The 72,089-nt window shown below is 45.7% G+C and overlaps 1 protein-coding gene across 1 annotated transcript; it reads left to right on the forward strand.

The window, feature by feature from the left end:
* The first annotated feature begins 16,343 nt into the window (after positions 1 to 16,343).
* SOX7 (SRY-box transcription factor 7) lies at positions 16,344 to 22,148 on the forward strand. Its single transcript, XM_068280039.1, has 2 exons — positions 16,344 to 16,687; positions 20,074 to 22,148. Exons 1-2 carry the CDS (start codon positions 16,459 to 16,461, stop codon positions 20,964 to 20,966), a joined length of 1,122 nt encoding a protein of 373 aa, XP_068136140.1. The 5' UTR covers positions 16,344 to 16,458; the 3' UTR covers positions 20,967 to 22,148.
* The last annotated feature ends 49,941 nt before the right edge of the window (positions 22,149 to 72,089 follow it).

A 72,089-nucleotide genomic window follows, 5' to 3' on the forward strand; every position in this document is an offset into this window, starting at 1 on the left:
AGTAGAAATCTGACAGAAGTGACAGGTTTTGGACTAGTCCTTCTCTTCATAGGGGTTTCTTAGCATGGCTATTATTCTTTATAAAGATATTCTCTAAAAAGGATTTAACGATACTGCCCAGCTTCCCTGCTCGCTACACAGTTTTTTGGCAGTTGGACAGAGCAACTGCCATTCACTAAGTGCTTTTGAAAATAAATATATCCCTGAGAATCCCCTATAAAGAGATGGACAAGTCCAAAACCTGTCACTACTTCTACAGACTTCTACTACCTACTGTAAGTGACAGCAACATAGGAGAAAAGTAATTTATGGCTCATTTTACTCTGGAAGAAATGTACTTCTTATTTGTATATGTTTGCTCATATTTTACATTTTACAGTTTTTCGCTGTAGTGCCCCTTTAACAACTACCAGTTCCATGTAGCATGAAAACTTACTTTCCTTCTGTCTTCTTCCCTGATCACCTCTTCCCACTTCTGCTTACAAGACTTCTCTTGATCCTCTCCCCTCCTCTGGAAAACTCTACCTCAACACATCCGCCACTCATCCACACTTACTATTTTTAGGCGCAATCTGAAAACTCACCTCTTCAGGCAAGCATACGCTCCTACCTAGGACACTGCCCATTAATTACCATTTCTACCACCCCATATACAGCTTCCCTTTACCTACTGTCCTATACCTTAAACCTTTAGACTGTAAGGCCTTTTGGCCCGGGCTCTCTTCCCCTTTTGTCTTACAATGCTGTGTAATGGATGTACATACCTCCCACCCATGTGTAAAATATGTAGTTAATTTGTTGCTGCTTTAGCTGTTATACCCTTTTGTCTTATATCAACTGTTGTATTGTATTGTTATACCCTGTATGCTATTGTACAGCACCATGGAAGATGCTGGCGCTATGTAAATCAATAAATAATAATAAAGTGGTCCTGTGTTGGAAAAATGAAATGTACGCCATTGGCACATGCAGCAGAAGTTATAACAGAGTAGCAGGAAATTGTTTTTAAAAAACTGGCCACTTGTGCCATAAAATTCAAGTTTTGATGGTTAGAACAAGATTGAACAATGTTACCACATCCATGTATTATGAGGAGCTATCTAAAGGGGCTCATTAATACCATGTCACAGATTATTATTTAGCGTTCATATAGCGCCAACATCTTCTGCAGCGCTGTACAGAGTGTATTGTCTTGTCACTTATCTGTCCCTCAGAGGAGCTCACAGTCTAATCCTTACCAAAGTCATATGTCTATGTATGTATCGTGTAGTGTATGTATCTTAGTCTAGCCAAATAACCTATCTGTGTGTTTTTGGGATGTGGGAGGAAACTGGAGTACCAGGAGGAAACCCACACAGACACGAGGAGAACATACAAACTCCATGCCGATAGTGCCCTGGCTGGAATAAGAACCTGGGGCCCAGGGACAGCGCCAGAGAGATATTCAATCCCTCCTCCAGGCCAGTGACCTGCTCTGGTATGCGCATAGTGCATCATGATATATGTACAGTCATTCTAATCTGTCCAGTAAGTAGACAGATCGACCTATTTGATTGTACTTGACTCCATATATTTGGCACATATTAGGTTTATGAATGGATAGATCTTTTATCTCCTCTGGTTCTAGGTTAAAACACCAATTTGTAGCAAACGATTGTGGTTTTGATCAGATTACTCAGATCATACAATATGAAAACAAGCATGCTGGTGTGCTAAATCGATCCTGAACAATCGTATTTTAATTATTTCCTTAAGAAAATGGTTGATTCATGTGGTTGATTTTTTTTATACATTCAATACCAACTGGTTTAGATCACAAGTTGGACTCTTTAATGCCAAGGGTGGATTAAATATGATTTTTTTTTTCTTTTGTTCCGATTGATATTATTTTTATTGAAAATAAGATCATTCGCTAAAAGCTGCACCATCAATGACCACCTTAAAGTATCTGTTCAATGTACTTTCACTGTTATTCCTTCTACTACATAGATTTGTGGTAAGATTGTACAATCAAGACTGTATCGCTGATGGACACTTTTGTGCAGTCAAGATTGTTTGATGTATGACCGCTTTAAAGAGGAACTCCAATGAAAATAATGTTATAAAAAAAGTGCTTCATTTTTACAATAATAATTTATAAATGATTCAGTCAGTGTTTGCCCATTGTAAAATCTTTTAAATCCCTGATTTACATTCTGACATTTATTACATGGTGACATTTTTACTGCTGGCAGGTGATGTGGCTGCTGCTTGCTAGTTTGGCAGTTGGAAACAGCTTTAAACAGCTATTTCCCACGATGCAACAGGGTTCACAAAGAGGAAACTGCCAAGAGTACGTACTCAGAATTTCTTTGTGGGAGGGGTTTCACTACATTATCAGTCATGCAGCGCCCCCTGATGGTATGTTTGTGAAAAAGAATAGATTTCTCATGTTAAAGGGGGTATCAGCTACTGATTGGGATAAAGTTCAATTCTTAGTCGGAGTTTCTCTTTAAAGCTAGGAAATACAGAATGCTAGGAAATGTATGCTTGATACAGGAAACCATTGATCGAAAAACATTCAGGAATATCAGCTGATTTAAGGTGGCCATACGCGCATCAATTTTCTCAGTGTATGGTAGAAAATTGATACCTTCTGAATCAATTCTTTTCAGATTGTAATTGTATTGGGTAGAAATCTATAAGTGCAGGTTATACAGTATTTGATAGTTTAAATACAGATTAGACATCAGATTCAATAAAAAAAAAAAAAATGAAGAAAATGTCAGGCTTTTTGTGTTGATTTTCGGTGTATTACTCAAACATTTTTTGATGATAGCTGTTCTTTTCGTTATCGAGCGCTAAGGGAGCGCCTGGGGTGGAAGCGGACTGCGCTCTACGCCTGCAGATAATTATACTGCATTGAGCATTGACTTTCCTGATCACTGTTCAATGAGAGAATAGGTTCAGATCAGCTTTTGAAAGATTTTTTTTTTTTAGATTCAGTGATTTTGTCTAATAATCTTCTTAATGGTGGCCATACATGGTACAATTTTTTCATCCAATCTTACCTTTTCTATGTAGTAAGGGTGAATTTAGTGAATATACTGAAAGGATAATTTAGGCAATTCCCCCTTACTACATAGAAAAGGTAAGATTGGATGAAAAAATTGTACCATGTATGGCCACCATAAAGCGGACCTAAACTCAGAACTTCATCTCAGCTCTAAAAGATAAGCAGCAGCATGATAACCTTTAAAGAAAAACATTTCGTTTTTACAGCTGATACAAATCCTGCAATTTGTCCACTTCCTGCTTTCATGGAAGCAGACTGATTGTTAACATCCTTTGTTAACCAATTAACTTTCTACCATGGCAGACTGGCAGTCAAGTGACACACGGTAGAGATCAAATTACAGTTGGGATTAGTCAATGATGAGGAAGAATTAGACAAACTAAACTCTCTAAATACGAATAGGGTGTATTTCTCCATGTTTTCCTTCTGTCCTGACTCCTGTACAAGAGTTCAGGTCCACTTTAAAGCAAAGTACAGTGAATGCCGACCCTGCCAGTAGCCTCGATTCCCCAATGCAGTTCACTGCAGGTAATCACACAATCACTCATCATACATGCTCTGTCCTCACACACACAGGCGTGATGAGACATATTTACACCATATTTCATATAGATTTATCACACAAGGAAAAATGTCCCGGTACCAACAGGGAGCTGCCCTATTCATGGAATAGAGTCATCCCTCTGCCCTGCAGCAGCGCCACGCCCACTCTGCTTAAAGCGTCGCTCCACACTCCTCCCCCTCGACCCCTGTCTGCGGACCCTGCAACTGGAACAGCAATCATTATAATACCGTCATAATCCTGCTGTGCTGTTATTATAAATATTATTATTGTACGTTTTATTTACTACCATTTCATCTGAGTTACTGTAATTATTTGTAATTCGATTGTGACGGAGAACCTTTTTATTTTATTGTTATGATGTTGATTTTATCATTTTTAAGAGGAAGATGAGAATAATAATGGTAATAATAATTATTAATTATCAGGATTATTGCTACTATTAACCACAATACCATTAGGATGAGGAACTCATTACTAGTTGTATTAACAAATAAAATAAATAATACTATTATTATCATGATTGTTATGATTATAAAACGTTAACAATATTTAATTATAAGATTTGATAATGATTATGCAAGCGTAGCTCGATCCAGCGCTGTACAGTATGTAAAGATAGATAGACATATACTGTGTGTATGTGTGTGTGTGTATGTGTGTATATATGTGTATATATATATATATATATATATATATATATATATATATATATATATATATATATATATATATATATATATATATCCCGTGAAAAATGAATAGAGAGAGAGAGATATACATACACACACACACACATATATGCATCTATATATTCTATAATCTATATCTAAATATACATACGCACTTTTTACAGGAATACAATGAAATGTGCATTTCCGTTTTATTCTGTTACAGGATTAGGAGGAGCCCCTGAAATGCTATTTGAGTTATTCTCTGAGAGGTCGGTATTATGTCGGTAGCATTATCTCCAGTAATAACGCACAGAGTGTGATTATGACGGATTCCTAGAGAATGTTGCTGCAATCCTATAATAACTTTTCCTCGCTATCTGGCTGGAGATTTGTTTTTATGAATCGAATGCAGGTGAAAATCAAAAGAGTTTCCTTCTATGGAATGTTTTACAGTAGCATATTAAAGGCTTCTATGGCATTTTATTGCTCTGGGGCTCGATAGCCACAGGCCGCTCAAAGCATTTTTTTTAAAACACGATCATAGCTTCTGAAAACAGTCAGTAATTAAATGAATAACCCCTTTTTATCCCGAGCGCTGCACAGAGAGGCGCGCTTCCTGCGACTCATTCCCCGACTAGTCGGCTGGCCGCCTATGTGGCTGTACAGACTGTGCCCGCGCTGCTCGGGCTCGTAGGCTGAAGCCAGACGCGTAGATCCTTTGCTTTCCCGCGGACTAGGATTTACATCTTGTTTATGAATTGCCTTCTGACATCAGCCATAAATCATACACTATAAATGACTGTTTGTTTGCTACAGGCTGACACATATATGTTCTGTACAGGCAGCGCTATGAGGAGGAGTAGGGATCTATGAATTTACTACATAGGGGATTCTGCCTATAGGCGCAGCGCCACTACTATAGGCGATACTGAGTGACGCTGATCTTTTCCGGGCGTCTATAGGGCATATACACCGTCCACACTAGGGGGATCATCTTCATCCTAAATCGATAAACTGAAATAATACTGACTGTGAATTAGCAGATCCTAAAATTGTTAGATGTTTTTGGAGCAGCTTTCAGAGCGATCCTTGGCATGTTTAGAGAGGTTTTCTAAACATGCATAGCGTTTTTTGGAGAGTTTTTGTGTAGCAGATTTCATATATTGTTACAGTAAAAGCTGTTACTGAACAGCTACTGTAACAAAAACGCCTGGAAAACCGCTCTGATCTAGCGTTTTTCAGAGCGGTTTGAGCTTTTCCTATACTTTACATTGAGGACTAAACGCTTCTGCAAACCGCAAAAGTGCTGCAGGACCCAAGTTTGCAGTTTGCTAAAAACCTCAATCCGCTGGTGTGCACCATCCCATTGAGATACAGTAACCAAGCGTTTTCACAGGCGGAAGCGGTTTGGAAAACGCTACAACAACTGCTCAGTGTGCACTGGGCCTCAGACTGTGTATGTTGGGTGAGGTTGAAGTATACTCCTTGGTGTATAGAACAAGTTTGTGTTTGCTTGACTTTTTTAATAAAGATTTTGGCTGAAGTGTGAATTATTGAAGGTGTATTTGTTTAGAGTTTAAAGAAAAAGTAATAAAGTCTGTTGAAAGAAAATCACACACATCATCGAACATTCCATAAAGACAGACAACTGGCAAGCTCCTGGGTAAAATAACTTAATAACAATTATTTTCCATATTTATTTCTTGTGATTTTTTTTTATACTGGTATTTAATGTTGCAAAATGTGCTCACAGCAGTTTGGCAAGTTGGAAAAATGGTCAGAATTAATATTTCTCATAAAGTGGTGACACAATGGTTTTGTTGTTTTTCTCACCTTACAGCAAAAGAATCCCCAGTCTGAATCCTCACTGGGATATTTCCTGCATGCAGTTTGTATGTTCACCCCATGTTTTGTAGAAGTTCTCTAGTATGTTCTGACTATGGTTAGGTTCACAGAGTCCCCTTCCCTTCATTGGATATGCATTGTCGCATAGGTTGTGCATTGCAGTGTGGCAAGCTGCATTAGGCCTGGAACCCACTAAGAGCGCTTTGTCATTTGAGAAGCTCTTGCTAATATAAAGCTACAGGTGAGATCCCATTACAGCAGCCTTTCTCAACTTTTTTACCCTGGAGGAACCCTGCAAATAATTTTTGGATATCAAAGAACCTCTGCATTTATTTTGCTGAGGGCATAGTTTTTAAAAGTAGGTGTGGTTGTTTATTTCCCTAGTACTACCCCCTATTACAATCCACCTTATAATACTGTCTTATCAGGCCTGGATTTACATCACAGGAGCACAGATGTTCTGGCACCCTAGACTCCGCCCTCCATGAGCCTACAAACCCCGACCGAACTGCACCGCAAGTGTGCTGGCTGTCCCAGCTGTCACTCCTCCCTTACTTCTCCTGCCAGTCATAGTCATAGTCACAGGTGTTACTTAGGTAGCCAGAGCTAGCCTCAGTAGCTAGAGGTGACACGAAATATTAGGCCTCCTTTCCAAGAACTGTTGATAGGCAGTGAAATGCCTCTCAAACTCTGACAACTGCTTACTGCTGCCTGGTAACTGTTTGTTGCTGCCTGGTAACTGATTGCCGAGCACACAGCTCAACAGTTCGTGGAAAGGAGGCCTTAAGTAGCTAGAGGTGCCCCTGATCTGGGAGATCTGGTCAGTGGAATGCAGAGTCCCAGGTGAGTAACCTCTCATGTACACTAGTGATGGGTCGTTCACGAACGAGCCGGTGTGGTGAAATTTTTTGCAACTTTATCAGATTTTGCAACCGGTTGCACTTATTTATAGCTATAGCTATCAGAAAGTGCAACCTAACCATTGACTTCAACCTATCTGTATCAGAAAATGCAACCCAACCAAACCCTATTTTCACACAGAACCCTCCCCTCTTGCTCAACTAATAACCCCCCCTGGAGGGAACAATCCCCCCTCTTGCTCAACTAATAACCTCCCCTGGAGGGAACAATCCCCCCTCTTGCTCAAGTAATAACCTCCCCCAGGGAACAATCCCCCCTCTTGCTCAACTAATAACCCCCCCCCCCCCTGGAGGGAACAATCCCCCCTCTTGCTCAACTAATAACCCCCCCTGAAGGGAACAATCCCCCCTCTTGCTCAACTAATAACTCCCCCCCACCCCCCGAGGGAAACAATCCCCCCACTTGCTCAACTAATAACCCCCCCTGGAGGGAACAATCCCCCTTCTAGCTCAATGGGATTTGTGGTTGCAAAAAATTACAGGCGTGTTAACAGAGAGGAGCCACACCTACACAGCCATACACTGTCCTCTATGGCAAGATGCAAAATATGATGGGTTGCAAAATTTTTCTCTACACCGGCTCTAAGAGCTGATTCTTTGACACAAATCAAAGGAGCCGATGCCCACTCTTGAGTAGAGTGGATGCCTCAGCCACCCCACACAGCTCTGCTCTGTAATAAAGGTCGCTGAGGCATGCTGGGAGATGTAGTCCTCCTCCTGTAGCTTGTAGGGGTGCATAGGGCGGAGCAGAGCAGCAGCAAGAGGGATTGCCCCACTCAGAGAAGCAGCCTGGAGTTGTCATGGAGACGGGGCGGGGCTTTTCTTCCGTATCTGAGTGGCTTCTAATGATATTAAATGAAGAGCCAATTGAGAGCCATACGAGCCGGCTCTTTAATGGGAGCCGAGCCAAAAGAGCCGATTCTCTTAAAAGAGCCGGAATTCCCATCACTAATTTACACTCCGGTCAAGACTCTGCATAAGGACGGAAGGATGGAAACACTTGGGGAGGGGAGAGAGCTGCCTTTCTATTATCATGCCCCTGTAGGCACAAGCCTACAGTGCCTTATGCTAAATCTGGCCCTGCTTCTTATCCTAGTGCTTTTTATTAATGTGCTCATTATTATTCTGATACCCTTATTATAATGTGCTCTATTATACTTCCCCCACGATGGGGTAAAATATACTCAAGGAACCCTGGTTGAGAAAGCCTGCACTAGAGCGATGTGATTTTATAAAAATAAATATAGCATTGCATTAGCAACAGCTTTTTCAAATCGCTAGCTCTCAGGGCCCGTTTCCACTACTGCGGAAACCGGGCCGAATTCGGAGAGTTTCCCCGCAGGCGAACTCTGCCATAGGAAACGATGGCGCCGCTAGCTGAATCGCTTACCTTAGCGATTCGGCCGACATTGCCGTCAGTTTCCGTGCGGGAGGCTGCGAATCCCATAGCTGTGCATGGTACGGCTTCTGTTATTCGTCAGCGTTCCCGCTGACCAGGAAGTGCTGCCATACGTTTCGCTGCCGCGCGTTTCGCAGCTGCGGTGGCCAGTGGAAACGGGCCCTTAGAAAAGGCTGCTAGTGGGTTTAAGCCCTTACAGCGCAGCCGTTATGCCCCAACGCACCACTGTGAACATAGCCCAAGGGCTGCTTCACACTTGAGCACTTTTCACCACTTTGCTGATTGCCGTTGATCAGTAAAGTGCTGTAGCTAATGTATCCCTATGGGATCATTCTCACTGCAGCGTTTGAAATCTGCATAAATTGCAAACGTGCTGCACGCAGTGCTTTGGGGGCGATCGCGATGTGATTCTCGTTCTGTTGAATGGGAATCACAATGCAACTCGTGACAAAATCGCAACGCAAGGTCGCGGTTTCAATTGGGATTTGCGTTCCGAGTGTGACCTAGCCCTTAAGGTGGCCACTAACGATCCAATTTCTAGCGAAAAATCGTTAGAGCGATCAGATAATTCGGATCGGATTCGTTCACTACACCACCAATGAACCAATCTTTGCTTCCTATCTATCACAACCAACAAGAAAATCCAAATTTTGGTTCGACCAAAATCCAAATTTGACGATTATTTTTAAATCGTTTGTAATCGATTGTGCCCATCAATTGAGATTATTTACAACCAATCCGATCAGAATTTCTGATCGCTCGAACGATTTTTTGCTAGAAATTGGATTGTTAGTGGCCACCTTTAGGCCCCATTCACACTTAGAAGCGCAAAACGCCGGCAATTTTTACCGGTGTTTTGCGGGAGTGATTTTTCCGCGGATTCACGCAGAAAAATCACTGGACAGTGCAGCGATTTCTCCGTGATCGCATTTAGCGCTTCTATAGCACTGAAACGCGGTCGTACGAAACAATAGCACGAAATGATAGCACGAAACGCAAACACGTAGCCTGCACCTGAAAATGGTGCAGGCTACATGTTTGCATTTTTGCGATTTTGGCCGATTTGCGGCAATTAGCGCAAATCGCCAAAGTAAGAACAGGCCCATAGGGTTTTATTACACTAGTGCTTTCAAAAGTCCTAGCGTTTGAGCGTTTTGCCGAAATTGCCGGCAAAACGCTCAAGTGTGAATGGGGCCTTACTCTTACTTTCTAGAAACTGGTGGCTAGGCTAACTGGGTTCTCCCTAAACATGCCCCTCGGCTGTAATAGGGTCCAGGGATGGATTGAGGTTATACACCGCCCTAGGAAAAGTACCTGATGCCTCCACTGCTTGTCACTGGCCTGTCTCACAAAGAGAGGAACGAACAGGTTAATTGAGAAGGCGGCAATCAGGTCTCTAGATACCTAATCAATACATAGTAGACACTCAGGGCTGGTGCACACCAGAGCGGTTCTGGAGCGTTTTTTTAAACGCTTGCAGGGGGAAAACCGCTTGGCTAATGAAAGTGAATGGGATGGTGCACACCAGAGCAGCTCGTTTTTTCCACAAACGCAAACTTGGGGGCTGCAGCATTTTTTAGATTTCTGAGGCATTTCTGCCTCAATGTTAAAGTATAGGAAAGTGGAAAACCGCTCTGAAAACCGCTAGATCAGATTAGATTTCCAGGCGTTTTTGTTACAGTAGCTGTTCAGTAACAGCTTTTACTGTAACAATATGTGTAATCTGCTTCACAAAAACGCTCCCAAAAAAGGCATGTTTAGAAAACCTCTCAAAGGATGCCTAGAATCGCCCTGAAATCTGCCCCAAAAAACCTCTAGCGGTTTGCGGATCTGCTAGAGGTTTTTGGCGTGCACTGGACCGATGAGATCTTCTGGCAGATTTACTGTCAGATCAATTATTTCCAACATGTCCGATCTGATTTCCGATCGATTTCTGAGTATTTCACGATCAATTTCAGACCGGTTTCCATTCACTTCAACAGGAAATTGATCGGAAAATGCTCGGAAATCGATCGGAAATCAGACTGGACATGCTGGAAATATGTGATCTGACAGTTAATCTGCCAGAAAATCTCATAGTGTGTACCTAGCATAAAAAGGAAACCGGAGACCAAGTCTATAGCAGAACTCATACTTACCTGGGGCTTCCTCCAGCCCCATGGACTCTGTGGGCTCCCTCGCCATCCTCCCGGGCAGCTCCGTTTGTCCGCAATCCGTTAGGAAGGCTGTAGGTGCGACAGTCAGGCTGCATTGCACGGCCTGGCTGTGCATGCGACCCCATTGCTTGGAGAGTTCTGCACCTGTGCAGCACTACCTGGGCAGGCACAGGACGCTCCCAGCAAGGGGGGCATGATGAGGGGCGCGTGCATAGCCAGGACAAATCCTGTAAAATTCAATGTGTCCATTTTCAAGATGCATACATTTGCATAATCCTGTATCAACTCAAAATGATTTGCATCTCATTGATCATCACTAATGTTCACACCTTAAAGGGATACTGTAGGGGGTCGGAGGAAAATGAGCTGAACTTACCCGGGGCTTCTAATGGTCGCCCGCAGACATCCTGTGCCGGCGCAGCCACTCACCGATGCTCCGGCCCCGCCTCCGGTTCACTTCTGGAATTTCTGACTTTAAAGTCTGAAAACCACTGCGCCTGCGTTGCCGTGTCCTCGATCCCGCTGATGTCATCAAGAGCGCACAGCGCAGGCCCAGTATGGTCTGTGTCTGCGCAGTACACTCCTGGTGACATCAGCGGGAGCGAGGACACGGCAACGCAGGCGCAGTGGTTTTCTGACTTTAAAGTCAGAAATTCCAGAAGTGAACTGGAGGCGGGCCGGAGCATCGGTGACTGGCTGCACAGACTCAGGATGTCTGCGGGGGACCATTAGAAGCCCCGGGTAAGTTCAGCTCATTTTCCCCCGACCCCCTACAGTATCCCTTTAAGGTGCGTACACACATGCGACTATAGTCGTTTGCAACGATCGTTCTCCGATCATTTCAAACGACAATCGTTTGAAAAAAAGCAGCCAATGACCATTAAGTCTAACGACGGATGAGCTAGATCGTTCAAAACTAACGATCTAGCATGCCGGATTTTTTACAACGACGATCGTTTGCAAAAGTAGTGCATCGTTGGAAACAGTCGTTCGTACTAGGCCTGACATGCGCATTTCACTATTTCTCCATGGAACTTTTCATTTTTATGCGCAAGCGCAACAGTTGCTTTACGTGATGTAACGTTCGTTCTAACGATCAGATCGTTACACATCTTTAAAAGCTAGCTTTACTTAGGTCGTTCTTTCGTCAATTAAAAGTTCGTTCGTCGTTCAAAACAAACGATCGTTGTCGTATGTGTGTACGTAGCTTAAGCAGCAATTGATTATGGTAATCATACCCCATGCATTTATTTATTTATTTTTTTATGGGCAGAGTGTTGCTGTATGCTTGCATTGTAGCTAGGCCAGAAACCCACTAGAAGCGATTTTCTGAGCGCTTTGCGATTTGAAAAGCTCTTGCTAATGTAATGCTATGAGTGTGATCCCATTTGAGCGATGTGATTTTATAAAAATCCCCCATAGCATTACATTAGCAAGAGCTTTTTCAAATCACTAGCGCTTAGAAATCGCTGCTAGTGGGTTTCCGGCCTAAGTATGTTATACAACATACACAGGCCCTCTGATGCCCAAACTGCCGATACTGTTGTCATGCCCAGACAGTACACAGCAATATTACCAGTGCTAACACCAGCAGAGTAAAGTCTGGTACATGCTCTCAATTATGATTGGCCAATCACTGACCGTTTTTACCACCTCTGTGTAGTATGAGGAGCAACAGACTTTGAATACTATGAACAGATTGGGTAGGTAAACCATCATTGCTACATGGCAGTGGGAGTGATTGGCCAATTATGATTGACAGTGTGTACCAGGCTTAAGGGAGCGTACACGAATTCAATTTTGATTGGCCAATCACTATGTAGTATGAGAGCCAACAGATTTTAAATACTATGAGCAGATTGTGTAGGTAAGTTCTCAAACTACATGGTAGTGGTAAGATTGGCCAATCAAAATTGGATGTGTGTATTCACTCTTATAGTGCCCATACATGGTACAATGTTTTCATTTTTTTCAATTAGATCATTTTGTTTGATTGTTTCGTTAGACCGAATATAATGAGTTTTCCAGCATGTCCGATCGGATTTTTATTGAAAAAAACGGGATAATCGTTAGTTTTTCTTGATGGGGGAAAAAAAAAGATTATTTTCAACTTTTATTTGATTCCATCATTTTGGTTGAATAAACAGGAAAATCAAACATATTTATTGTACATGTATGGGTACCATAACTCATTTAGCGCAGTTAGCATGACACGCAGATACATGGGTAACACGAGCACTGCTATGGTAACGAGCGTTATTTTACTTGCTTAACACGCGTTAACATATCTACGCTCGCATTACCCATGTACCGCAGGTCACGTTAATTGCCAGTACCTAACCAGCCCTTGGGTAAACCCTGGTACACACCTACAATTTTTATTGGCCAATCATCGACCAATTTTACCAACTCCGTGTAGTATGAAGGTTACCTACACAACACCTGTTCATAGTATCCAAAATCTGTTGCCACTCATACTACATTGAAGCATTAAAATTGGCCAGTTAAAATACATACACATATTCAATTTTGATTGGTCAATTTTATCACCTCCATGCAGAACAATGGCCAACAGATTTTGAATACTATGAACAATTTGTGCAGGTAAACTCTCATACTACATGGAAGTGGTGAAATTGGCCAATAAAAATTAGATGTGTGTGTGCACCTTCAGATTCCTTAAAGAGAACCAGAGACGATATAATAACATATTCATACATACCTGGGGCTTCCTCTAGCTCCATCAGCCTGAATCGCTCCCACGCCGCCTTTCTGCGCTGCCTCTGTCCGCCGGTACCAGGTCCAGTCATTTCGGCCAGTCGACGCAAGCGTAGTGCGCTCCCTCCGCACTGCACAGGTGCATGCGTAAAGAGCCGGAAGGAGCCCCTGTGCATGCAGAAAACTGGCCGCGTCCGGAAGAAGGGATGGGACCCGGTACCGGCGATAGAGGCAGCGGAGGCCGGCGGCATGGGAGCGATCCAGGCTTATGGGGCTGGAGGAAGCCCCAGGTATGTATAACATCTTTTTTTTTTTCATTTTTAAACGTCGTTCGTATCTGGTTCCCTTTAAGGCTCCAGGGTGGCTTACTGAGCGTGCCCAGTGTGACTGTAGCTCCCAAATGGTTTGAGTCCAACAAGAGTATAACACTATACAAATGTTAACATAGAGAACTTGACCTCTTTTCTGATGGAACAGGAGATCTTCACTAACTTTCAGGGCACGTTTCCACTTGAGCGGAAACCGCCGCGATTCCGCAGTTTCCCCGCAGGCGAATAGTGCGGGGAAACTCTGCCATAGTGTGCAATGGTAACGCCAGCCGAATCGCTACCGCTAGCGATTCGGCCGGCTTTTCCATCCGAATCGGCGCGGGAGGCTGCGGATCCCATAGCCGTGCATGGCACGGCTGATGTTATTCGTCAGCTTTCCCCGCAGACCCAGAGCGTGTCTCGCAGACGCGCGCCGCTCAAGTGGAATCGCGCCCTCAATCTCTTCTGAGGACCCTAATAATCACAACGTGATTCAAATGGAAGGTTTAATCTGAACATTTGTTTAGCACTTTTCTCCTTTCGAACTCTAAGTGCTCAAGAGCTGCAGCCACCGGGGCGCGCTCAAGAGGCCTCCCTGCAGTGTTAGGGAGTCTTGCCTTGAACTCCTTACTGAATAGGTACTGACGGAGGATTCGAACCCTGGTCTCCGATGTCAAAGGCATCCTGCCACATATTCCATCCAAGGTGATTTTGTACCGCTGTAAGCAGTACAATTCCAAACAAGTTTCATTGGATTTGCCTGAGGGCTCGTTCACACTAGGGGCGTTTTTGACAATTTTTAAGCACTGGCGATTTTCAAAATCGCCCTGAAAGCAATTGTGCCATGATTCCCTATGAGAGAGTTCACATCTCAGCGGTTCGTTTCCGATCCGCTCAGATAAGCGGTGCTTAGGCCATTTTTGAGGCGATTCCACCGCAAAGGAAGGTATAGGAAAACACAAAACGCTCACAAACTCGCTTTGTGCAGCGATTGCGTTTGCGTTTTTAAGAATAAATACACTGTATTTATTCTTTTCTGGATCAAAGGGTTTACTTCCTGACTGACATCAGGAAGTGAAAAAATGCAATCGCTCTACAAAGGCTATTAGAAGAGCGCTTAAGAAAACCGTCTAACACAGAGAAATTTAAAAAAAAGGTTAAAAAATGGCTAGCGTGGACGGACACGCGAACGGAAAGCAATGTGAACAAAGCCTTAAAGTGGCCATCGACTTGGCAGCCGTTCGACCATCCGATTCCATAATTGAGTCCGCTGAAAATTGGTGCCAAGAGCATGCCCGATCGACGATGTGACCAATTTCGGGCTGAAATCGGTGACATGTATCAATCGGACATGCAAGATGTCGGTCAATCAGGTGCGGCGGTAACAGCGAGCAATATCGGGATGAACAACAAACATGACAACCCCCACCCCCTGCGCTGTCTCCCCTAATGTCAAATGTGCCCCCCCCCCCCCCCCCCCCGGTGCAGTATACTTTACCTTTCCATGTCTGCTGCTGGCTCCAGACTACGTCCGCAACCCACATACACGTGCCTCACGTGGTTGCCAGGGTAACATGGGTGCATGCGTTATGTCACACGCACACCCACGTATACGCCAGCAACCACGAGGGGCGTGTGTATACCAATGAAGCCTGGAGCCAGCCGCAGGCACAGACAGGTAAAGTATACTGCCCCCTGGGGGGACACACTTGACTTTAGGGGGAACAGAGTCGGTCTGGAAAAGCGGCGGATGCTGCGTCACAAGTCTGATTTTCAATCAATTTCAGCATGAAATTGATCGGGAATCGGCCTGTGGTGTATGGGCAACCAACAGATCGATCTCCGATCAGGTTCGATCAGGGCTCATTCACAGTGCAGGTGGTTTCGCCTTTTTTTCCGCCCGCCTGCGGTTTTTCAAGACGCCCCCCCCCCCTTTCCGCGTGGCCAATTAATGTCTATGAGAAGGTTTATATCAGTGCGGGTCGTGCGCGGTGCGGCTAGGAAAGTGGTGCATGTTCCAATTTCGGGGCGATTCCGCCACAATGCTAGGTAAAGGAAAATTGGAAAATGCGTACAAAAACATGCATTAAGGCGCTTGCGTTAAGAATCAATACATTGTATTTATTCTTCTCCGGGTCAAAGAGTTCACTTTCTGACTTGCGTCAGGGAGTAAATTACAAAACCACTCGAAAAAAAAAAACACTTAGAAAACCGCTAAGCATGAAAACGAATCACCCACCCAAGCATCGGGAATCGGAAAAAAAAGACGCCTCAAAAAAAAAACAACCGTGAACGGACATGTGAACAGAACGCAATGTGAACAAGGCTTCTGAGAGAGATTTGTCTCTAGGTCGAATCTGCCCATCATTGCTAGATGTATGGCCAAAAACCAGAAATGTTTGAGTAGTCAGTCCGCTACTAACCACTGAAGTCACGTGGCCATGGGATCCCTGAGATGGGTTGTTTGGGGTGGAATAAGCCCAGCGTTGATGATGAGTGTATGGCCCCCTTGGGTGTCTCTAGGAGGAGGGGGGAAGCATGCTGCTGCTGTTATTGGCTGCAGCACGTTGTCTTGGGAGTAGAAGCAGTTACAGCCTGGGGCTGGAGGTGAGGTGTTGGGCTCTTTTCCTCCACAGCTCTTGGGAGGAGCTGAAGAACATTTTGTCATTGGAGGAACTTGTTCTTAAAGAGCTGATATAAACGCACTGGGCTGCCAGAAACTGATTGCACAGTGTGGAAGGAGTGTCTGTAGACCAGAGAGGGCCAGCAAGTCAGTGTGTGGACTACAAGGAAGAGAAGACTCCCAGGAGCTCTCACAGCTATGACCGCACTCATGGGCTCTTACTCCTGGTCAGAAGGCTTGGACTGCTCCACCATGGATGGGGACCTCTCTGACGGACTGTCCCCTCACAGGTCACCGCGGGAGAAGGGCTCGGAGACTCGGATCAGGAGACCCATGAACGCCTTTATGGTTTGGGCAAAGGACGAGAGGAAGAGGCTGGCGGTGCAGAACCCGGACCTTCACAACGCCGAACTCAGCAAGATGCTTGGTAAGTTTCGGGGCCATCAGTGGCCAGCGTCTGAGGGGGGCACTATGGCGATGTGTCAAGAGATATCACTCAGCTCTATTCTATAATAATAGTGAGGTTTCTTTTCTACTGATTTCCTCCCCATAGGTGCATTAAGCCATGAACTGATCTCACATATAGAAACTATGTCAGACTTCAACAAGATGTGACAGGCAGGCTTACCTAGCGCTAAGCACGCCTGATTTAGCGTAAAGAATGGAGGAGGAAGCTGGTTTCCCTTGACAACCACCATAACTCATGCAATTCACTTTTTCACAGTTATTTTGGTTGAAAAAAGACATACGTCCATCGAGTTCAACCAGTTTTCTCCTAGGAGATAATTTATAAACTTCTGAAAGTAAGTAAAAACAAGTACTATCAAAAGTATTGTATTTTCTTGCTTGCTGGTGGTTTAAATGGAATTTTATAGTTAAGTTTAGAATTATCACCTAGGAGAAAACGCAGGAGAAAAAAAGGAATTGAATAAAGACCAGGTGATTTAATAATGCGATCTGATGCTAGCGTGAAAGGAAATTTATTATTATTATTATTATTATTATTATTATTATTATTATTATTATTATTACCTACTGCTAGTTGTGAGAAAATCTCTTCAGCTCATTTTTAAATTATCCATTTAGTACTTGTGAGCATTTTTACTGCGTTCCACCTGCAAATGAGGCGACTATATAAGTCCCAGCATGTTGCTGCAGACTTTGCTGGGAAGTTTATTTGAACAAGGAGAAATGGAAACTTGTTTTATATGTAAACACTGCTCTGTTTTTATATTGATTGCAGATGACTTCATCAAACTGTCAGCTAGGACAGCCTGTATAATCTATATTGTCTGAACAGAATTACCTCTAAGAATGACCACGGCCTATATTAGAGAGTAACGGGGGGGGGGGGGGGATAGGCAGCCTTTATTGGGGTGCTTCTGACATCACTTAAGGGTTCCACCTGCCTTTTAAAACAATTTTATAAATTTTCCTAACATGACAATTTCTTAAAGTGGTTTTGTTGTTTGAGGGGGATACTGTGTGCCATTGGGGAAAGCGTAGGGATATTTGGCCATCAAATATTGGGGTGCAGAGATTGCTTCTGGTTGACAGACGCTGGGTTTAGAATGTGTATAAAGGGCTGCAGTAAAGTCCGCACATGCCCGGGACGTTTGCTGCTAGTGTCTGGGAAAGGCTGCTCCTCCACTCTCCTCCATGGATTAGGAGGGGATCATGTAGGGCGCAGTCAGGTCTGCTCCTGCCCGGGGATTTTACACTTGTTTGTGAAGTTTTGACTGATCTCTGGGAATGGAGAGGAAGCTATCTGATTGCCCTGGCTGGATATACACCAGGGCCCCATTATCAGCTCACTGTGCTGTGCAGCACCGGAAATGTAGAACATCCTTCTGCCCAGGACTGAGATTCTTCTACCAATAGGTGAGTATATATTACCATAGTAATATCTCGTTATAGTAATAACTATTATAGTAATAACTATATTATAGTAAAAATATACTAATACAGTAAACCTCTGCATATGGTAAAAGGCAGTCCTCGGGTCCCAGCAAATGTGTCCTTATAAATATTCCATGTATGATCAGTTCTGATAATAGTAAACTACTTTCTTGGTCCCTTTCAGTTTGCTATACAGGGATTCTCTAACGATCTCCATGTGTGGTATGTGTACCCCAGAGATTGCTGGTGGATCCAGGGGGGACTTGGGCTTGATCATTTAATAAGTTTAACAAATGTAGAGTTTCAGTAAATCCTATATAAACCCCAAAATAGTATTTTAGCTAATTGAAAACAAAAGTAAAAGCCTGTCAACTGATTTGAAACCATTACATATGCTAAATATATTTATCTTTCAAAGGATAACTACAATAATTTATTTAGATAGTGCTGACCTTTAGTGCTCTGTACAGAGTATACTGTCTTGTCCCTCAGAGGGGCTCACAATCTAATCCCTACCATAGCCATATGTCTATGTATGTATCATGTAATGCATTTATCAGTCCAGGGGCCAATTTATAAAATAAGTATAATTATAAAGTGCATACCTATTCTGTGGCACTGTACAGAGTAAGAAACAAACATGACATACATAATACAGACCATGGTATACACACAATATATTGACATTGATGCACATTTTAATATATAATTGGTAGATATAATTAAAGTGACAAATGTAATATGATGATCAAAATATATAGCAAATTGCCCTGCCCTTGAAAGCTAACAATCTAAAGGAATAGGGGGGAAATAAGAGGTGGGTACAGGCTTATAAGGGGGTGCATATCAATGCAATGTGGAGAAACACTATGGAAAGTGATAAACTGTAACTTGTGAGCAGTTTAATGTTGCTAATATTTATCCACTGCTTTCAATAAAAAAATAACTTTATGCCACAAATTAATACATGATCAAAGACACTAATGAGTGAAAAACAGAATAAATAAATCAATCACTAAAATAAATACATTGGGACACTTGTGCTTCAAATTATATTCTCTTATATTATCTACAACTTGCTCAAAAACTTTGCCTGATGGATGTTTCCATGCAAGCACAGGGTGGTGGGACAAGGTTACAAGGGGAAAATATAGATTACCAAGGCCTGGCCCATAAACACAAATAACTTTATCATGTATAATAGTCCGCTGCATTTGGTGATAATTATTTTTATTTTGGGCTGTTATTTCAGTAAGGGTATTGGAAAAACCCCTACAGTCCTTATCAAATTATTTTTTTTCCTCTGGAGTTTGTTCCTAGGAGATATCTAAAAATAGCTTTGCAATTGAAAACCTACAAAAAAGTAAGTTGGCGAACATTTATTTTTAGTGTGTATATATAATTTTTTATTTTTTGTATGGTTTAAAGTTTATTTTTATGGGAAAGGTTTGAAAACTCAGTAGGATATGGCCCTATGTGTTCATTGTAATAACAGAGGTTGTAGGAAGTGAGAATAAATAAATACAACCTACAGTAAACGGTGTAGTAGTCAATGCCAGCTCGTCACAACAATAACAAGAATGAATAGCAGCCAGTCTGTCTGACACTTTGCAAAATTGTTTAAAAGATAGTTGAGTTTTTGAAACTTCTGAACTATTTATAAACTCCAACCTCGGGCAAGTACAAGGTGTTCTGCTAGTTTAATAATAGGTGTCTCAGGTATTCAGTAGTGATGCCTGTAGAGTCGTAGCAGTCTTGTATTCACGTATTACAAGAAAGCTGGGTTATCTGTGGTATTCTGCTAATAATAGGCCTGTTTCCTGTTACCTAGCACCAGGGCTGATTTGGACTTCCCTTTTGAGCCATATCCTGAATTTTATTGACTTTTTTTTTTTCTGTCTGTGTCCTGTGTAGGGAAATCCTGGAAGGCCCTGACCCCATCTCAGAAGAAGCCTTATGTGGAAGAAGCTGAGAGGTTGAGAGTCCAGCACATGCAGGATTACCCCAACTACAAGTACAGGCCGAGGAGAAAGAAGCAGATCAAGAGGATCTGCAAGAGGGTGGACACTGGCTTCCTGCTCAGCAGCCTGTCCAGGGATCAGAATTCTGTTCCAGAGAGTAGGGCCTGCAGAACCTCTGGAGATAAGGAGGACAGTGCTATTTATTCTTCTGGTTCAGCTCTGCAGGACATCAGAACTTACAGAGAGTCTCAAAGTGGTGTCAGCAAACACGAACAGACCTATCCATATGGGCTTCCAACTCCACCAGAGATGTCACCTTTGGAAGTCATTGACCAAGAGCAGAGCTTCTACCCTTCCTCCTGTCCTGAAGACCACCACCATCATCATCCTCACCACCACACTCACCTCAATGGCACCACCTACCCACCTGAGTACACAAGAAGTCCCATCCTGTGCAGTCACCTGAGTCAAATGCCCCTCAGCCAGCCTGGGCCATCAATGATCCCACCCAGCTGCCCCCCAGCCTACTTTAGCCCCAGTTATACCTCCATGCACCATCATGCCTACCATGGTCATGCACATCTTGGCCAGCTCTCGCCTCCACCTGACCACCCGTCCTATGACAGCATTGAGCACATCAGCCAAGCGGAACTCCTGGAGGACATGGACAGGAATGAGTTTGACCAGTACTTAAATACGTCCCTAGGGGAGGCCACTGAAATGACTGTCAGTGGACATGTCCAGGTGTCTCAGGCTGTAGACCTGCAGCAACAGCCAGAGACCAGCCTTATATCAGTCCTAGCAGATGCCACAGCGACATACTATAACAGCTACAGCGTTTCATAGGGTCCACCCTAATGCTGGACATTGGACAGACCAAGAAGTATTAATGGCATCAACTGTGTAGACTAAGCTAATGACTCTGTCTCTACTCACTTACCTCCTCAGGGTTGATCCATTAGAAGAGACCCTTTTTATGCAGCTAAAGGTACCTAAGGACACGAAAGACTTTTATATCTGCCATTAGCTGAACAATAGATTGCTTTTGGCTCTTTTGTTCTTCAGGCATGGACACAGGCACCACCCACCATTGGTCACTGGCACTAGATTCATATGACCTTTTTAAAAAATATTTATTGGGTAGAGGATCATTCTTTACTACTACAAAATCTGTGCATGTAAATGTCCAGGGAATGTTTTTGTCATCATTGGTAAGCAGTTGTTAGGGGAAAAAATTTCCACCACCAGCCACTTGGAGGACTCTGCTAGACTGGCCATTTGAGAAAGAACGTTCTAAGAACCTTTCAACGTTGTTTCCCACAAATCTGTATTTGGTGTCTGTGAGTACCTTATTGACTCTCCTCAGTGCTGATGCGACAGAAGGGGGACTGGGTTTTAGTTGAATGTGAAAGGGAAACTGTACATAAAAAAAATAAAATGTTGTGCTTATTTCTTTACACAAAAAGGGGGTAAAACGTTCTGAAGCGTTGTAACCTAAACCACTTCACAACGGGTTGTGTATCCGAAGAGGGACATATGGGCACTTGCATCATTGCTGGTCTAATAGAAGCCTATAAATACTGTAGAAGGAATAGAGGCAAACGCAAAGCAATGCTACTCATTATCATTTTTGGGGTTTGTTAATAAATTAATGTTCTTATCCACTTCAATGAAAAAGTTATTTGATATATTCTAGTCACTCTCTTTTGTGGATTTTTTTTTTTTCATGGAATAAAGAATACATTTTGTTTTTTTGACACTAAAATGTAGCATTATGAATCGGAGTTGTAGCTGTCTGCCACTGGGGGAGTAGTCCGAGGATAGTGACGATGATCTGTAATACTGGGAACCTATTTTTAACGTTCTTATAAATAATCCACTCTGAAACCGACGGTTTGGTCTATTTGAACCCGGACTTGCCAATTTAAAAAAAGTAAATAAAAAAATAATTATGTAAATAGTTTTAACTAAAATATTTAATTTAATGTAGAATGCTGTTTTTGTATAATAAAATACAGAGAGACTTTACACATGGCCCGTGTCTGCATTTCTTTCAGAAAATATGAATGATATATAAAAATATAGATATATAGATTATTTTTTAATTTAGTAGAATTGTAAATTTTAATCACGAGAGAATCGCGAATGTGTTGTGCATTTGTTAAAGTTGTGCATTTGTTAAATAACTTTTTAAAATTATAAAATGTATAGCTTGAGATGGATAATTTCCTACTTCTTGATGTTTTATTAATGCAGAAAGCGATAACTAATACCATGGCGCTGTATAAAGTAAAAAAACAAACAAACAACCATGGGGTGCCTAATAATACCGTTTATAGTGTGCGCCAATTCACAAAATACAGAGTTGGCAATTACAGTGAAAAACAAGTTTGCTTTCTTAAACAAATTATTTGCGATAATTCAGGTTGGAGTGAGATATCTCCCACAATGCATCACTGCTGAAATATGCAAATCAACCATTGACAAACCTAACATGATGAATAAAATGTATAACGAATCCTAAGACACAAAAGGGTGTGAGAGTCCTGCCCTTGCGAGCTTACAATCTAAATACAATCCATGATACTACTTGTTTACAATACTGTAATACTTCAACCATTGTTATGGTTTAAAAATGTCAAACATTACCAAATACACCATATTACCCTCATGGTTACGGTACCACAGTCAGGTAGGGTGACTGAATCTGCTGTGCGTTGTTCTGTATTGGTTGTAGGGTGTATTTATATAGGTCAGCAGAGCTCTGTGGCTGCTGTGTGTGTCATTACTGATCCTGTATACAGCGCTGCTGAACTTGTAGTTTTCCTTGAAGAGGGTTCTATAGATGTGACCCGGCAGATGCATGCAGCTATAGCATAAACCCAACATGCCTGTACAGATACACACTAATAATAACCAATAGAGGCCCTACAAACCTCCCAGCCATTATCATTCCTTATAAAACTCTCACAACTAGGCTCAGCTAATCCGCAGGTCCCCCTCCCTCCCTACACTATAGAATTCCTGCTCTACTCTAATTCAGTTATGAAAAGAAAACTCTTACTGCTGCTGAGCACAAGGCGTCTGTAAGCCTAGCAAAACTAAAACCAGCATGGGGAGAGTGAGAGCTGCTCGGACACGCTGCTGGGCGCACCGCCATGAACTGACGCAAGGAGAACACACAGCCGCATCCACTTGTGCGTTGTTTACGCTCTCCAGAGACAGCCTTGCCTAGTAATTCAGTTTTTATTGCGGTTGGCTCTTTTATGAGGATTGGTAGAGATTAATAACTATCCCGCCGCAGATGAGAGAATTTTGTATTTTTTTTATTCTAATTTACAATACTTAAAATCATATATATCACACACAATCACTCACTCGACGGTTGTTATTGATTTTGAAAGCGCCGCCAACATATTTCGAGGTAAGAAACAAAACATGGTCTATCTAATAATACAGCTAATGGTTACAGTATTCAAACTGTCCATTCATTTGGAGCAAATTTTACAATATAGTGACAGTTGACAGCAAACTGCTGCTGTGTTGTAGTGTCAAATTTCCTTTTCTCCGAAAACACAGAGCTTCAGTTTTGATAAATAAATATATATTATGTGTGTATATATATGTGTGTATATATATATATATATATATATATATATATATATGTGTGTGTGTGTGTGTGTGTATATATATATATATATATATATATATATATATATATATATATATATATATATATATATATATATATATATATATGTGTGTGTGTGTGTGTGTGTGTGTATATATATATATATATATATATATATATATATATATATATATATATATATATATATATATATATATATATATATATATATATATATATATATATATATATATATATATATATATATATATATATATATATATATATGTGTGTGTGTATATATATATATATATATATATATATAATGCGCTGGGATAATTTATTCCATACATGCCAGGCATTCTGTTCCCTCATCATTTCCTGTTGGGATGAAGTATTCTGTAAACGCCAAATATTTTAATCCCTACCCTTCCAGCCCTCAGTCATCACGGCCGGAGGATCAGCACGGATGTATACATCACAGCTATTTCTATAGGTATTGTTTGTATCGCACTTACTAAAAAAAAAAAAAAGGATGCGTGTTTTACGTTATTGAAATTCATCACCGCATTGCAGCAATATCGAATTCTTTACGTTACAAACGGCCAACCAGCCGATAACAATTACGAAACGAAGAGTTTATGGGTTTGGGTACGAAAGGAAGAGTTTATAAACAAATGACCTATAAATTAAATATATATTTAATATATTCTATTATAAATTTTATTATATTTAATATATAAATTTAATATAATTATTTTGTTTAAATCCCATGAACCTATTTGCACATATGAAGCAATAACGGATGGCTCAAGGGGTGTAGGTTAAAGCCGGAAAAGAAATAAATATAATTAATCAGTGTATTTCTTAAAAGATTTCCGATCATACTGAAAAGAGTGGGGACGCTGGGAACCCCTTTTTGTGCTAATTATACATATTTTTATGATCTGTTCATTCATGAAAGATCCCAGGGCTATTCTACATACAGAATAAAAAAAAATCAAAAAAAAAATCAGGGAGTTGCTCTTGACATATTTTCAAGCTGAATAGGGCACTAGCAGATGATCGCCCGGGCACGGATGAGGTGTGAAGGAACGGAAGCTGCGTCATTTTCGTGGGATGTGATGCCATCATCAGGGTGACATTCCCATCATGATACGTAGGATTGATATGCGAGTACGTGCTCTCCCCAGGGCAAGAGGGGGGGGGGGGGGGGGGAGGGGGGTGTGAAATCTGCTATTTGGAGTCATCTGAAGCTGTTCGTTTGAAACAACATGTGAGCTTCAAACAGAATTACAAATGAATGTATTAATTCTTGATGCTGATTGGATGTTTACAGTAAACGATGCTTTACTTGGGGCAAACAATCCACCTGCCAAACCCTATCCAACCAAACCCTATCGCCAGCTGCTCATCTAATCAGTGTACATTCATAAACACAAGCGTTACATATGTGTCTGTGGGGAAACACTGCGGGATTTATTTGACAACTGTTTCGATGCCATAAATACACTTCATGCCAACTTATTTCCAAGTGTGAGATCGTTTGAAATACTTTATTTACTATTTTCTGTGTGTGTTTTGTTACTGTTTAACCGTACATGGGACAGCACTGTTATTTCACAACAGCTTTTTACTAGCTGACTCCGCCAAACTCGCTTACCAAAGGTAATTCAATTATTTCGTTTTATTGGTTAATTATATCCACCTGTAAAACTTTTGCCTTTTAATTAGTTGACATCGAAGTGCCAACCGCAGGTCGCTCCCATTCATTTACTCTCATTATGATACTACAGCGCTTCTAATAAACACGTTTCTAAAGAGTTTCCAATAACTAGAGGGGCGATTCTAAACAGCGCTCTAAGCATACAGTGAAAGGTTCCCACTAACGGTACAATTTTCAGTGAAGGATCGTGGGCGATTGGATTGGCAGGAAATAGATTGTTAAACCACGGTGATTATTCTAATTCTACAACAATTAAGTTGATCGCAAAAATGGTTTTAAATTGGGGGATAGTAGAGATTGGTTCATTGTTGTTGAAATAATGTATTAGGTCATTTTTTTTCCGAACGCAATTATCTGATTGCTCAGGCGATTCTCTGCTGAAAATTGTACCAGTAGTAGGCACCTTACGGGCATATTTTTAGCGAAGAACTGTTAGGATGCCCATTAACAGTGCAATTTTTCCTTCAGATTCAATCTTTTGATGCAATTATTAGGGTCGAATTGTATAGAAAACGGAACAATTTGTGGCACAAATCGATGTGATATGATTCTTTGGCCGATTGGAAAAGGAAAAAAAAATATGGATCCGAAAGTTGGATTTTATGATTGAATCGGAATGTAAAAAGGTATTACATTATTTTAGTTAATGGGAACAATCAATAATTGCCCTCTGACTAGTTTCAATCGTTCAAATTGCACTGAAAAATCGAATCTGAAGGAAAAATTGTACCATTAATGCGCACCTGATGTTTGTGAATGGATTGGCAGAAAATAAACTCTGTTGATGGCAACTACAAACACTTCTTAAGCTGGCCACTAACGGTCCAATTTCTAGCGAAAAATCGTTCGAGCGATCAGAAATTCTGATCGGACCAAAAATCGTTCACTACACCATCAACTAACCAATCATTGCTTCCTATCTATCACGACCACCAAGAAAATCCAAATTTTCGTTCAACGAAAATTCATTCGGGCGACATTTTTTTTCACTCGTTCATAATCGATTGTGTCCACCAATGGAGATTATTTACAACCAATCCGATCAGAATTTCTGATCGCTCGAACGATTTTTCGCTAGAAATCGGACCGTTAGTGGCCAGCTTTAAAGTGATCGTTCAATGGCAATTTCGTTGATCAGAAAAACATTTTTTTTTAATACCGTAATCGGTTATGATGGATAGAAAGTACTGATTGGTTTCTGGGTGGTGAAATAATAGATATATTACGGCATGTTATTTCCAATCGCATTTATTTGCCCACCTAAGCAATTCTATGCTGAAAATTTTATAGTTCGCGCCCTCCTTTATGCTGGGGACACATGATGCAATTTTCTGTCAAATCGAAAGGTAATCTGACGGGAAGTTGTATCGTGTGTACTTGTCCAAACTGCTCCCGATCGATAAAGGGATCGATCTTCCGATTATAACTCCACAAGATTGATCCCTTTATTGATCAGAAACAGATCAGACAGGTCAGAAATAATCTTCCAATTCCGGTCCATTGGACCAGAAGTTGCATCGTTTGTTCCGAGCATTACATTTTCTCATAGATCTGATCATAACTGGTTTAAGCTGGCCACTAATGGTCCAATTTCTAGCGAAAAATCGTTCGAGCGATCAGAAATTCTGATCGGACGAAAAATCGTTCACTACACCATCAACTAACCAATCATTGCTTCCTATCTATCACGACCACCAAGAAAATCCAAATTTTCGTTCGACGAAAATTCATTTGGGCGACATTTTTTTCACTCGTTCATAATCGATTGTGTCCACCAATGGAGATTATTTACAACCAATCCGATCAGAATTTCTGATCGCTCGAACGATTTTTCGCTAGAAATTGGACCGTTAGTGGCCAGCTTTAGATATAACTGGTTTAGATATGACCCCAAGTTGGATTCTGATGTAGATTGTTTAAATACAATCTTTTCTTTCAATCTGTGTGATATTATCCAAAATATGATCTTTCGCTAAAAATGGTACCGGTAATGGGCATCTAAACGTACAAGGAGGTACACCACGGCCATTTGTTAAGCGACATAAAATATAGTCATAAAAAATATTTGGCCTTTTAACTAAGCCAGTGTTGGTAGCAAATATCCAATCGAGGGATTTTCCTAAACAGCTACCCACAGAAAGGAATGAAAAGTTTCAGGTTTCCTCCCACATCCCAAAAACATACAGAATACAGATAAGTTAATTAGCTTCACCCTAAATTAGCCCAAGACTAAGATACATACATACACTACACAATACTTGAATTATTAAACAAATAATATTTGTTATGGAGAAAGACTGGATCATCTTGCCTAAACTCTATGGCCCAGTGCACACCAAAAACCGCTAGAAGATCTTCAAAACGCTAGAGGTTTTTTAAGCAGATTTCAGAGCGATTCTTGGCATGTTTAGGCCTCATTCACACTTTTTGCGGTAGTGATTGTTCCGCGATTTCACACGGGAAAATCACTGGACACTGCAGCAATTTTCCCAGAATCGCATTTAACGCTTCTATAGCACTGAAACGTGATCGCTGGGAAATCGCCTGAAAATGGTGCAGGCTACGCGTTTGCATTTGGCGATTTGCGTTAATCACCCAAGTGAGAACTGGCCCATAGGGTTTTATTACACTAGTGCTTTGAAAAGCGCTAACGTTTCAGCGTTTTGCCAAAATCGTCGGCAAAACGCTCTAATGTGAATGGGGCCGTAGGGCCCAGTCACACTTGAGCGTTTAACCGGCGATTTTGGCAAAACGCTTAAACTTAAGGTTTTCTAAGCACTAGTGTAATAAAAGTCTGTGGGCCCCTTCTCATTTGGGCAATTTGTGCTAATCGCCGCAAATTGCCCAAAAACGCGAAACACGTCGCCACCATTTTCAGGCGATTTCCCGGCGATCGCGTTTCAGTGCTATAGAAGTGCAAAACGCAATCGCGGAAAAATCGCCGCAGTGTTCAGTGATTTTTCCGCTGAATAATCACTTCCGCAAAACGCTGGCAAAAACCGCCGGCGTTTTGCGCTTCCAAGTGTGAATGGGGGCCTAGAGAGGTTTTCTAACATGCCTAGCGTTTTTTGGAGCATTTTTGTGTAGCAGATTTCATATATTGTTACAGTAAAGCTGTTACTGAACAGATTCTGGAACAAAAATGCCTGGAAAACCGCTCTGATCTGATTTCCAGAGCAGTTTTCCACTTTCTTATGCTTTAAAAGGATACTGTAGGGAGGTCGGGGGAAAATGAGTTGAACTTACCCGGGGCTTCTAACGGTCCCCCGCAGACATCCTGTGTTGGTGCAGCCACTCACCGATGCTCCGGCACCGCCTCCAGTTCACTTCTGGAATTTCAGTCTTTAAAGTCTGAAAACCACTGCGCCTGCGTTGCCGTGTCCTCGATCCCGCTGATGTCATCAATAGCGCACAGCGCAGGCCCAGTATGGTCTGTGTCTGCGCAGTACACTCCTGGTGACATCAGCGGGAGCGAGAACACGGCAACGCAGGCGCAGTGGTTTTCTGACTTTAAAGTCAGAAATTCCAGAAGTGAACCGGAGGCGGGGCCGGAGCATCGGTGAGTGGCTGCACGGGCACAGGATGTCTGCGGGGGACCATTAGAAGCCCCGGGTAAGTCCAGCTCATTTTCCCCCGACCCCCCTACACTTCAACGTTTTGCAGGCAATTTCGGCAAAACCCTCAAACACTAGCGCTTTTCAAAGCGCTAGGGTAATAAAAGTCTATGGGCCCGTTCTCATTTGGGCGATTTGCGCTAATCACCGCAAATCACCCAAAAACGCTAAACGCAAATGCGTAGCCTGCACTATTTTCAGGCGATTTCCCGGTGATTGCGTTTTAGTGCTATAGAAGCGCAAAATGCGATCGCTAAAAAATCGCCAGGTGTGAATAGTGATTTTTTTGGCGTTAATCACCAAAAAACGCCAGAGCAAAACGCTAGCAAAATCGATAGCGTTTTGCGATCAGCAAGTGTGAATGGGCCCTAACATTGAGGCAGAAACGCCTCAGAAATCTAAAAAATGCCGCAGCCCCCAAGTTTGCGTTTCTGGAAAAAACGAGCCGCTCTGGTGGGCACCATCCCATCCACTTTCATTAGCCAAGCGGTTTAAAAAAAGCGGTGTTTTAAAAAAAAAACGCTTCAGAACCGCTCTGGTGTGCACCAGCCCTCACACCTTATGTCTATTGAAACTATTTTAAGGCCCCATTCACACTTACAAAATGCAAAACGTCGGCGATTTTTGCCTGCGTTTTGCACGAGTGATTTTTCCGCGATTTCACGTGAAAAAAAATAACTGCACACTGCGGCGATTTTGCCTTGATCGCCTTTAGCGCTTCTATTGCACTGAAACGCGATCGCTGGGAAATCGCCTGAAAATGGTGCAGTGCAGGCGACGCATTTGTGTTTGGCGTTTTTGCCCGTTTTTGGGCGATTTACGGCGATTAGGGTAAATCACCCAAGTAAGAACGGGCCCATAGGGTTTCATTACGCTAGTGCTTTTAAAAAGCGCTAGCATTTGAGCGTTTTGCCAAAAATCGTGGCAAAACTCTCTAGTGTGAATGGGGCCTCAGAATATAATTATGGCCAGTTTTAAAGTCCACGCCCCACCGAGCACAGGTTTATAGCGCATTTAATGCAGTGGGCGAAGGAGCCAATCCTCTGTGCAGGTGGGCTCTACAGGTATAAGATGTGTTATGTTGCCATTTATATACAGTTATTATGTTGCTATTTTAGTGTTCAGTGATTATGTTTCTGGGCCGTAGAGCTCCTATTGCTCTGCTATGGTAGGAGGCGGTGGTACAGAGCATCTTGTGACCTGGACATCCCCACAGAAAGGCATTATCATTATGCTGCCAATACAGCACTAGATCAGCAGCTGTTGGCCTTTGTCACCACAGTAGCGGCTCACAGGCCAGGAGGCGTGGGATGAGCCTTGTGCCATCATGCATTGTCCCTAAACAATTGCTCTCATTCATTTTTTCCTGAATGGCTGACAACTCTGTGAGGAATGCCCACATTCACTCTGTGCTCAGGGATTGCTCACACTTACTCTGTGCTCAGGTATTGCTCACACTCACTCTGTGCTCAGGGATTGCGCACACTCACTCTGTGTGCAGGGATTGCTCACACTCACTCTGTGCTCAGGGATTGCTCACACTCACTCTGTGCTCAGGTATTGCTCACACTCACTCTGTGTGCAGGGATTGCTCACACTCACTCTGTGCTCAGGTATTGCTCACACTCACTCTGTGTGCAGGGATTGCTCACACTCACTCTGTGCGCAGGGATTGCTTACACTCACTCTGTGTGCAGGTATTGCTCACACTCACTCTGTGTAGGTATTGCTCACACTCACTCTGTGCTCATGTATTGCTCACACTCACTCTGTGTAGGTATTGCTCACACTCACTCTGTGCTCATGTATTGCTCACACTCACTCTGTGCTCAGGTATTGCTCACACTCACTCTGTGCAGGGATTGCTCACACTCACTCTGTGTGCAGGTATTGCTCACACTCACTCTGTGTGCAGGGATTGCTCACATTCACTCTGTGCTCAGGGATTGCTCACACTTACTCTGTGCTCAGGTATTGCTCACACTCACTCTGTGCTCAGGGATTGCGCACACTCACTCTGTGTGCAGGGATTGCTCACACTCACTCTGTGCTCAGGGATTGCTCACACTCACTCTGTGCTCAGGTATTACTCACACTCACTCTGTGCTCAGGTATTACTCACACTCACTCTGTGTGCAGGGATTGCTCACACTTACTCTGTGCTCAGGTATTTCTCACACTCACTCTGTGTGCAGGGATTGCTCACACTCACTCTGTGCAGGGATTGCTCACACTCACTCTGTGCAGGGATTGCCCACATTCACTCTGTGCTCAGGGATTGCTCACACTCACTCTGTGCTCAGGGATTGCTCACACTCACTCTGTGCTCAGGGATTGCTCACACTGACTCTGTGCTCAGGTATTTCTCACATTCACTCTGTGTGCAGGGATTGCTCACACTCACTCTGTGTGCAGGGATTGCTCACACTCACTCTGTGCAGGGATTGCTCACACTCACTCAGTGCAGGTATTGCTCACACTCACTCAGTGCAGGTATTGCTCACACTCACTCTGTGCGCAGGGATTGCTCACACTCACTCTGTGCTCAGGGATTGCCCACATTCACTCTGTGCTCAGGGATTGCCCACACTCACTCTGTGCTCAGGGATTGCTCACACTCACTCTGTGCTCAGGGATTGCTCACACTGACTCTGTGCTCAGGTATTGCTCACACTGACTCTGTGCTCAGGTATTTCTCACATTCACTCTGTGTGCAGGGATTGCTCACACTCACTCTGTGCAGGGATTGCTCACACTCACTCAGTGCAGGTATTGCTCACACTCACTCTGTGCGCAGGGATTGCCCACATTCACTCTGTGCTCAGGGATTGCCCACACTCACTCTGTGCTCAGGGATTGCTCACACTGACTCTGTGCTCAGGTATTTATCACATTCACTCTGTGTGCAGGGATTGCTCACACTTACTCTGTGCTCAGGTACTGCTCACACTCACTCTGTGTGCAGGGATTGCTCACACTTACTGTGTGCTCAGGTATTTCTCACACTCACTCCGTGTGCAGGGATTGCTCACACTCACTCTGTGCTCAGGGATTGCTCACACTCACTCTGTGCTCAGGGATTGCTCACACTCACTCTGTGCTCAGGTATTATTCACACTCACTCTGTGCTCAGGTATTGCTCCCACTCACTCTGTGCTCAGGTATTGCTCACACTCACTCTGTGTGCAGGGATTGCTCACACTCACTCTGTGTGCAGGGATTGCTCACACTCACTCTGTGTGCAGGGATTGCTCACACTCACTCTGTGCGCAGGGATTGCTTACACTCACTCTGTGTGCAGGTATTGCTCACACTCACTCTGTGTAGGTATTGCTCACACTCACTCTGTGCTCATGTATTGCTCACACTCACTCTGTGTTCATGTATTGCTCACACTCACTCTGTGCTCAGGTATTTCTCACACTCACTCTGTGCTCAGGTATTGCTCACACTCACTCTGTGTGCAGCTATTGCTCACACTCACTCTGTGCGCAGGGATTGCTCACACTCACTCTGTGCTCAGGGATTGCCCACAATCACTCTGTGCAGGGATTGCTCACACTCACTCTGTGCAGGGATTGCTCACACTCACTCTGTGCTCAGGGATTGCTCACACTCACTCTGTGCTCAGGTATTGCTCACACTCACTCTGTGTGCAGGGATTGCTCACACTCACTCTGTGCTCAGGGATTGCCCACAATCACTCTGTGCAGGGGTTGCTCACACTCACTCTGTGTGCAGGTATTGCTCACACTCACTCTGTGTGCAGGGATTGCTCACACTCACTCTGTGCTCAGAGATTGCTCACATTCACTCTGTGCTCAGGTATTGCTCACACTCACTCTGTGCTCAGGTATTGCTCACACTCACTCTGTGCTCAGGTATTGCTTACACTCACTCTGTGCTCAGAGATTGCTCACATTCACTCTGTGCTCAGGTATTGCTCACACTCACTCTGTGCTCAGGTATTGCTCACACTCACTCTGTGCTCAGGTATTGCTCACACTCACTCTGTGCTCAGGTATTGCTCACACTCACTCTGTGCGCAGGGATTGCTCACACTCACTCTGTGCTCAGGTATTGCTCACACTCACTCTGTGCGCAGGGATTGCTCACACTCACTCTGTGCTCAGGGATTGCCCACAATCACTCTGTGCAGGGATTGCTCACACTCACTCTGTGTGCAGGGATTGCTCACACTCACTCTGTGCTCAGGTATTGCCCATACTCAATGAAAACTATGTAAGGGTAAATGAAGGAGGGAGTACACTCCAAACAAACAAAAATGATTCAGTAAATTATAAAAATACAAATTTTATTAACATCCTTACTAAAAATACCATAAAAAAGTGTAAACCCACTATGTAGTCGGCCGACCCTAATGCTCAATGCTAATCCTTTCACTCATCCAAGCGTACACACATGCACGACAAACATAATTTTGGTTGCAGTGATCACTGAAAGGTTAAATGCCCAGATGTCCATAAAGGTTTTGCCTCCTGCTTAGTAGGTCATGATTCATAGCTTCTCTTGTGAAAAACAAAGTCTAGTCACCAAGCTGTTAGTATCAGCAAAGCACAAAGGGTGAGATAGCAAAGCCTTATTGTACTATGCAGGAGCCAGTCTAAGAGTCAAAGGCTATAGAAGCGGCACAGATAGCATGCAGTGTATCCACACATTATTTTCCAGCTCAATCTGTATACTCTACCGGCTCCATGAGATTGCAGGATGAATATGTCCCATAGGGATAACGGTGCAGTTCATCGGGTAAGCCTTGTGGTTGTCAGCATTCGCACTCCACAGATAGCATCCTGGTCTCCCGGAGAAAGGACCTGAAGGTGTGGATCTCCGTCCAGGCAGGGTGGCGAAGCGTAAAGAGAACAAAACCCAAGAGGCAATGTGGCATCCAGGCAATTGGATGAGGAAGCAGAGGGTGGGCACGCTCCACGTGGGTCACACTCGCACGCCGTGTGTACCCGACATGTTTCGCCGGCTCACTTCCGGCTTTTTCGAGGGGGCGTGTCAGCAAGCTCACATCACCATACGTACACTTCCTATAAGTAGCAAATCACGGCCAGTCAGCACCAACGTACCCGCCCCCTCCCTCCGCATCACTGGAACGCAGGCTGGTAACCAGGGACGGGAAAGGGAGGGAGGGCGGAAGGGCAGAGCAGCCGCGTCACATCCAAGAATCTATCTCTTAACTAGATATACTGTGGATACGTGGCCAGCAGAGTCAAAAGAAAAAAGAAAAAACATTTTTAAATGAAGAGAGGCTCAGAATCAGCTAAATCCGTGCCTACTCAATGGGTTCAAAAATATCCCAAATAATGTCTTATGTCAAAGACTTGATGAGAAAAAGAAAGCGGAACCACATGATGCATTGCCAAACTGCAACACCAGGCAAGGACCACGGCTCATAGCCGCACATGTCCAGAGGTAAGTGTCCCAGGCACACCCTAACAGTGGGTACGCCGAAAGACACAGAACGCCAGAAAAGCAAACAATCTACAGTGGTAAGAAGGGGGCATAGCTCTGGGAATCATTCAAACCCGGGGGGACGGTGGCTTTCAGTTCATATATCCAGCGTACCTCACGCTGGAGAGCCAATCTATCAAAGTTCCCACCCCGAATATTGGTGTGGATACGGTCAAGACCAATTATTCTCAGGTTGTTGTAATTCCCCCCATGCACACTTTTAAAGTGACGGGCCACCGGTGACGGGACCTCTGGATCCTTGCTTTTAATCTTAGTTATATGTTCATTAATGCGTCTTCTCAATTCCCTCTTAGTCTTGCCCACGTAAAAGGCTCCACAGGGGCAGACCAAGAGGTAAACCACCAAGATGGTGTTACAATTAACAAAATGAGCAAGGGTCCAGGTTTTACCGTTCGGTAGCTCGACCACCCTCCCCACATGCATAAATCGGCAGACCGTGCACCCACCACACCTGTAGGTCCCAGTGACCTTACAGTGTCTGGGGGTGCCACTTGTCCCCGGGAAATGGCTACTGACCAACATATCCCTCAATGATGGGGCTCTCCTGAAGGAGACACTGGGGGACTCCGGAACAATGGGGTTCAATTTTGGATCATTACGCAGAATGTACCAATGGCGTCTGAGGACATCCAAGATCAAGCCATGCTGGACACAAAATCTTGTACAAAACCGTAACTCATTCTGTGTGCGTCTGGGGTGATGTTGTACCCCTATTAACGCCTCACGGTCAGCATGCTTCGCACGCTGATATGCGCGTCTAAGGTGGACGTCATGGTAGCCCCTCTCTCTAAACCTGTCACGTAAGTCCCTAGCCTCCTTTTCAAAGGTGGCTGTCTCTGAGCAGTTTCTACGTGTCCTCAGATACTGACCAGTGGGAATCCCCCTGACAGTATGTGAGGGGTGGAAGCTATCTGCTCTCAATAAAGCATTGGTAGCTGTCTCCTTCCTATCTGTGTGCAGGGATTGCTCACACTCACTCTGTGTGCAGGGATTGCTCACACTCACTCTGTGCAGGGATTGCTCACACTCACTCTGTGCAGGGATTGCTCACACTGACTCTGTGCTCAGGGATTGCTCACACTCACTCTGTGCAGGGATTGCTCACACTCACTCTGTGTGCAGGGATTGCTCACACTCACTCTGTGTGCAGGGATTGTTAACACTCACTCTGTGTGCAGGGATTGCTCACACTCACTCTGTGTGCAGGGATTGCCCACACTCACTCTGTGCTCAGGTATTGCTCACACTCACTCTGTGTGCAGGGATTGCTCACACTCACTCTGTGTGCAGGGATTGCTCACACTCACTCTGTGTGCAGGGATTGCTCTCACACACTCTGTGCTCAGGTATTGCTCACACTCACTCTGTGCTCAGGTATTGCTCACACTCACTCTGTGCTCAGGTATTTCTCACACTCACTCTGTGCTCAAGGATTGCTCACACTCACTCTGTGCTCAGGTACTTCTCACACTCACTCTGTGTTTAGGTATTGCTCACACTCACTCTGTGTGCAGGGATTGCTCACACTCACTCTGTGCTCAGGTATTTCTCACACTCACTCTGTGTGCAGGGATTGCTCACACTCGCTCTGTGTGCAGGGATTGCTCACACTCACTCTGTGCTCAGGGATTGCTCACACTCACTCTGTGCTCAGGGATTGCTCACACTCACTCTGTGCTCAGGGATTGCTCACACTCACTCTGTGCTCAGGTATTGCTCACACTCACTCTGTGCTCAGGTATTGCTCACACTCACTCTCTGCTCAGGTATTTCTCACACTCACTCTGTGCTCAAGGATTGCTCACACGCACTCTGTGCTCAGGTATTTCTCACACTCACTCTGTGTGCAGGGATTACTCACACTCACTCTGTGCTCAGGTATTGCTCACACTCACTCTGTGCTCAAGGATTGCTCACACTCACTCTGTGCTCAGGGATTGTTCACACTCACTCTGTGCTCAGGGATTGTTCACACTCACTCTGTGCTCAGGGATTGCTCACACTCATTCTGTGCGTAGGGATTGCTCACACTCACTCTGTGCACAGGGATTGCTCACACTCACTCTGTGCTCAGGGATTGCCCACAATCACTCTGTGCAGGGGTTGCTCACACTCACTCTGTGTGCAGGGATTGATCACACTCACTGTGCTCAGGTATTGCTCACACTCACTCTGTGCTCAGGTATTGCTCACACTCACTCTGTGCAGGGATTGCTTACACTCACTCTGTGCTCAGGTATTGCTCACACTCACTCTGTGCTCAGGTATTGCTCACACTCACTCTGTGCAGGGATTGCTTACACTCACTCTGTGCTCAGGTATTGCTCACACTCACTCTGTGCTCAGGTATTGCTCACACCAGAGGCGGCCTTTGGGGGTGGCAAGTGGGGCAATCGCCCCAGGCCCAACACCTGAAGAGGCTCAGGCCTCGCACCCTTCTGCAGCGGTGGGGAGAGGGCATAGTAGTTAAAACTCAAGTGTCTTCCTCCGATCCTCACAACTACCATCTATTTCCTCTCCCAGCATCTGTGTATTGGTAATAGAGATGGGAAGTTCGGATCTTTTCAATGATCCGGATGATTCGAATCGGATCATTGAAGAGATCCGGATCTTTGATCCGAATCTCGGATCATTTTACTACCGAAGCATTCGGGGGTGAAATGAATAGCAGGACAGGTCTTTCCCTGCTGTGGACAGGAGAAGGGGAGGGGGGTGGACACACAGAGAAGGGGAGAAGATGGACAGAGGGCAGGGAGTGGACAGAGATGGGAGGAGGGACGAGCAGAGAGCAGAAATGTTTGCTTGCACACAATACCCACATGCTGCAATCATATGCTTTACATGTATTTCACCTATATGCTCATCTGTGTACTTTGAAAGCAAACGTCGCAGTGAAAGAAAGCATTCCCCGAAGTGAAGTGCAGCTGTTTAGTGCCGAGTGCAGGAGGATCATATTGCCTTTCAATCACAGTGCCTGCAAAGTTACTGAGCTGTGCTGAGCAGAGCCAAAAGTTTCCAATGTGATCACTGTGCAGCACTACGGAACAGACAGCCTATAATGGGCAGCACATTGCAGCCAGTATGTGTGCTCTACACATATCTGGCAGTGGCACCCATGTCCCCTCTCTCTCATCTACCTGTCTCCCTGCAAGGCTGGCTCCCCTCCAACTCAGCGATTCATCCCTGCTCTGCTTCCAGGACCCAGCTGCCCGCTCCTTGCCCCGCCCCTTTTTCGATCCGAATCACTCATTTTGATGATTCGGATGATTCGACTCACAAAATAGATTCGGATCAAAGATCCGAATCGTTCATGATCCGGACAACACTAATTGGTAACAGCGCCCCCTACGATGACGTGACCGCATGTCACCACAGGGGGCGCTGTTACCAATACACAGATGCTGGGAGAGGAAATAGATGGTAGCTGTGAGGATCGGAGGAAGACACGTGAGTTTTAACTACTATGCCCGCTACTATGCCCGCTACTATGCCCGCTCTCCCCACAGCTGCAGCCACCTTCATATCTAACCTGTACTGCGGGGCACCTACCTATCTAATCTATACTGCAGGCACCTATCTAATCTATACTGCGGGCACCTATCTTATCTATACTGCAGGCGCCTATCTAATCTATACTGCGGGGCACTTACCTGTCTAATGTATACTGCAGGGCACCTATCTAATCTATACGGCAGGCACCTATCTAATCTATACTGCGGGCACCTATCTAATCTATACTGCAGGCACCTATCTAATCTATACTGCGGGGCACCTACCTATCTAATCTATACTGCAGGGCACCTATCTAATCTATACGGCAGGCACCTATCTAATCTATACTGCGGGCACCTATCTAATCTATACTGCAGGCACCTATCTAATCTATACTGCGGGGCACCTACCTATCTAATCTATACTGCAGGGCCCCTATCTAATCTATACTGCAGGGCACCTATCTAATCTATACTGCAGGGCACCTATCTAATCTATACTGCGGGCACCTAGCTAATATATACTGCGGGCACCCATCTAATCTATACTGCGGGGCACCTACCTATCTAATCTATACTGCGGGCACCTATCTAATCTATACTGCAGGCACCTATCTAATCTATACTGCGGGCACCTATCTAATCTATACTGCAGGCACCTATCTAATCTATACTGCGGGGCACCTACCTATCTAATCTATACTGCAGGGCCCCTATCTAATCTATACTGCGGGGCACCTATCTAATCTATACTGCAGGCACCTATCTAATCTATACTGCAGGCTCTTATCTAATCTATACTGCGGGCACCCATCTAATCTATACTGCGGGGCACCTACCTATCTAATCTATACTGCGGGCACCTATCTAATCTATACTGCGGGGCACCTATCTAATCTATACTGCAGGCACCTATCTAATCTATACTGCGGGGCACCTGCCTATCTAATCTATACTGCAGGCACCTATCTAATCTATACTGCAGGCTGGCACCTATCTAATCTATACTGCAGGCACCTATCTAATCTATACTGCGGGCACCCATCTAATCTATACTGCGGGCACCTATCTAATCTATACTGCAGGCACCTATCTAATCTATACTGCGGGGCACCTACCTATCTAATCTATACTGCAGGGCACCTTCTAATCTGTACTGCGGGGCACCTACCTATCTAATCTATACTGCAGGGCACCGATCTAATCTATACTGCAGGCACTTATCTAATCTATACTGCGGGGCACCTATCTAATCTATACTGCGGGGCACCTATCTAATCTATACTGCGGGGCATCTACCTATCTAATCTATACTGCAGCACGGTGGCGTAGTGGTTAGCGCTCTCGCCTTGCAGCGCTGGGACCCTGGTTCGAATCCCAGCCAGGGCACTATCTGCAAAGAGTTTGTATGTTCTCCCCGTGTCTGTGTGGGTTTCCTCCGGGCACTCCGGTTTCTTCCCACATTCCAAAAACATACGGATAAGTTAATTGGCTGCCCCTTAAAAATTGGCCCTACTTACACTACATAATATAGACATATGGCAATGGTAGGGATTAGATTGTGAGCTCCTTTGAGGGACAGTTAGTGACAAGACAATATATATATATATATATATATATATATACACTGTACAGCGCTGCGTAATATGTCGGCGCTATATAAATACTAAATAATAATAATAATAATACTGCAGGGCACCTATCTAATGTATACTGCAGGGCACCTATCTAATCTATACTGCAGGCACCTATCTAATCTATACTGCAGGCACCTATCTAATCTATACTGCGGGGCACCTATCTAATCTATACTGCAGGCACCTATCTAATCTATACTGCGGGGCACCTATCTAATTTATACTGCAGGCACCTATCTATCTAATCTATACTGCAGGCACCTATCTAATCAGTACTGCGGGGCACCTTCCTATGTAATCTATACTGCAGGCTCTTATCTAATCTATACTGCGGGGCACCTACCTATCTAATCTATACTGCAGGCACCTATCTAATCTATACTGCAGGCACCTATCTAATCTGTACTGCGGGGCACCTTCCTATGTAATCTATACTGCAGGCTCTTATCTAATCTATACTGCGGGGCACCTACCTATCTAATCTATACTGCAGGGCACCTATCTAATCTGTACTGCGGGGCACCTACCTATCTAATCTATACTGCAGGCTCTTATCTAATCTATACTGCAGGCACCTATCTAATCTATACTGCGGGGCACCTACCTATCTAACCTATACTGCAGGCACCTATCTAATCTATACTGCGGGGCACCTACCTATCTAACCTATACTGCAGGCACCTATCTATCTAATCTATACTGCAGGCACCTATCTATCTATACTGCAGGCACCTATCTAATCTATACTGCAGGGCACCTACCTATCTAATCTATACTGCGGGGCACCTATCTATCTAATCTATACTGCAGGCACCTATCTAATCTATACTGCAGGGCACCTACCTATCTAATCTATACTGCGGGGCACCAATCTAATCTATACTGCAGGGCACCTACCTATCTAATCTATACTGCAGGGCACCTACCTATCTAACCTATACTGCAGGCACCTATCTAATCCATACTGCAGGGCACCTACCTATCTAATCTATACTGCGGGGCACCTACCTATCTAATCTATACTGCAGGGCACCTACCTATCTAATCTATACTGCGGGGCACCTACCTATCTAACCTACACTGGAGGCACCTACCTATCTAACCTATACAGAGCGTGTGCTTCCAGTGTGTGTGTGTGTGTGTGTGTATCCGTGTGTGTATCCACAGCATATGTCTCTAGGCCCCGCATATGACACTCGCCCCAGGCCCGCGTACTCTAAGGCCACCTCTGGCTCACACTCACTCTGTGTGCAGGTTTTGCTCACACTCACTCTGTGCTCAGGTATTGCTCACACTCACTCTGTGTGCAGGGATTGCTCACACTCACTCCGTGTGCAGGGATTGCTCACACTCACTCTGTGTGCAGGGATTGCTCACACTCACTCTGTGCAGGGATTGCTCACACTCACTCTGTGTGCAGGTATTGCTCACACTCACTCTGTGCTCAGGTATTACTCACACTCACTCTGTGCTCAGGTATTGCTCACACTCACTGTTCAAGGATTGCTCACACTCTTGATATTGCTCACACTTTTGGCAAGGATTGCTCACACTCACTCTTGGCAGGGATTGCTCACACTCACTCTTGGCAGGCATTGCTCACACTCACTCTTGGCAGGCATTGCTCACTCTCAGCAGGGATTGCTCACACTCACTCTCGGCAGGGATTGTTCACTTTCGGCAGGCATTGCTCACTCTCGGCAGGCATTGCTCACTCTCCCTCTTGGCAGGCATTGCTCACACTCACTCTCGGCAGGCATTGCTGACACTCACTCTCGGCAGGCATTGCTCACTCTCAGCAGGGATTGCTCACACTCACTCTCGGCAGGGATTGTTCACTCTCGGCAGGCATTGCTCACTCTCGGCAGGCATTGCTCACACTCACTCTCGGCAGGGATTGTTCACTCTCGGCAGGGATTGCTCACACTCACTCTCGGCAGGGATTGTTCACTCTCGGCAGGGATTGCTCACACTCACTCTCGGCAGGGATTGTTCACTCTCGGCAGGGATTGCTCACACTTACTCTCGGCAGGCATTGCTCACTCTCGGCAGTGATTGCTCACACTCACTCTCGCCAGGCATTGCTCACTCTCGTCAGGGATTGCTCACACTCACTCTCGGCAGGGATTGCTCACACTCACTCTTGGCAGGCATTGCTCACTCTCGGCAGGGATTGCTCGCACTCACTCTCGGCAGGGATTTCTCACTCTCGGCAGGGATTGCTCACACTCAGTCTCGGCAGGCATTGCTCACTCTCAGCAGGGATTGCTCACTCTCGGCAGGGATTGCCAGGGGCGTAGCAATAGGGGGTGCAGAGGTAGCGACCGCATCGGGGCCCTTGGGCCAGAGGGGCCCTCCCTTAACTACAGAATTAGCTCTCTATTGGTCCTGTGCTCATAATAATGACTTCTGTAGATACTTTGAATAGTGGTAATCATTACCAAGCTGTTCCCCATCCCCTTCTTGCACCTCTGACACTGTAGTTGCCATTGGCAGATTTTGGTGCGCCTTATAAATTGTTATGTATAGAGTGCTTGGGGGGCCCCATTGTAAAACTTGCATCAGGGCCCACAGCTCCTTAGCTACGCCACTGGGGATTACTCACTCTCGGCAGGGATTGCTCACCCTCAGCAGGCATTGCTCACCCTCAGCAGGCATTGCTCAATCTCGGCAGGGATTTATAACTCTCTGCAGGGATTGCTCACCCTCAGCAGGTATTGCTCAATCTCGGCAGGGATTGCTCACACTCACTCTCGGCAGGCATTGCTCACTCTCGGCAGGCATTGCTCACTCTCGGCAGCAATTGCTCGCTTTCCGCGGAGCTCACAGTGAGACAGCTGCTGAGTGTTTTCCTGTAGGGACCTGCCATGCTCGGGCTGCACTTCGCTGCTTGTACGAGGGGAGAGGATGTGTCCCCAGCCCGCTGTTTCCTGCCTGATAACGCCGGCAGGATGTCAGGGGGTCAGCCTTAGCTATTAGATAAAATGTGAGCTGCAAAAAAATGTTATTGTTTATGCTAAGAAAACTCACTCCACAAGTTAACATCTTCCAAAACCCAAACAGCTCTCGGAGAGGGGCTGGGCTCCCTGGGCTCAGGAAAGGGGCTCCCTGGGGGACACGCTTTGAAGTCAGTGCTCCACAGAGGCAAACAAGTAGTTGAAGCAGAGGTTACTTGTCCCAACAGCTTCAAGGAACTTTCTCAGCCATGGACGCCTCGCTCGCCTCTATCAATCAGAGCGTCCCTTCCTTGGAGATGTCTAAGCTTGGCCTGTGTGACAGGATGCCCATAGCGACACACACAGCCCGGCTCCCATGTCAGTAATAATCATCAGACAGCAGGAAGGCCAGCTTTCTCTCTATACATTGTGCTTCCCTTCTAGAGGTAACATAGATGGTAGAAGCAAGTCATTATCCAGTCTGGATGAATGTGTGTCTGCTAATTTGTCTGATCTCTGGAGAACATTACTACTATTATCATCAACAAGAATAATCATCTTAAACATTGCATGCTTACAAACAACCATGCACAAATGATTCATAAATGTTAATAGTAGAATATTACACATAACAATTGTGAAATATCCAGTTTTTGTTTATATTAGGTACCAAAATGTTCCCTGCCACCTTCCAGTGTTCCCTGCTACCTTCCAGGGTTCCTTGCAGCCTTCCAGGGTTCCTTGCAGCCTTCCAGTGTTCCCTGCCGCCCAGTGGCGTAGCTAAGGAGCAGTGGGCCCCGATGCAAGTTTTACATGGGGCCCCCAAGCACTCTATACATAACAATTGATACGGCGCACCAAAATCTGCCAATGGCAACTACAGTGTCAGAAGTGCAAGAAGGGAATGGGGAACAGTGTATTAAAGATTAAAACTATTAAAATCATCTATAGAAGTGATTATTACCAGCACAGGACCAATAGAAAGCTAATACTGTGATAGAGGGTGGACCCTTCGGGGCCCCTCTGGCCCAAGGGCCCCGATGCGGTCGCTACCTCTGCACCCCCTATTGCTACGCCACTGCTGCCGCCTTCCAGTGTTCCCAGCCACCTTCCAGGGTTCCTTGCTGCCTTCCAGTGTTCCCTGCCACCTTCCAGTGTTCCTAGCCACCTTCCAGAGTTCCTTGCCGCCTTCCAGTGTTCCTTGCCACCTTCCAGTGTTCCTTGCCGCCTTCCAGTGTTCCCTGCCACCTTCCAGGGTTCCTTGCTTCCTTCCAGTGTTCCCTGCCACCTTTCAGTGTTCCTAGCCACCTTCCAGAGTTCCTTGCCACCTTCCAGTGTTCCCTGCCACCTTCCAGTGTTCCCTGCCACCTTCCAGGGTTCGTTTGTTGCCTTCCAGTGTTCCTAGCCACATTTCAGTGTTCCTAGCCACCTTCTAGGGTTCATTGCCACCTTCCAGTGTTCCTAGCCACCTTCCAGTGTTCATTGCCAACTTCCAGTGTTCCCTGCCATCTTCCAGTATTCATTGCCATCTTCCAGTGTTCCCTGCCACCTTCCAGTGTTCCCTGCCACCTTCCAGTATTCATTGCCACCTTCCAGTGTTCCCTGCCCCCATCCAATATTCCCTGCCACCTTCCAGGGTTCCTCACCACTTTTCAATGTTCTTTGCCACCTTTCCATGCTCCCTGCCACCCTTCAGGGTTCCTTGCCATCCTCCAATGTTCCCTGACACCTTCCAATGTTCCCTGCCACCCTCCAGGGTTCCTTGGATTCTGATACCTACACGGTCTGAATTTACGATAGGCAGGGCCGGTTCTAGACTTTTTGCTGCCTGAGGCAAACTTGTGAAGATCACTATACAAAATAAATGGGATACAGTTGGGGACATCAAACTTGGAGAAGGACTTAGGAGGTATCTGGACCTTAACCTGCTGAGCGGTCTGGACGAGCTCCGCTCGTCCAACACCGCCAGAGGCTGCCGCTCAGGCCCTGCTGGGCCGATTTCAATGAAATAAAAAGCAGCACACGCAGCCGGCACTTTGCCAGCCACGTGTGCTGCCTGATCGCCGCTGCAGCGCGGCGATCCGCCGCGTGCAGCGGCGAAAGAGGGTCCCCCCAGCCGCCCGAGCCCAGCGTAGCCGGAACAAACAGTTCCGGCCAGCGCTAAGGGCTGGATCGGAGGCGGCTGACGTCAGGACGTCGGCTGACGTCCATGACGTCACTCCGCTCGTCGCCATGGCGGCGAGGTAAGCGAAACACGGAAGGCCGCTTATTGCGGCCTTCCGTGTTACTTCTGGCCGCCGGAGGCGATCGGAAGAACGCCCCTGGAGCGCCCTCTAGTGGGCTTTCATGCAGCCAACTTTCAGCCACCCTGGCGATTTAATCAGAACGCCAGGGTGGTTAAGTTAAAAGGTATGGTGGAGATGCTGCCATCATATGTGAGAGACACAGGGGATGCGTTACAAGTTTTAGACACCGTCAGGCTATCTGAATATAATTGTAAGTATAGATGTAGAATCCCTCTACACTTCAATTCCCAATGAAGTTGGCATTGCCGCGTCGGCATTCTTTTTGAATGAACACTTTGCGCAATCACATGGACATAACCAATTTGTCTGTGAGGCTCTTGAGTTATTGTTGACATGTAATTGCTTCTCCTTCGAAGGTCGGTTCTACCGACAGATCAGGGGCACGTCAATGGGGGCATCCTGTGCTCCGGCCTATGCTTGTCTCCATCTGGGCCTGTGGGAGCGTCAGGATGTCTACCCCTTGGACCTCTTCCGGAGCCATGTGGGGCTCTGGCTGAGGTTCATTGATGACGTGCTCTTGGTCTGGCGGGGGACCGAGGAGCAGCTGTCTCTATTTGTAGACAAATTGCAGTGTAACTCGAGAAACATTAGGCTTACATACCAACATGACAGAAATGAGTTGTCCTTTTTGGATTTGTTGATTAGAAAGGAGGATGGCAGACTAGTGACAAGTACCTATCGTAAGCCTACTGCAGGTAATACATTGCTCCACTATTCAAGTTTTCATCTTCCAACACAGAAAAAAGCTATTCCAAATGGACAGTTCACACGAATAAGACGTAATTGCTCGAAGGATAGTGACTTCCGTCGTGAAATGGGTGAACTAAAGGATAGATTTAAGGCACGGGGTTACCCCTTAAGATTGGTGGAAGAAGCAGCAGAGAGACTTAATGAAAGAGATAGAGAGTCCCTCCTCTGTGAGAAAAATAAAACGGGGGCTCTTTGTACCAAGGAAAATAAGAAGGAGAATGACGTGATAAGATTTGTCACTGGATATGGTCCATATAGGAATGATTTGCAGAGAGTTCTTCAGAAACATTGGCATGTACTAATGTTGGATGAAAAGATCAAGCAGTGTGTAGGCGATAGACCGTTTATGATAGCCCGTCGGGCAAAGAATTTAAAAGACCATCTGGTAAGATCTGAGTTTCAGTCCACACGGCCAGTAACATGGCTAGACAGATATCCAAGAAAAGAAGGAATGTTTCCCTGTGGCTCTTGTGTGAACTGTAAATTTGTGGACAGAAGTAGGACTTTTACAAATTTTGATGGCACAAAGACTTTTGAAATTCGGGCTAACATCAATTGCAATTCAACAAGAATCGTATACGCAATCAAATGTCCTTGCAATCTAATATACATAGGCAAGACAAAAAATCGGTTGAGTAAGCGGATCGGGGACCATATTGGTAACATCCGGAATAGGGATCTTGATAGCCCATTGGGGAAACATTTCATGGAACATCATGAGGGGAAGCCGGACGGCTTGACCTTTAAAGGCATTGTGAAACAACATATCCCCTTCCGTGGTGGAGATATTGAAAGAGAACTATACAAAATAGAACAGACCTGGATCTATCGTTTGGGGACGCTCTCTCCGAGAGGCCTCAATACAGATCTTAATTTGTCATATTTCTTATGACTTATCAGTCTCCTAAGGTATCCATTGAGCCCTACAATTCTGCTACAATTCCGGTGTGCCCTTGACAAACTGTCCCCCTAATAATCATTTGATTTGTGTATGTACATATATATTATTTTTGGCTGTGGAAGACTGTAATCTACAAGTATCTAAACTGGGAGAAACCAGACTGTGATGTGCTTTCTATGCTAAATCAGCCCCCACAGTTATAAATGTATGAATAATACGTAAGGGATCTGCAGTTCAAAGCAGTATGGGCGTGGAGCTGTGACGCAAGGATACAAAGGAGGAAGAATAGAAGCAATCGTCACTCAAAACCTTGAGAAAGCCCCGTGGGCGAGGCGAAACGCGTCGGTGGGCGTGGCTACCGCAGGAGTGCTCGCGCGGTGTCCCCACGTGTAACGCTGAATGCATTGAGCGTACCAGGCCATCTCCGTATACAGGGATGGAGAGCACCGCACTAGCAGCTGAGAGGAACCTCTAAGCCGGAGTCACAGTCGGCACAGCAGCAGCCACACAGGACGTCCATTACACCCAGTGCACTGCGGTCAGTAGAGGACTTTGTGAGCCGGATCTCACCAACGAAAGCACGCAAGTAAAAACGGTTGATACCATATGACATATGAAGTGCTGGAAGCCTTTGCCTACCATCTAGCAACCCCCTGTCCGCAACTGTCTGTATATGGACTCATTGCCTGCAGTAGCTACTTTATCACCCCAAAAGGCTTGTGAGACATCTGCTGCTATAGTGAATGGTCACTAGGTCCATTAGGAATCGCTTGGTAGATTGCACAGTGTGTTTGGTGTTCAGGTGGTGGCTGAGGACCGCATTGATTTCAGGTAGCTTGGTGTTTTATGCATAGGCTACGGCTGGGCGATCACACTTCGCATAATACCTGATCAGGTCCCTTATAGATACAGCGCGCATATCCTGGCCAGGTAAAGATGTTTTTATTTGGGGGAATTTTAATCATGTTTGTGAGATACATGTAGCCAAGGCTCAAATTAAAACTTTTGTACGTGCATTGAGACAGCAGTTTTTTCTTTTTTGTAATGAGCTGAACTGTGTATAAGCTGCTGGCTCCTTGCTTAGCAAGTAGTGCACGAATCAATCATTAAAGGAGCAGCTCTCCTCGAATATTGCTGTAAACAAAATAAATGGGATACAGTTGGGGACATCAAACTTGGAGAAGGACTTAGGAGTACTCATCGACAACAAGTTAAATAATCGTACTCAATGCCAAGCCGCTGCAGCTAAAGCTAACAAAATTTTGGGATGCATTAAAAGGGAAATAAAAACTTGAGATGCTAGCATAATATTGCCCCTGTTTAACTCTCTAGTAAGGCCACATCTGGAATATGGAATTCAGTTCTGGGCACCACATTACAAAAAAGATATTGCAGTTTTAGAGCAGGTGCAGAGACGAGCAACAAAATTGATACGTGGGATGGAAGGTCTCACTTATCAAGAAAGGTTAGATAAACTGGGTTTATTTAGTTTAGAGAAAAGACGCCTTAGAGGGGATCTAATTAACATGTATAAATACATCAGAGGGCAATATAATAGCTTGGTGGATGAGCTTTTTGTCCCTAGGCCTTCTCAAAGGACTAGAGGACGTGATCTGCACATGGAGGAAAAACATTTAGCCATTTATTTAGGAAGGCGTTGTTTACAATTTATAGAGTATATAGGTAGCCTCTTAATCAAATTAGAAAAATATTTATTGCACATACTAATATAGCTTACACAGAAAAAATCCTAATAACCCTTAAAAACAACCTGGCTACATACATATAGAGCTAAGCCCTGAACTAAAGGAGTGCACTCCTAATGTCTTTAACAGAGAACTGTTATCTTCAGGGCCCCCTTGATAGCATATAGAGCTCAATATTATGCAGGTGATAGCATGCAGAAGCTTCCAAGTAGCGTGTAGGCTAGTACAGTACTCCAACAACAAGCAGCAGCGTTAAAGAGAATCTGTATTGTTAAAATCGCACAAAAGTAAACATACCAGTGCGTTAGGGGACATCTCCTATTACCCTCTGTCACAATTTCGCAGCTCCTCGCCGCATTAAAAGTGGTTAAAAACAGTTTTAAAAAGTTTGTTTATAAACAAACAAAATGGCCACCAAAACAGGAAGTAGGTTGATGTACAGTATGTCCACACATAGAAAATACATTCATACACAAGCAGGCTGTATACACCCTTCCTTTTGAATCTCAAAAGATCATTTGTGTGTTTCTTTCCCCCTGCAGCTATCTTCCACTGAAGTGTCAGGCTGTTTCTTCCTGCAGAGTGCAGACAGCTCTGCCTGTATGTAATTCCTCAGTATGTGAAAGCCCAGCCAGATCAGAGGAGGATTTATCCAGCTTGTAAAAGATAATAGAGCAGAGAGAAGCTGCACTAATCTCAATAGCACACAGCAGTGTGCAGAGAGGGGCCTGGAGGGGGGAGATGCATCACAGAACCACAACACTGAAGAACTTGGCAGCCTTCCAGACACAGGCTGACAAGTCTGACAAGAGAGAGATAAGTTGATTTATTACAGAGATGGTGATAGTAGAACGTGCTGCAGTAAGCCAGAACACATTAGAATAGCTTTTGGAACTTGTAGGATGATAAAAAACAGGATGCAATTTTTGTTACGGAGTCTCTTTAACCCCCTTGGCGGTATGAAAAATACCGCCAGGGGGAAGCGCAACAGTTTTTTTTTACATTTTTTTTTTTTTTTATCATGTAGCGAGCCGAGGGCTCGCTACATGATAGCCGCTACTCAGCGGCATCCCCCCGCCCGCTTCGATCGCCTTCGGCGATCACCGATCAGGAAATCCCGTTCAAAGAACGGGATTTCCTGGAGGGCTTCCCCCGTCGCCACGGCGACGGGGCGGGATGACGTCACCGACGTCAGCGACGTCGGGACGTCATTGGGAGACCCGATCCACCCCTCGGCGCTGCCTGGCACTGATTGGCCAGGCAGCGCTCGGGGTCTGGGGGGGGGGGCCGCGCGCCGCACCGGATAGCGGCGATTGGGGCGCGCGGCGGCGGCGATCGGGGTGCTGGCGCAGCTAGCGAAGTGCTAGCTGCGTCCAGCAAAAAAAAATTAAGTAAATCGGCCCAGCAGGGCCTGAGCGGCACCCTCCGGCGGCTTACCCCGTGTCACACACGGGGTTACCGCCAAGGAGGTTAAGCAAGCGGTTTGTGTGCCTCAGCAGCGTTTAGCAAGCAGTTTTAATGCCTCAAATTCACCCCTCTTGAAGTGCGTGGCTTTCTCTGCCATACGCTTACCCGTCCATACAAGATAACCATCCGGCATTTGCCGGGACTCACGCGTCCATATTGTATATAGGTTGGCGGGGCGGGTACTGTCGATATGATCGAGATGAACCGAGTTCTCAGCCTGCCCCTCACAAGGACACTCTCGTGTATGCAGAGACGCCGCGATGTGGTTCTTGCGCGGTCGGGGAGCGGGTGGAGGCAAGTAGTAGAGGCCGGGTGGAGGCAGAATGGAAGCGGCTATCACACCGCTATAGCCCACGTGACGCGTTTCACCCGTATCCGGGTTTCTTCAGACGTGACGTCACAGCCCCTCCTCCTTTTATGCGCATGAGCGGGGGTCTGTGAACGTTGCTGAGTGACATTAAAAACAGGCAGGATTTTTCAGAGTGTACATACACCCTCCAGTGGTGAATTAAAGAAATACTTTCAAGTTCATATCACTGTTAAGACCATTTGGTTGCATAGCACCGCATCTATATATCCAATAGGATTCCTTCTTCAAGAGTTCTTGATCATAGTCCCCTCTCCGTGGGCTTATGTTCAATTTGTAGATTCCCATAACTTTCAAGTGATTTGGGTCAGAGTTATGTTCCTTTTGAAAGTGCATTGCGACTGGACTTTTTTCTTCCTTGTTCAAGATATTATTAACATGCTCCTGAATCCTTTTCCTTAGCACCCTATGGGTCTTGCCTATATAGATTTTATTACAACTACATCGCAATTGATAAATAACCCTTTCACTAGAGCAAGATATATAATCATTCACTGTAAATTTTTCCGTTTTGTCCTGATTATAAAATACATCACTTTTCACTACAAATGGGCAGACATCACAGTTGCCACATCTATTCATTCCCTTTTTCCATTTTCTTTTACCTCTATTTTTGCATTTATAACCAAAATCACTTGTCACCAGTATATCATTTAGATTTCTGCAGCGTTTTGCCGCCATATGTGGGTATTCACCCACTATATCTTTTAAGAGTGAATCCCTGCACAACAAATGCCAGTGCCTGTCCAGGATCTTTCTTACTTCCTGAAAATGGGAACCATAAGTAGTAACCATGCGTGTGCAACCTGAGGGGTAGCATCCCTTTTCTCTCTTATCGCGATTATGATTAATCGCTAGGAGCTCTCTTCTATTCTTTAGAGATGCCTTTTCATAGGCTTCATTAATTTTGTTTTCAGGGTAGCCACGAGCCCTCAATCTAACCCTCAAATCACTGGCTTCAGCCTCAAAATCTGCTCGTCTAGTGCAGTTTCTGCGACAACGCAAAAACTGTCCAGTAGGGACTGCCCATTTTTGGGAGGGTAGGTGAAAGCTCGTGGCTGCAAGCAAGGTGTTTCCAGCTGTTTCCTTGCGGTAGGTTTTTGTACCTAGTTTACATCCATCTTTGTAAATCTTTAGGTCTAGAAAGGAAATCTCGTTCATATCGTAGGTGAAAGTTAGAAATATATTGCTATTATTTTTATTCAGCTCATTTACAAAGCGATGGAGTTCAGACTCGGTACCCCGCCATAGGACCAGTATGTCATCCACATATCTAAGCCACAATGCAACATACTTCCGAAATTCAAACATATGCCTCACAGTTGTCTCCTCCCAGTAACCTAGGTGGAGGCAAGCGTAAGCCGGGGAGCAGGCCGCACCCATGGTAACCCCCCGTTTTTGTCGATACAATTCTCCCTTGAACTCAAAAAAATTATTGTCCAAAATCAATCTCATAAGGTCAGCTACGAATTCACAATGATCACTGTGTGTCCCAAATTTCCTTTCAAGAAAAAAGTTTATTGCTTCCAGGCCCTTATTATTAGGAATGGATGTGAAAAGGGACTCCACATCCAGTCCTACCAAGATCCAATTTTCCTCTATATGTACATCCTCCAGAGCGGCCAAAACGTTCTTTGTATCCATCACGAATGAAGGTAGACTCTGCACCATATCTTTCACCTTTAGATCCACATATTGTGAAATTTTCTCCAGGGGGTCCTTATTGCCCGAAACTATCTGGCGTCCAGGAGGTGACCTTAAATTTTTATGAGTTTTTGGTAGAATGTAAAAGGTGGGAATAGTGTAGTCATCAACCAAAAGGAACTTCATTTCATTCTCTGTTAGGACTCCCTCAAGGTAGCCCCACATGAGTTTAGTATTAATTTTATCTATTAGAACTTTGAATGGATTATCAATAATCCTCTCATATGTCACTTTATCGCCTAAAAGGCGTCTTACTTCTTTTTCATATAGTTCTCTTTTCATTATGACCACATTCCCACCCTTATCACTTCTTTTTATCTCTATTTTTGGATTATTCTGTAATTGTTTCAAGGCTTCCCTCTCTTTTTCACTTAAATTATCAAAATCTCTCTTCTTCCAGTTCATCAACAGGCGTTGTTTACAGTAAGAGTGATTAAGATGTGGAATGCATTGCCACAGGAAGTAGTTATGGCCAATTCTGTATCTGCATTTAAAGGGGGCTTAGATGCTTTCCTTGCATTGAAAGACATACATGGCTATAATTACTAGGTAATGCCCAGTGTTGATCCAGGGATTTTATCTGGTTGCCATCTGGAGTCAATTGGACCATGCCTTGTAAGGGTTTTTCCCCTTCCTCTGGATCAACAGGGATATGTGAGGGAGCAGGCAGGTGTTGTATAATTTGTTTTCTGGTTGAACTCGACGGACGTATGTCTTTTTTCAACCCAAATAACTATGTAACACCCCCCCACCCCAATTTGGAATAATCGCACAGCACCCGACAATTTACTGAGCTTCATTTAATGTTCTCACATGACATGCTGCAGCTCAACACAATAGCACACTGACTGGCTGGCTGTGAGTCAGTGAAAAACAAACTGCTCCCCCTCAGCCAGTCTATTCCTCCTCAGGAAGGTACACACAGTACAAAAATGCTGCCTCTGACATCTCTGTGCCTGATGCAAATGTTTCACCTTGCTTCATGAGAGAACCGGCCCTGTCGATAGATCTCTATGCGTCCAGAGTGTGGCTGCAATGGCATAACCTGTAATTCAATCATCTGAGAACAATCCTTGCTGTGCTCTGAAAGTTAGGATTGCAAAAGTTTGTCACCTAACAGCAGGTCATTTAGAAAACAAAATGTAAACCACTATTTCCAGATAAATTATGTTATTTCTTATTTCAGGAAAATACTCCTAATTGTAAATAAGGCCCATGGGGTGATCTGCCGACTGGCACCCATTTGTTCAAAGGATTGGATAAAACTATGATACTCTTCTTTCCTGTTTCCAATTCCAGTCACCTGCATAGGACTAGTTAAGTATGGTCCGGTGTTAGTTGTGGAGCAGATATGCTGAACTAAAACCAACAAATAGGGGTGCTCGGATACAGCTTTTCAAAATCCGAATTGATCCGGATCCGGATACTCTGATATCCGGATATCTGGATCCGAACTTTCTGATATCCATGTACATGCGGATATCCGTGGGCAGCACGGTGGCGTAGTGGTTAGCTCTCTCGCCTTGCAGCGCTGGGTCCCTGGTTCGAATCCCAGCCAGGGCACTATCTGCAAAGAGTTTGTATGTTCTCCCCGTGTCTGCGTGGGTTTCCTCCGGGCACTCCGGTTTCCTCCCACATTCCAAAAACATACAGATAAGTTAATTGGCTCCCTCTAAAATTGGCCCTAGACTACAGTACTTACACTTCATAATATAGACATATGGCAATGGTAGGGATTAGATTGTGAGCTCCTTTGAGGGACAGTTAGTGACAAGATATATATATACACTGTACAGCACTGCGTAATATGTCGGCGCTATATAAATACTAAATAATAATAATGATAATAATATCCGAACTCAGTATCTGGGCGGATTCGGATATCCGGATAGAAAAAACGGAAGTGGCCTTTAAATTGCTTTAAAAACGGTTTTTAGGGTAAATGAGTCATGTAGCATCATTATTTTTTAAAGGGGAACACTAATTTATGATGTGGGGACTTAAAATCCCGCCCTCCCCCCCCCAAAAAAAAAATGGCTGTCAATTAACATCAGTCCTAGGTTTCAGACAGCGGTCGTGCAGCCCACATTGTGTCCAAAGTCCAACCGCACAACTGGGACATGACAGTTTTCAGCCCAGACACCTCCAAAAAATTACGCAGCAATTGTGTGGCACGTGTCACTTGGCACGTGTCACTTGGTAACTGCCACGTGACACGTGCCAAGTACCAAGTGACACGTGCCAAGTGACAGTCAGACAGCAGAGGAGAAGACACTAGTGCACACTAACTGTCACACTGGCACTGCTCACAGAACAGCAGTTCTGTAGAAAGCTAACACAGTAGTACTAACAACTACTAGCACTGACTGCAGTACCAGTGGCGTACCTAGGGCATTTGGCACCCGATGCTGGGTATTAAAGACACCCACCCCCCTAAAAAATGGGCGTGGCCACAACCTGTGGCGTGCTTTGCTGCAAAAATGGGCGTGGTCATGACCGGATGAGGGCGGAGCTAACTGTAATTTAAAGTATTACCTAGTATAGTTTCCCCAGTACAGCTAGTATAGTTGCCCCCAGTAAAGCTAGTAATTTCCCCCAGTATAGCTGCCCCCAGTGAAGCTAGTATAGTTGCCCCCAGTATAGCTAGTTTAGTTGCCCCAGTATAGTTGCCCCAGTATAGCTAGTATAGTTGCCCCCAGTATAGGTAGTATAGTTGCCCCCAGTATAGCTAGTATAGTTGCCCCCAGTATAGCTAGTATAGTTACCCCCAGTATAGCTAGTATAGTTGCCCCCAGTATAGTTGCCCCCAGTATAGCTAGTATAGTTACCCCCAGTATAGCTAGTATAGCTGCCCCCAGTATAGTTGCCCCCAGTATAGCTAGTATAGTTGCCCCCAGTATAGCTAGTATAGCTGCCCCCAGTATAGCTAGTTTAGTTGCCCCCAGTATAGCTAGTTTAGTTGCCCCCAGTATAGCTAGTTTAGTTGCCCCCAGTATAGCTGGTATAGTTGCCCCCAGTATAGCTGGTATAGTTGCCCCCAGTATAGCTGGTATAGTTGCCCCCAGTATAGCTGGTATAGCTGCCCCCCAGTATAGCTGGTATAGCTGCCCCCAGTATAGCTAGTATAGCTGCCCCCAGTATAGCTAGTTTAGTTGCCCCCAGTATAGCTACTTTAGTTGCCCCAGTATAGCTGGTATAGTTGGCCCCAGTATAGCTGGTATAGTTGCCCCCAGTATAGCTGGTATAGTTGCCCCCAGTATAGCTGGTATAGTTGCCCCCAGTATAGCTGGTATAGCTGCCCCCCAGTATAGCTAGTTTAGTTGCCCCATGTATAGCTGCCCCCAGTATAGCTAGTATAGCTGCCCCCAGTACAGCTAGTATAGTTGCCCCCAGTACAGCTAGTATAGTTGCCCCCAGTATAGCTAGTTTAGCTGCCCCCAGTATAGCTAGTTTAATTGCCCCCAGTATAGCTAGTTTAGTTGCCCCAGTATAGCTAGTACAGTTGCCCCCAGTATAGATGCCCCAGAAGGGGGGAAACAGCGCTAGAAGGAGGGGCAGTGGGGGCAGCGGTAGGGAGGGGGAAATATCCCCCCCTCCCTCACCTGAGACCCCGCCTTCTGCTTCTCTCCCCCTCCATAGATTAGCGGTGGCAAGTGCGGGCTCGGCGGCGGGGAGACATGCGCAGAATTACTCACCACTTCCGCGTTCCAAGCGCTGGCAGCGTCATGTCGTCACAGATCTCCGCCTTCAAAGCCGCCCACTGTGCTTCCTGATTAGCGGAAGCACAGTGGGCGGCTTTGAAGGCAGAGATCTGTGACGACATTACGCTGCCAGCACTTGGATCGCGGAAGTGGTGGGTATTTCTCCGCTTCTCTCCCCGCCGCCGAGCCCGCACTTGCCACCGCTAATCTATGGAGGGGGAGAGAGGCAGAAGGAGGGGTCCCAGGTGAGGGAGGGGGGGGGATATTTCCCCCCTCCCCATCGCTGCCCCCATTGCCCCTCCTTCTGCTTCCCCCGCCTGCTCTGCTGCTGTGGGGGGTCGTGGCGACACCCCCCTAGCTGTCTGTCACCCGGTGCGCCACGCCCCCCCTGCGCCCTACAGTAGGAACGCCACTGTGCAGTACTACATTACTAACTACACAATAACACAGTAATCCTATCCCCTAATCCCTAACCTAAAATATACTGTAGCTAGCCAAGGCTAATAGCTGGCCAGCAGGCAGCAGCTGGCCTGGTCTGTGCACAGCACACACACAGACACATAGCAGCTGCCTGCAGCCCTGCACACATGCTGACTGTCACACAATGAAATCAATCAATCTAATTAACGATTTAACAATAGTGTAGTGAAAGGGTTAATCTCTGAACAGCTTTGTTTATCACTGTGTACAGCCCTTGCTAGGCCAGCAGCACTGGAGCACACACTCTGACTGTCACACAATGAAATCAATCAAGCTAATTAACGATTCAACAATAGTGTAGTGATGGTGAAGGGGTTAATCACTGAACAGCTTTAGGTTTATAACTGTGTACAGCCTTGCTAGGCCAGCAGCACTGGAGCATGTCTCTCAGTGAGCATTCAGCAAGCTAAGACGATATGTCTCATCATGGCAGCCCTCCTTATTATACAGGGGGGCTGGCCAGTGTTCCTTTCTGTGATTGGGTGCCAGGGTTTAGGCTGGGAGCCCTCTGATTGGCTCAATGAGGTCAGGTGGGGCTGGCCAGGGTTCCCCTCTGTGATTGGTTGCTAGGGCTTCTGCTTGGAGCCCTCTGATTGGCTCCAGAACGTCATCTCCTTAGTTACAGTATTTTGGATCCGGATATCCGCAATATCCGCGGATAGCCGCGTTATGCGCCCAAATATCTGCAGATAGCTATCCGGATTTCTACAGAAATCCGGAATCCGAATCGGATAGCTGAATGAGTTACCCGGATGAGCATCCCTACCAACAAACGTTGATTTGGGCAATGCCACTAATGACTATACATGGTTTATTGCAAAGCTTTTAAACCACTAAGTTTCTTCTTGAGGCAATATATAGAACTGGATCAGAACCATATGGAAAGGTAGGGAGTGGGCAGACATAACTTTTAGGGGCTGCTAGGGGCTGGAAGAAGCCCCATGTAAGTAAATCCAATCTCCCCATCTCGGATCTTTAAAGAGGAACTCCAGTGAAAATAATGTAAGAAAAAATTGCTTCATTTTTACAATAATTATGTATAAATGATTTAGTCAGTGTTTATCCATTGTAAAATTTTTCCTCTCCCTCATTTACATCCTGACAGTTATCACATGGTGACATTTTTACTGCTGGCAGGTGATGTCACTGGAAGCAGAAGCTGGCAGTTTTTTGGGCAGTTGGAAACAGCTGTTATTTCCCACAATGCAACAAGGCTCCCACAGTGTGATGTCAGGACACTGCTCCTGACATCACACTGTGGGAGAGGTTTCACCACAATATCAGCCATACAGATGACATGATGTTTGTGAAAAGGAAAAGATTTCTCATGTAAAAGGGGTTATCAGCTACTGATTGGGATGAAGTTCAATCCTTGGTTACAGTTTCTCTTTGAGGGGAGCGAATGTTGAGGAAAAGAGTGAAAGGGGTGAGAGGGAATGGCAGTGAACATCGCCAGAAGCCTTCCTCTTCCAGGTTGGAAATCTCACTTTAGCAATAGTCAAATTTTTCAAGGAGTGATTACAGGATCTGGGGGGAACAGGGAGAGAAACAGACAATGCACAGAGGTGGGTGAACCTACTTACCTTAAAGGGGCATACATTTGAAAAATTGCGAGCTAATTTAGGTACGATGTTAAATCAGGATATTACCAGCAATATCAGTAAATAACAATTTAAGTGCTACGTTAAATAACAAAAATGCTAAATAATGATTTAATTGCAGTATTACATCATCGGTAAATTTGACGTTGAACTGTATATGCTCAAATACAAGTCGACCTCATGTATAAGTCGACTCTAATATCTGACCCTCTTAAGCTGGAATTTTTTATTGACTCAAGTATAAGTTTACCCAGCAAAGTTAATGGCTGCTCTTGGGGACCAGAAAGAATTAACAGCTGCACTTGGGGCCCAGGTTAATGACCGCACTGTATACAGTATTGCAGTCATTGACCCCTCCTGTCCCTTAAGTGCAGCGAATAACTCATTCAGGCCCCCTAGTGCAGCAATTATTCACTTCCCCCTCCTGCAGACCAGTATTTCCCCCCTGACCCTTTCATTGGTAACTGTTGTGGCCAGGACTTTCAGACCTGTGTTTTCTTGGCATTTCCTTTATCAAGAAAGTGTCACAACTTGGTATGCTGCAAATGGGAATGTCAATAATAGTACACACATTACTCAGTGTGCTCAGTGTTGCCTGTGACTCATGGATAAGTCGACCCCTATACTTTCATTTAGTGAGTCAGACCTAAATGTCTAGACTTATACTTGAGTATATAGGGTAACTATAAACTATATACTTCCAGTATACGCGCAATGGGAGCCCCCACTGTCCTCTCTTCACAGCGGCCTTGCGGATCACATGATCTGAGGTCTTCTAGCAGGCAGGCTAGCCAAGGAGGACCAGCGAACCTTCCTTGCTGCAGGAGCCGGCTGCCACTGGTTTATATAAGGTAAACAATCTAGCGGTGGCAGGGGAGGGAGGGGTGGAGAAGGCTGGCTACCTACTTGGGGGCAACTATACTAGCTATCTATACTGGGGAAACTAAGCTACCTATACAGGGGCAACTATACTACCTATACTGGGGGCAACTATAGTAGCTATCTATACTGGGGCAACTATACTACCTATACTGGGGGCAACTATACTACCTATACTGGGGGCAGCTATACTATCTTCCTATACTGGGGCAACTATACTTCCTATACTTGGGGCAACTATACTACCTACACTGGGGCAACTATACTACCTATATTGGGGGCAACTATACTAGCTATCTATACTGGGGAAACTAAGCTACCTATACAGGGGCAACTATACTACCTATACTGGGGGCAACTATACTAGCTATCTATACTGGGGCAACTATACTACCTATACTGGGGGCAACTATACTACCTATACTGGGGGCAGCTATACTATCTTCCTATACTGGGGCAACTATACTACCTATACTTGGGGCAACTAAGCTACCTATACAGGGGCAACAATACTAGCTATCTATACTGGGGCAGCTATACTACCTATACTGGGGGCAACTATACTACCTATACTGGGGGCAGCTATACTATCTTCCTATACTGGGGCAACTATTCTACCTATACTTGGGGCAACTAAGCTACCTATACAGGGGCAACAATACTAGCTATCTATACTGGGGCAACTATACTACCTATACTGGGGGCAACTATACTACCTATACTGGGGGCAACTATACTACCTATCTTTACTGGGGCAACTAAGTTACCTATACAGGGGCAACTATAATACCTATACTAGGGGCAACTATACTACCTATACTGGGGACAACTATACTAGCTATCTATACTGGGGCAACTATACTACCTATACTAGGGGCAACTATACTACCTATACTGTGGCAACTATGCTACCTATACTGGGGGGGGCAACTATACTACCTCTACTAGCTACCTATACTGGGGCACCTGTACAACCTATACTGGGACAACTATTCTAGCTACCCGCCTATACTGGGGCAACTATATTACCTACACTGGTGTCAACTATAGCTGGCTACCCTATGCAGGGGGCACCTATACCTGGCCACCTACCTATACTGAGGGTGAAAAATGTTGGGTACTGTGCGATCATTCCAAATTGCCTCCCCCCCCCCCAATTTGGAATGATCGCACAGCACCCATAATGGAGGGGCTGGCTGCATCCTCCCGAGTTTGCCTCAGACAGCAAAAAGTCTAGAACCGGCCCTGCACCTGTTATTGTTATTATTTTCTTTTAGTTATACAGGGATAGTGTATTGTAAGGATGTGCGCAATCAATAATAGCATCTTTACAAATGACACATTCCACACAAAACAGGAAGAAGACAGAAAGAGCTTCCGGCTCTGAACAAACCAACAGTGTGCAATGCTTCTCAGACAAAAACATACAATCTCTTTTGGCTTTTGCTGAAGAGTCTCATTGCTGGAACACCGCAATAATTGCACTGTTGTGTTTCACAAATTAATAATAAACTAACAATCCTGCCAAGTGAGTAACCTCCAGAAATCCATAATGGCTCATTGTTGAGGAGTGACAGATTTTAGTCCATTGATGGCAGCACGGTCGGCCCCTTATGTGTAATTTATCTAGCAGCTTCCATCACTTAAATGGAAACTACGTTTGTAATTAAATGGTCAAATGCCCATAAATGTAGATGAGTGCTACAAGCCCTCTTGCAGATGAATGTTATTTGCAGCCACACATTTCTAAAACTGACAGTAAGCTGGATCTTACCAAGGGTACACTGTTTGGAGTATGGTTGCTATGAGAACATGGCGCATGGCAGTAAACTTTGGTTCTCATTTTTAACACCTGGACAAGTGCTGAAATTGCTAAAATTCTCCCCCATCCTGTCCTGGTTAAAAGTTGGGCCTTGTTCTAGAAGATGAACGCTGCTCTTCCCACCACCGCCCAGCTAGTGTCTTAGCTCCCCTGAGATAGAATGGGAGGGAGACTGGGTGGGGAGCTGCCCTATTGGGTGGGCTTGGGTGGAAAGAACAGTGTTCCACCTTACTTCTGCCCAGGAATATGGAGCAAATTTTACATAAATAGGCAACACAGTAGGGTCTCAGCCAGGCCCGGATTTACCTCACAGGAGCCTATAGGCACAGATGTCTTGGCACCTTAGAATTCACCCTCCATGGAACTACAAACCCCTCCCGAACTGCACTGCAAGTGTGCTGGCTGTCCCAGCTTTCACCTCTTCCTGACTTCCTCTGCCCGGTGTACATAGCTACAGGTGCCCCTTCAGGGGCGTAGCAATAGGGGTTGCAGAGGTTGCGACCGCATCGGGGCCCTTGAGCCAGAGGGGCCCCGAAGGGCCTTTCCTCAATTACAGTATAAGCTCTCTATTGGTCCTGTGCTCATAATAATCACTTCTATAGATACTTTGAATAGTGATAATTATTAACAGACTGTTCGCCATGCCCTTCTTTTACCTCTGACACTGTAGTTGCCATTGGCAGGTTTTGGTGCACCGTATCAATTGCTATGTATAGAGTGCTTGGGGGGCCCCATTGTAAAACTTGCATCGGGGCCCACGACTCATTAGCTACGCCGCCACTGTCGCCAGAAGTACCCTCCATATAAAGTAGCTAGAGGTGCCTCCAAATATTATGTAGCTAGAGGTGCCCCTGATTGAAGAGAGATCTGGTCAGAGGAATGCCAAGATCCGGGTAAGTAACCTCTCATTTACATCTTGGTTCAGGACACTGCATAGGGAAGGAGAGAGGGAGGAACTCAAGCTGGGAAGGGGCGTGAGCCGCCTTTCCATCAACAGGCGCCTGTAGGCAAGTGCCTACTCTGCCTTATAGTAAAACCGGCCCTGGTCTCACTCTCAGCTATCCAGCACAGGCAGGGATTATCTCATGCTGGATATGTGGAAGAGTCCAAGCAGCTGGGGGCCTCAATGCCACCCTTAGGGCCCGTTTGCACTTAATGCGTTGCGTTTTTTTTCTCCATAGCAGTGTATTGTGTAAAAGCTTCAGTTTTCAGCATATAGTGTTAAAGAGGCCATGGGAAAACATGGACACTGGACTGCACATTAGTTGTCCTTTCAGTTATAACTGACAGCAACTGATATAGCGTAAAAGGACCCCAACCTTCCCCCCACAAAGCTCTCTCTCACACTAATGCAAAGCAGCGCTCAGAGGAATCCACTTCTTCTTCTTCTGCATAGTCAGTACGGCTCCTGATACATATCGGGTGGATGAGACTGCTGGTTGGTTGAGTCTAGGATAACCGGAACTCTACTGTGCATATAAAGTTACATGCAAAACCTTTTTAGGATGTCTCCTGGCCAGCCTACCTGGTCCAGCCTTTCAGACATCTGACACCCATTGGGCTGCTGAATTTGCTGCACGCTGCAAAGCATGATGGGAGCAGAGGATCCGGAGTGGGTTGTTGCTCACGAACCAGAGCTTGGCAACTCTGCCTAGACACTGTTGTTGTGACTGACAGCTACAGCTGCTGGAAGACCCTGGTCCATTTACAACTTGAAACAGATGCAGGGCCTACCAAATTCAACACTCGGCTCTCATTGCGTGGCGGTCACCTATATGCAGTATATTGTGTGTACTGTGTGGTGACTGTAGACACCCAGCTTTATACCAAGCGCTGAGGATTTGTGGCATACTTTGTGACACCATATATGGATGTGGTAGCCCATACATGTCAAACTTTGGCCCTCAGAGGCATTAAATTGGGCCCACAAGTGGTTTCCCCACTCTGCATTATGTTTGGCCCACTCTAGACCACCAGGGAAGCTATACTGGGGGTGAAGCCCTAGATCACCAGGGAAGCCATAAGGGGGAGGTAGGGGGAAAGCACTTTATACTAGGGAAATGTATAGGGGAAGGTGAGGGCCTCTAGATGCCAGGGAACTATATAGGGGAGGGAGGACCACTAGACACCAGGGAACTGTACAGGAGAGGAAGGTCACTAGACACAAAGGAACTGTATAGGGGAGGGTGGGAGTCTCTAGACACCAGGGAGCTGTATAGAGGAGGGAGGACCACTAGACATCAGTGAACTGTATAGGGGAGGGAGGACCACTAAACACCAGGGAACTGTATAGGGAAGGGAGGACCACTAAACACCAGGGAACTGTATAGGGGAGGGAGGACCACTAGACACCAGGAAATTGTATAGGGGAGGACCACTAGACATCAGTAAGCTGTATAGGGAAGGGAGGTCCACTAGACACCAGGGAACTGTACAGGAGAGGAAGGCCACTAGACACAAAGGAACTGTATAGGGGAGGGTGGGAGTCTCTAGACACCAGGGAGCTGTATAGAGGAGGGAGGACCACTAGACATCAGTGAACTGTATAGGGGAGGGAGGACCACTAGACACCAGTGAGCTGTATAGGGAAGGGAGGTCCACTAGACACCAGGGAACTGTATAGGGGAGAGAGGACCGCTAGACACCAGGGAACTGTATAGGGAAGGGAGGACCACTAGACACCAGAAAACTGTATTGGGGAGGGACGGGGTCCACTAGACATCTGGGAATGGAATAGGGGAGGGAGGGGGTCCATTAGACACCTGGGAACTTTATAAGGAAGGGAGGTGGCCACTAGAGGTTGGCCCACAACCTGATCCCAGTGTACAATTTTGGCCCATTTTGTATTTGAGTTTGACACCCCCGTGGTAGCCTGAAAGTTGGTGGATTTATGTATTGGTTGGAAGAGTGCCTGTATTCTTGTCTTACATTTGTTTAATTTCTGTTGTCTGAGCTTCTTGCTGAAATATCTCATGTAAACGTGCTTTAAGAAGCGTCTAAAGCAACATTTGTTGCGAAACATCCATGAAAAGTTGGGCAACATAGAACAGCTATGCGTTATCCAGTACATTTCCGCAGGTTGCCTGCCAGAAAAGACAAGAGTGATTTAAAATTCAAATTGCAAGAAAAGCAAGTGATGATAAATTGATAAGCTTTAAGGATTAGAGCTACAAGCATATTTATCAGAGATGTAGCTGGTAATTACACCGTAATGTCTGTTCTCTGTTCTGTGTACCTTCATTGACAAGTGGAGCCTTTAGGTATATTGGAAGCTCTGCTACAATGGCTTTGTTAGAATACACCTGCGTTTTCCATTATGCGGGATGAAGCCTTATAAGTGTTATCTGTACTACGACTGAGAAATTTACAATCTCGGTTTTCAACACGTTATGTGTAGGCCTGGGGGTGCTTGGTTAGTTTTAGGCTTGGTTCTCACATAAATCTGCACATTTCTGGTCCAGTCCTGTCAGTTGTGCATCAGTTTTCTATCCGTCTTACTTGACTGTAGTGGTGCTCAAATACCCCTTTTCAAAATTCGAGTTAGGTCGAATTCGATTAGTAAATTATTCGAGATCAGTCGAATATTCGAGTCGAATAATTTTTACTATTCGATTCGACCTCGGAATTCGAGCTTACTATTCGAGTCGGTATTCGAGCTCATTATTCGAGCTGACTATTCGAAATGGCCTTAAATAGCTTCCAACACTTGTTTTGAGGGTGAATGATGCAAGAAACCTCTTTTTTTCCAAGTAACAACAGCAAGTGATTATGTGGGGATGTTCCTTTAAAAAAAAAAAGTTGAAAAGAGAAGTTGTGTCCAGAAATTTGTTCAGTACTGTATATACTTCTTCTTCTTCTTCTTTACCTTCTATATCTTCTTCTTCTTCTTCTTCTTCTTCTATATCTTCTTCTTCTATATCTTCTTCTATATCTTCTTCTTCTTTTATATTGTCGTCTTCTTCTTCTTCTTCTTCATCTTCTTCATCATCATCTTCTTCTTCTTCATCATCTTCTTTTTCTTCATCTTCTTCTTCATCTTCTTCTTCATCTTCTTCTTCTTCATCTTCTTCATCTTCAACTTCTTCATCTTCTTCATCTTCTTCATCTTCTTCTTCTTCTTCAACTTCTTCATCTTCTTCTTCTTCATCATCTTCTTCATCTTCTTCTTCATCTTCTTCATCTTCAACTTCTTCATCTTCTTCTTCTTCATCATCTTCTTCATCTTCTTCATCTTCTTCATCTTCTTCTTCATCTTCTTCTTCTTCATCTTCTTCTTCTTCATCTTCTTCATCTTCTTCTTCTTCTTCTTCTTCTTCTTCTTCTTCTTCTTCTTCTTCTTCTTCTTCTTCTTCTTCTTCTTCTTCTTCTTCTTCTTCTTCTTCTTCTTCTTCTTCTTCTTCTTCTTCTTCTTCTTCTTCTTCTTCTTCTTCTTCTTCTTCTTCTTCTTCTTCATCTTCTTCTCCTTCTTCTTCTTCTTCTTCTTCTTCTTCTTCATCTTCTTCATCTTCTTCATCTTCTTCTATATCGTCTTCTTCTTCACTTATTTCTCTTTTCAAATTTTTTTTTTTAAAGAAATGCAGCTATTTTTGAGCGTAACAAATAGCTGGTGGCGCACGCATGTTGGAAGCGCCATTGTATGTGCTCCCTGGCAGTGGAAACACACAGACAGCAGGAGGTAAATTCAGCAGCAGGAGGAGGAGGATGAGTGTGTGGCAGCAGGCAGTCAATGAGGCAGGCAGCGTGACATAATAGCCCTGGTACCTAGCGGTGATACCAGGGCTGTAAATAAACACAGCAGGCAGGAGGTCCCAGACAGCGGTCGTGCAGCCCACATTGTGTCCAATACACAACTGGGACAACACAGTTTTCAACCCGGGCACCTCAGAAAAATTAAACCTTTTTTTTTTTTTTATGGTTTTGTAGTTTTGTTTTTACAACAAATTACACAGACAGATATAGCTATTTTTTGACGTAATAGCTGGTGGCAGAGTGGCAGCAGAAGGTAAATCTGTGTACCCTGGCGTTGGGAAACACAGACAGACAGCAGCATCAGCAGGAGGAATGGAGGAGTAGTGTGAGTGTGGCAGCAGGCAGGCAGGCAGCGTGACATAATAGCCCTGGTACCTAGCGGTGATACCAGGGCTGTAAATAAACACAGCAGGCAGGAGGTCCCAGACAGCGGTCGTGTAGCCCACATTGTGTCCAATACACAACTGGGACAACACAGTTTTCAACCCGGGCACCTCAGAAAAATTAAACCTTTTTTTTTTTTTTTTATGGTTTTGTAGTTTTGTTTTTACAACAAATTACACAGACAGATATAGCTATTTTTTGACGTAATAGCTGGTGGCAGAGTGGCAGCAGAAGGTAAATCTGTGTACCCTGGCGTTGGGAAACACAGACAGACAGACAGCAGCAGCAGCAGCAGGAGGAATGGAGGAGTAATGTGAGCAGCTATTGTTTGACGTAATAGCTGGTGGCAGAGTGGCAGCAGAAGGTAAATCTGTGTACCCTGGCGTTGGGAAACACAGACAGACAGCAGCATCAGCAGGAGGAATGGAGGAGTAGTGTGAGTGTGGCAGCAGGCAGGCAGCGTGACATAATAGCCCTGGTACCTAGCGGTGATACCAGGGCTGTAAATAAACACAGCAGGCAGGAGGTCCCAGACAGCGGTCGTGTAGCCCACATTGTGTCCAATACACAACTGGGACAACACAGTTTTCAACCCGGGCACCTCAGAGAAATTAAACCTTTTTTTTTTTTTTTTATGGTTTTGTAGTTTTGTTTTTACAACAAATTACACAGACAGATATAGCTATTTTTTGACGTAATAGCTGGTGGCAGAGTGGCAGCAGAAGGTAAATCTGTGTACCCTGGCGTTGGGAAACACAGACAGACAGCAGCATCAGCAGGAGGAATGGAGGAGTAGTGTGAGTGTGGCAGCAGGCAGGCAGCGTGACATAATAGCCCTGGTACCTAGCGGTGATACCAGGGCTGTAAATAAACACAGCAGGCAGGAGGTCCCAGACAGCGGTCGTGTAGCCCACATTGTGTCCAATACACAACTGGGACAACACAGTTTTCAACCCGGGCACCTCAGAAAAATTAAACCTTTTTTTTTTTTTATGGTTTTGTAGTTTTGGTTTTACAACCAATTACACAGATATAGCTATTTTTTGACGTAATAGCTGGTGGCAGAGTGGCAGCAGAAGGTAAATCTGTGTACCCTGGCGTTGGGAAACACAGACAGACAGCAGCATCAGCAGGAGGAATGGAGGAGTAGTGTGAGTGTGGCAGCAGGCAGGCAGCGTGACATAATAGCCCTGGTACCTAGCGGTGATACCAGGCCGTAAATGAACACAACAGGAGGTCCCAGACAGTGGTCGTGCAGCCCACATCGTGTCCAATACACAACTGGGACAACACAGTTTTCAACCCGGGCACCTCAGAAAAATTAAACCTTTTTTTTTTTTTTTATGGTTTTTTGGTTTTGTTTGTAAAACAAATTACACAGATATATAGCTATTGTTTGACGTAATAGCTGGTGGCAGAGTGGCAGCAGAAGGTAAATCTGTGTACCCTGGCAGTGGGAAACACAGACAGACAGCAGAAGGGCAGTACACAGCAGCCCACTGTAGGTGTAAAATGTGTGGCTGCAGGCGACGTAATAGTCAAAGTGAACCAGGCTGGCTTAGTGAGCAGGAGCCAGGAGGTGGTAAAGGGTGGTAAGGCACATTAACGATGGTTCTTAGCCAGTTCATGTCCCCCTCTCGCCGACAACAGGGGCCAGGAACTCGCCTTCCACCCACGCCTGGTTCATCTTGAGAAACGTCAGTCTGTCCACAGACTTGTGAGACAGACGTGAGCGTTTCTCGGTGACCACACCACCAGCTGCACTGAAGCAGCGCTCGGACAGCACGCTGGAAGGGGGGCAGGACAGCACTTCCAGGGCGTACTGCGCCAGCTCGCTCCAGATCTCCAGGCGCTTGACCCAATACTCCATGGGATCAACAGGGGCATCGCTGTCAAGCCCGCTGTAGGACCCCATGTAGTCAGCCACCATGCGGGTCAGGCGCTGGCTGTGACCGGTGGAGGATGCTGCTGCATGCACCTCCTCTCTAGTCACTGCTGCCGGAGCCTCTACAAGTCCTGTAGAGCTCGTGGCTGAGAGACAGCAGGTCTGTGGGGCGCTTGCTGCTGGATGCAGGCACCTGCTGCTGCCTCTGTGCTGGCTGCTGGACAGTGGGGGTGGAAGGCTGGGGGAAGGCTTCCTCCAAGCGCTCAACAAGGGCCTGCTGCAAGCTCCTTATTTGTTGCGCTGGGTCTCCTCCTGCAGGCGGCAGGAACTGGCTCAACTTCCCCTTGAGGCGTGGGTCCAACATCATGCTGATCCAGATGTCCTCCCTCTGCTTCATCTGGATCACCCTGGGGTCTCTGCGCAGGCACGTCAGCATGTGCGCTGCCATTGGGAAGAGGCGGGCCATGTCTGCTGGCACATCGACGGCAGTGCTGCTGTCCTCATCCTCCTCCTCTGCCTCGTCAGCCTCATCCTCTCTCCACCCCCGCACCAACTCAGCTGCACTGTGCTGCTCCCCCTCATCAGCAGCAAGGTCAGGGACCTCCACCAAGTCCTCCTCCTCCTCCCCCTCAGAGGTGGACTGTGCAGCTGCTTGCCGCTCCTGCTGGTCCAAGGCTGCCGCTCCCTGTTCCAGCAAAGCATCGAGGGCCCTGTTCAGCAGACAAACCAGGGGCACCCACTCGCAGACCATAGCATGGTCCCTGCTCACCATGTTAGTGGCCTGCAGAAAGGGAGCCAGCACTAAGCACACCTGCTGCATGTGCCTCCAGTCATCATCGGGGACGATGGACCGGATGTTGCTGGTCTTGTCCCTTCTCTGAGTGGCGGAAACAGTGGCCAGGGCAAGGTACTGGTTGACAGCGTGCTTCTGTTCAACCAGACGCTCCAACATCGCCAGGGTGGAGTTCCAGCGAGTCGGAACGTCAAGGATCAGCCGATGGCGTGGCAGATCCAGCTCCTTTTGCACGTCTTCCAGGCTCGCACAGGCTGCAGCCGAGCGCCGGAAGTGACGCACAACGTTCCTTGCCGTTTCCAGCAGTTCGCCCATCCCCTGGTAGGTGCGCAAGAACTTCTGCACTACCAGGTTCAGCACGTGGGCAAGACAGGGGATGTGGGTCAGGTTTCCCCTGTCTATTGCGGCAACCAGATTGGCCCCATTGTCGGCCACCACCTCTCCGACTCTGAGGCCTCTGGGGTCAGCCAAATCCTCTCCTGCTCCTGGAGTTTGGCCAACACATGGGTTGCCGTCAGCTTGGTCTTCCCAAGGCTGACCAAGTGCAGCAGCGCTTGGCAGTGGCGGGCCTTCACGCTGCTGCTGAGGCGGGGGGTTTGGCCAGGTGTGCCGGAGGATGGCAGAGGATCGGAGGAACCTGCTGCAGTTCCCCTGACCCTGCGGGGTGGCACCACCCACTGTGTTGCTGCTGCTGCTGTGCCCGCTGCTGCTCTCCCATCCTCACCCCCTTCCACCAAGCTGACCCAGTGGACAGTGAAGGACAGGTAGCGGCCTGTCCCGAAGCGGCTGCTCCAGGAGTCCATGGTGACGTGGACCCTTTCACCAACCGCGTGCTCCAGCCCTCGCTCCACATTGGCCATCACAAAGCGGTGCAGTGCAGGAATGGCCTTGCGGAAGAAAAAGTGTCTGCTGGGGAGCTGCCAGTCTGGGGCTGCGCAAGCAAGCAGCGCACGAATGTCGCTCCCCTCCTGCACGAGCGTGTACGGCAGGAGTTGGGAGCACATGGCCCGTGCCAGCAAGCCGTTCAGCTGCCGCACGCGACGGCTGCTGGGAGGCAGAGCCCTAACCACCCCCTGGAAGGACTCGCTCAAAAGGCTCTGGCGTGGCCTTTTGCTGGCACGGGAATCAGCAGACACAGCGGAGGAGGCCACTGAGGACTGGCTGCCAGAACAGGCCTCAGTGTCGGCGGCAGGAGTTGCAGAGGGGGGAGGAGCAGTGCGTTTCCGCACTCCTGCTGGTGCTGCTGGAGGAGCAGGAGGGCGGGTGGCTGCTGTTGCTGCTGCTGCTGAAGGCTGTGCAGTGATGGGTGTGGTGCCACTGCCAGCACCAGATGCCTTCAGCCTCTGGAACTCCTGATGCTGGTGGAAATGTTTCGTAGCAAGGTGGTTGATGAGCGAGCTGGTGCAGAACTTTAAGGGGTCTGCACCTCTGCTCAACTTCCGCTGACAGTGGTTGCAAGTGGCGTACTTGCTGTACACTGTGGGCATGGTGAAAAAGCGCCAGATTGGTGACAGAAACATCCCCCTACGGCATGGAAGCGCTGCTGCCTGTCTCCCTGTGGTGGTTGGGGGTGGGGCTTGGGGGGCTTGGGTGCGGCTGGTGGTGGTACTGGCAGATGCTGCTGCTGCTGCTGCTGAGCCTGAGACACCAGCAGGCTGTGGGACCTGCCTACTGCTGCTGCCAATGCTTGCAATGATGCGCCTCCTTGCAAGGCCCACAAGAGCATCCTCCTCCTCCTCCTCAGAGCTGCTGAGGACGACATCCCCTGGAGGTGGTGGCACCCAGTCTCTGTCTGTCACCGGGTCATCAACATCCTCCCCCTCCTGAAACATGTCCTGCTGGGATGAGGACGCCCCAAACTCCTCTCCTGATGCATGGATGGGCTGCTTGACTGTCGCCACAGTCTTGCTGTCCAATCCCTCATCCCCCAAAGTGCCCATCAGCATCTCCTCCTCAAGATCGCCAACAACAGCAGACAATTTACTCATGATGCCTGGGGTCAAAAGACTGCTGAATGACAGGTCGGCGAGTGACGGTGAACTGGCCTCCTCCCCAGACCCTGCTGGGCGGCTGCTGCGAACAGGGGTGGTGGTGGTGGTGGTGAGGGTGGAGGCCTCAGATGCAGAGCTGATGGCGGGCTGCTCATCCTCCGTCATGAGTTGCACCACAGTGTCTGCATGCTTTTCCTCAATGGGACGTTTCCGACCCGGCTGGAGGAAAATCGGAGCAGGTGCTACACGCTGCTGCTGTGTCTCTGCAGCGTGAGTTGCATATGCTCCTGCTGGGCGGCGCCCAAGGCGTCCACGGCCAGTGGCTATGGGAGGAATGTTAGCCACTGATGCTGCTGCTGCGGAACTGTGCATGGTGGCGCGCCCGCGCCCGCGGCTTGCCACAATGCTGCTCCCTCTCCTCCTGATTCCCTTGCTGCCCTTCCCCTTGCCCAAACCGCGCTGGCTGCCACTTCCAGACATCTTCGATGTTTTGGGCTTATAGACAAAAGTTTTTTAAAAGGGTGGGTGAAAAGTGGGGTACTTTAATTGAGTGGGTTGGTGGGTGAGGTGACTGAGTGAGTGTCCCTAGTACAGTAAGTAAGTAGTAACAGTCAGGAAGTACAACTAGCAGTTACAATAATCAGTAGTAATCACAAGTAAATTTAGTGTGTGTACACTACAGACAGTGAGTGCACGCACGCGCAAACACGCGCAGGAGCTAGCCTATGAACAGTGACTGAGTGAGTGTCCCTAGTACAGTAAGTAAGTAAGTAGTAACAGTCAGTAAGTACAACTAACTAATTACAATAATCAATCAGTTATCAGAAGGAAATAGAGTGTGTGTAGTGTGTACACAGACAGTGAGTGCACACACGCAGGAGCTAGTAGCCTATGAACAGTGACTGAGTGTCCTAGACTCCTAGTACAGTAAGTAGTAACAGTAAGTACAACTAACTAATTACAATAATCAATCAGTTATCAGAAGGAAATAGAGTGTGTGTAGTGTGTACACAGACAGTGAGTGCACACACGCAGGAGCTAGTAGCCTATGAACAGTGACTGAGTGTCCTAGACTCCTAGTACAGTAAGTAGTAACAGTGAGTACAACTAACTAATTACAATATTCAATTACAATAATCAATCAGTTATCAGAACTTGGAAATAGAGTGTGTGTAGTGTGTACACAGACAGTGAGTGCACACACGCAGGAGCAGCTAGTAGCCTATGAACAGTGACAGTGAGTGTCCTAGTACAGTTACAGTATATAACTACAATACTAATACAATCAGTAGTAAAGGACAGCAGAAATACTGGTATAGAATAGAGAGAAATAAACAGAGGACAGGAGGACAGCTGCCCACACAGGCAGGCCCTGAGGCCTAAAGCTGTAAGCCTGCAGCAGCTGGCCTGTCTCTATGTAACACAAAAGCTACTAACTAAAATACAATGTCTAACTAACTAACAACAATATAGGTGTGTATAGGAGGTGTATGTGAGCAAAAACGCTAGGTAAATGACCACAATAAAGCTCTTGCTAAGCCAAAGCACAAAGGAGCAACTCTCTCTCTATGCAAGTCTCAGGCAAGGACGGAGAAACGTAACATGGCGGCCGCTATTTATAGGGTAGGGGCTGGCCAGGGTCCCCCTCTGTGATTGGCTGCCGTCAGAGGGCCTGGGAGCCCTCTGATTGGCTCTAAGGACATCAATCTGGGCTATGTAGCTATTCGAGCTCGGTACCGAGCTCGAATAGCGCCGTTTGCTCGAATAGCTCGAATAGTGAATGGGCTATTCGAGTGTACGCGAATAGCCCATTCGAATAGCTACAGCTATTCGGAGCTCGAATACCGAGCTCGAATAGCTGGAAAAGAGCTCCAATATTCGAGCTACTCGAATATTCGAGCTCTGCTGAGCACCACTGCTTGACTGGACCAAAATTGTACAACTTGTAT

Source organism: Hyperolius riggenbachi, chromosome 4, assembly GCF_040937935.1.
Source record: "Hyperolius riggenbachi isolate aHypRig1 chromosome 4, aHypRig1.pri, whole genome shotgun sequence".
NCBI lineage: Eukaryota > Metazoa > Chordata > Amphibia > Anura > Hyperoliidae > Hyperolius > Hyperolius riggenbachi.

Excerpts from the sequence above, each read along its gene's own strand:
- SOX7 (XM_068280039.1), top strand. The coding sequence starts at position 16,459 with ATGACCGCACTCATGGGCTCTTACTCCTGGTCAGAAGGCTTGGACTGC. Across the intron at positions 16,688-20,073 it reads CGAACTCAGCAAGATGCTTG|GGAAATCCTGGAAGGCCCTG; the intron begins GTAAGTTTCGGG and ends TGTCCTGTGTAG.